This window comes from Miscanthus floridulus, chromosome 10 (genome assembly GCF_019320115.1).
Source record: "Miscanthus floridulus cultivar M001 chromosome 10, ASM1932011v1, whole genome shotgun sequence".
Lineage (NCBI taxonomy): Eukaryota > Viridiplantae > Streptophyta > Magnoliopsida > Poales > Poaceae > Miscanthus > Miscanthus floridulus.
Window position 1 is genome coordinate 53,328,374 of NC_089589.1, and position 71,064 is coordinate 53,399,437.

Consider the following 71,064-nt stretch of genomic DNA (forward strand, 5'->3'; position numbering starts at 1 on the left):
CTTTCACATTCTTGACCATATTGAGTACATCCTCACCAGTTCGGTTGCCCGGCTTGGTCTAGTGGTCTGCCTTACCTTTAAAATGCTTGACTTTCTTTCTTAGGGGGTGATTCACAAGAAGAAATCGACGATGGCCAAGGTACACGACCTTTCGACATTTTTTCAAGAATATACCTTTAATGTCATCGAAACAGTGCGTGCATGCATTATATCCCTTGTTTGATTGTCCTGAAAGATTACTTAGAGTAGGCCAATCATTGATTGTTACAAACAACAATGCTCGTAGGTCAAAGTGCTCCTATTTGTGCTCATCCCACACACGTACACCTGGTCTGTTCCACAAAAGTAGAAGTTCTTCAACTAGTGGCCTCAGGTACACATCGATGTCGTTGTCAGGTTGCCTTGGGCCTTGGATGAGCACTGGCATCATAATAAACTTACGCTTCATGCATAACCAGGGAGGAAGGTTGTAGATACATAGAGTAACAGGCCAAGTGCTATGACTACTGCTCTGCTCTCCGAAAGGATTCATACCATCCGTACTTAAAGCAAACCTTAAGTTTCTTGCGTCATTTGCAAACTCCGGAAATTCTCTATCGATTGCTCTCCACTGAGACCCATTAGCATGGTGTCTCAACATATTGTCTACCTTACGGTCTTCTTTGTGCCATCGTAATAACTTTGCATGGTCTTTGTTTCTGAACAGACGTTTCAAGCGTGGTATTATAGGAGCATACCACATAATCTTGGCAGGGATTTTCTTCGTGGGACGTTCGCCCTCAACATCACCAGGGTTATCTCGCCTGATCTTATACCGTGATGCATGACATACCGGACATGCATCTAACTTCTCGTACTCCTCGCCACGGTAGAGGATGCAGTCATTAGGACATGCATGTATCTTCTGGATTTCTAATCCCAAAGGGCAGACTACCTGTTTTGCTTCGTACGTAGTGACGGGCAATTCGTTATCCTTCGGAAGCATCTTCTTTTGGATTTTCAGTAACTCCCCAAATCCCTTGTCAGATACACCATTATTTGCCTTCCATTGCAGCAATTCCAGTGTGGTACCCAACTTTTTATGTCCCGCGTCACAAGTTGGGTATAGCAATTTCTTGTGATCCTCTAGCATGCGCTCAAACTTGATCTTCTCCTTTTCACTTTCGCATTCTCTTTGTGCATCACGAATGGCCTGACCAAGATTATCAGCGGGCTCATCTTCTGCCACTACCTCTTCTTCAGCTTCCCCCATTGCAGTATCATTGAAGGCACCATATGCAGCAATAATGTCATCATCGTCCCATTGTTCTTCTTCACCTTCTTCCATTACAACCCCGGTTTCTCCGTGCTTCGTCCAACAAATATAGTTTGGCATGAAACCCGACTTCAACAAGTGTGAATGAAGACTCCTTGAGCTAGCATATTCTTTCAAATTCTTACATATGGCACATGGGCAGCACATGAAACCATCGCGTTTGTTTGCCTCGGCCACACATAAGAAAGAATGCACGCCCTCAATGAACTCTTGGGAGCGGCGATCAGCATTGTACATCCAATGCCGGCTCATCTGCATTACATGACATACATACCATATTAAAACCTAGAACATAATTAGTTAATTATACAACATGCATGCCACCACACAAGGTATTAATTTATGAAAGTCTCGCTAGAATATAGACAATCCCAACTACCACTAAAAAACTAAAGCTAAAATGCACTTTAGCAGCATAAGGATTTCGCGACCAATCCCAACTAAAACAGACAGATCATGCGTTTGTTCAACATCTATGGGCTTCTTCCGCAGGATCACTGCCTCATCAGGCTTTTGCTGCAGGGGACCTTTAGTCCCGGTTGGAGCTACAAACTGAGACTAAAGATCTCTCTAGTCCCGGGCGCAAAAAATACCGGGAGTAAAGCCAAATTTCGAGCTGGATCAAAGGTCGTTTCTCTACTAGTGTCTCTTCCTTCCATGTCTCGATCTCTGTGCATATATACAGTAGTATTTTACTACATGTGTAGATTTGGTCAAAGTATATATCCACACACTAATAATGTAGTTTGCCCTCAAAATCACAATTACTGATTTGCTCCCACCTAGCCTTTTAATTTAAACTAACTTTTTTTCCCACCAGGTTGGGAGTCACGGAAGATTTACAGGATTGCCACTCCTAGACCACATTTTTACTCATCACTTCAGGAACTTCATGACAGAAGCTCTGCTACGACTATATATAAAATTTGATGATTATAACCAGCTCACAGAAGTGTAAGCATATATGAATACCACATATATACAGCTTATTATCTATATCTTCTTAGTCCATGTTGTATAATCGTCGTTGTCCGTAACGTCCCAATGTCCCATACATATTCATCAACTCATATTTTGTATGCGTCCTATTTCGCAGTCTTGTTCCTCTTGCCTGAACGGTATCCAGCCAGAAATGGTATCATGCCATTCGAGATCTCAAGCTTTTCTGCAACGAAGTCGGTGGTTCCTGAACAGATGTGCTCGTCAGTTTGGTGCATGAATGTTTTTCAATTTTTTGTTTGCTAGTTGAGAGCTTGCTTCTATCAGCGAGAGTCTGGACTTGTAATATACGGAGGCTGGAATAAAAAAAATCCTTTTTTTTTCTAAAAAGGATGTGCTCATCAGTTGGTTGAAGGCAGCTCCAGCCATGCGACGATCCAAATGTTGGATTGTATTATTACTTGTGCGGTAAACCTTTTAGAACTATGATCCTGCTGTATTATTGAGATGAAATATATGAACATGGTATTGCTACGGTGTGTGTGTACACATTTATTTATTTATTTATTACCTCAAATAAATTAAGATTACTAGCAATGTTATATTTTTATCATGTGTTTTATAGATATCGATGTAGATCAATATCAATATAGTTGTAAATGTGAGATCAATATTTTATTTTATTATTATAGTAGATGTACGCCCATGGGTTACTGTTGCACTGTTCCGAGAACAGTGCCCCGCTCTCTTCTCAACTACGTTTGCTTCAGTTCTGTATGGGTTTGTCCATCTGATGATTTCGAAGAGGAGGATTCCGAGGACTCTGACCATGAGAACGACGACGATGGCTTGTTGGCGAAGGACGACATGAACGACCTCTTTGAGCAAAACTACAAAGACATGAAGCGCCGAGTAGGTAGGAGGTTCGAGAATCTATACAACCAAATCACTAAGAACTTCAAGGCAGAGAGGAAGTACCGTAAAGACAAGAAAGGGTCTCGTATGAAATGAAGCAGCAGTGGTTGTGTGTTGATTCTTTTGCCTGTACAAATGCAAGTAGTGCCTGTATGTTCTTTTGGCTATATCATGCCATCTATTATTAACTATTTATGTAGAACTTGTACATGGCAGCTATTATGCCATCTATTAACTGCTTAACAGTTTATCTATGCATATGTCTCCAGAAAGGTGTATGCTTTTATCTATGTTTATGCTTGAAATGGTGTATCCTAGAACTGAACAATTGAGGCGGTTGTGGTTTACTAGTCGTCTCTGTAAAATTTATTTGTAGAGGCGGTTCTGGAGCCTTAGCCGTCTCTGAAAATAGATTTATAGAGGCTACTGTTGTTCCTAGCCGCTTCTATGAATCCAATTACTAGAGGTAACTAGGCACCCATCTCTACAAATCGCTAATTTGTAGAGGCAGAAGAGTGGAGCCGGTTGGGACAACCATCTCTGTATAGAGGCATCCCAACCGCCTCTACGGTTGTAGTGGTAATAAATATCAAAATCGTAGCAATCGTAACGTATGAAGTTAATCCAAATATTTTAATATTCTGGACATGTGGAAAAGAGTGAATGGACCTCATGGGTGCTGTCGCTTGTTTGGATTAAAAAAACCTTGTGTGCCAAAAAATTTAAATTACAGGTCCAGCTGTCTTTGTTGTATTATGGCTGGTAGGGGATACCACAGGATAGACTTGTCCCAATTTTTTATAATTTAGTTTTTTTTTTGAAGAAAATTTACGTTTGTCTCTCTGGGAGACTTTAACTCATCTTTGGCCCCTATGGGTCGGCGCCAGGACTCATGGCGTCGAGCTAACACGTCTCAGCACCACAGATCTTGATTTCGAGATGCCTAGCCGTGCATAGGAGGACATCCTATGTGATGTTGAACGTGGTCGGAATATATAGCGCCGAGCTCGGCACCACAGATCTTGACGCCAAGCATGGATTCAGAGCGCGGTGGAGCGGGCGGTGGAGGTCGCTGAGTCAGCAGTGACTAGTGAGCAGTCAACCTCAGCGACCTCCACCGCGCTCTGAATCCATGCTCGGCGTCAAGATCTGTGGCGCCGCGTCGAGGTACCGGTAACGTCAACACCACCTAGGATGCCCTGCTATGCACGGCCAGTCACCTCGTAACCAAGATCTGTGGCGCTGAGACGTGTTAGCTCGGCGCCATGAGTTCTGACGCTGACCCCAGGGTCCAAAGATGAGTTTAAGTCTCACGTAGGGTAAACGTAAATTTTCTTAAAAAAAAAGACCAAATTATAAAAAATTGGGTAGACTTGTTGATCGGTTCAGCCAAACCGGAGACCAACCCGTACCCGATGCCGGAAGGAACCAAAATTGCTGGTTTCACATGGGTCGTCGGATCATTTTTTAGGTTGTAGCCCTTTTCATGGGTTCAGCCAAACCCGAAACCAACCAGCACCCGATACCGGATGGAACCAAGATGGCATGCTTCAGATGGGTCGTCGGATCATTTTCTAGGGTGTAGTAGACGCGTTCATCGGTTCAGCCAAACCGGAAAGCAACCCGTACCCGATGCTGGACGATGGAACCAAAATCGCAGCTTTGTTGCTGTCTTCATAGGTCCCACCTCTGCGGTCATTGTTTCGGCCTTTGTCGTTATGGTTGCCCTCTTGCGTTTGCGTGAGGACGACAAGGAGAAATTGTAGTGGCGGCCTGCAGTTAGTTTAATGTAGGTGGACAGCGACTTATTTGGACTAACTGATCGGAACTGGAACCTGATTCATTTCAGCGGTATATGGAAGCTCAAGTCCGGACTCGGGTAGGCGGACAACATGGAGAAGGAACTAGCATTTCCACGCGTGTTTGGTTCCGTAGCTGATTTCGTCAGCGGTAGCTAGCCAAACCGAAAGTCATGTCTAAGGAAAAATCTTACCCCTGCCCTGAGGTAAGCTCGCCATGTCGCCAGGTATGAAGAGACTGCTCCCATTTCCACATCTATGATGATGTCATTTCGATTGATACTGGCCGGGGGTGCCGGGTACCCGCAGAGCCGAGGCGAGTACCGTAGTTGATTCCCTGCAGGCAGCCTTCTTCCACCACCGGCCATGCATGAGGAGGGATGCACGCAGTTCTATCGGTGTTGGAGCTTCATGGTTCCAATTATGTTCATCCCGTGCACGCAGGTACAATAATACTGAACCACAGCAGCAAAATTATGTTGTTCCAAATCGCTGCCACGCTCATTAGCTTCTTCCCCCTGGTACCTGGGTAACCCTGCTGTCCTGCACTGCTTCTTCCCGGAGCTCCGGCATCAGCTTCTGCACGGAAGAGTTCTTCCCGGAGCGAGGCTCCGGAGGTCGACTTTGCCTCGCTCATTAGCTTCTTCCTTCACTAAAATTCTGGTACGTGGGCATGTGATGCTTTCATCCTCTCTTGTGCAACTTTGGTTAGTTCGGCCTTTACGGCCTTTATTATCACTTAATTTTCAGTATAAAGTCACTTAATAATCACTTAATTTTCAGTATAAAGTCACTTGGTTAGTAAAAAGTGCAGCCATGGAACTCGAACTCATTACCTCTGGCCTCACAGGCAACACCTCCCACCACCACACCACAACATCATTTGTGACAATGCATATATGATCCAGTCCTTTTGTACCAACATGTACAAATCTTGTAATCAACATTTTAACTACATATAAATGATCTTAAACAGAAAAGTTTTTAACCATAAAGTTTTAGATTTCATCGAGAACTACAACCTAGATATAGACTACAAAGTTTATATACCTAGAACCCTAACAATCTAAAACAAACACTTCATCAACTACAAAATTTTAGATCACGTTGATCTCTACAATTTTGATATAAACTTTGTCTTCATCCGACTTCATCATTTGAAAAAGTTTTGAATTTATTTGTGCCGCAACTATTTTTAAGGCAATCGTCCGTAAAAATCGATATATAGGGGCGGTGGACTTAACAAAATGGCCTCTAGAAATCACCCATTTTCAGAGATGGTTGGCATAAGCAACTATCCTTAAAAATCTTATTTACAAGGACGGCTCTTTTAAGCCGACTCCTTGAAAATAGGCATATTTTTAGTGATGGTTTACTTAACCAAACGGCCCCTGAACTCTGTTAGAAATGGGAGCCGTGTTAAAAAAAATATTTTTTACAGGTGTCCGCAAGGGTTGTGGCTTGCCTAGAGCTTAGGGCCATGTTTAGTTTCCCCAATTTCCAGAATTTGGCACTATGTAAAAAGAAGATTCTTCGTCACATCAAATTTGCGGTACATGCATGGAGTACTAAATGGTGACGAAATCAAAAACTAATTGCACAGTTTGATTGTACTTTGCGAGACGAACGTTTTGAGCCTAATTAGTCAACAATGGGACAATTGGGGCTTGGCAAAGTGAGTGGTGGCTAGTGGGCTAAGGCCCAGGGCAACATGGGCTGACTGATAAGCTGTGCTGGCCTATGTGCGGCTCGTTTGGCTCAAGAGTTAGCTCATTAAGTAACAAGCTAAAATGTTGGCTCGGCTCATTAAAAAAAAAATGAACAATCCGAGCCAACTGGCGAGGAGTACATCAGTACAACAAAAGGTAGCACCACATAGTGTTTTTTTATGCGTGAATGAGTGGGCATAATCTTTATAACTGACGGTTGGAGACCAGCATCTTGAGAAATTAACTTTTCTGCTGCATCACAAATGGCAGAGCCCTAATTTCTGTTGTTAATCCGTCTACCAGGCCAATCCTTGGACTTGGTACGCAAGCGATTGTAGCTAACAAAGCCCTCTGCCTAGTTTGATTAATCATTAGCATCATAGGGAAGCCGTGCTGCGGCTGCCTTTCAATGTGAAAGCATGAGTAGTTTGGGAAGAACAAGCCATTATCTAAAAAAAAGTTTGGGAAGAACAAGCAAAATCTTCCATTGGCCAAATCGGCTAGTACATAGTAGAGGTCCGTCAAAAACAAGGCACCAAGCAAATTGTATTACAAATCAGTCATCAGTCAATAAAGTGAATATGCATGGCAGGTGATGGATGTTGTGCTGTAGGAGCCGATCCTTGCCTGATGTCGCGCAGAAACGTCCGGGAGGGCGCCCACCATCGAGCACATCTGGAAAGCACGTCCAGGTACTGAACATGGGTGCGTGCACACATCTCAGGGCCAGTTTGGTTGCCAAATTTTTTGCAAAAATGATACTGTAGCATTTTCGTTGTTATTTGACAATTATTATCCAATCATAGTCTAATTAGGCTTAAAAGATTCGTCTCGTAGATTTCGTCTAAACTGTGTAATTAGTTTTATTTTTTATTTATATTTGGAAATCTTAAAAAATTTGGCATTTTGGAAGAAAACTAAACAGGGCCTCTTTTGTCTTACACAGTGATATGTGTATCTGAATCAAGTGCTCACCGGTTGTTCTTAGCGTAAGAACTATAGTGCAACCGCGAGCCTTCTCTTCTTTACAGAAAAGTGAAGTTTTCATTCGAAACAACTCTTTGCTGCATTTTAGTACTTTCACTATGCTCCTCTTCACTAGATTTTTTTAGATAATGGAACGAGGTTCCAGCTTCTACTTTCTGAGGAGAAAGTACACAGCTGTTCAATACAAAACCAAGCACATATGCTCTGACTCCACAAGAGTTCAAACTATAAATAAAGAAAGGAGAAGAAAAAGAAGCCACGCTTCAATCCTATTCCTAAATTTCCAACCGAACTTCGCAAAAACCTCCATGATTACCGTCTCCAACAATCTGCATTCATTCTTGAGGTTTGATCTCGACTCTTCTTTATGTAGTAGGGACCATTGTGAATTCAATATGTTGCCCTGAGGATAACCTGCAAAAATGTATTAGATTTAGAATTATTGAATATCATATCGTTTCTATTCAACCACATAGCCTAACATAAAGCAGCAAGTCCTACAAATATTTGATTTCTAAGTTTTGGCCAAATGGCATTCAACCAGAATCAAACATGTTCACAAAACTAGAAGGGGGCTGAAATCCAAAGGTGATATAAATGGCATTCCAAATAAATCTTGCAAAGTGGCAATCAAAGAAAGGATGTTGTATCGTCTCCATAGAGCTACAAAAACAATAATTGGTGCTACCTTGCCAATTCCTTTTTGGAAGATTATCCTTTGCGAGTGTAACCCCCTTTAGAAGGTACCAAACGAAGATCTTAATCTTCAGAGGTATCTCAATGTTACATAGTGGGTTCTTCTGGGGTACGGGTACTACCCCTTCTTGTATCACATACATATAAAAAGAACAAACCATAAAAGTACCCTTGTTACACAAATCCCAAATAAAAGAGTCCTCTCCACTTGCATGGTTTACTGAAATTATTTTGGTCACCAAATCAAACCAATCATCTAGGTTAGAGCCAACCAATGCTCTCCTAAAGGACACATTAAGAGGTATAGAGCTTAAGGTATATATGTGATACCGTGGCGTCTTTTCTCCTCATAATTTATAGAGTTTGGGATATGCAACACTAAAGGGTTTGTCACCTATCCATGTATCCTCCCAAAACCTAGTTTGTGACCCATCATGAACACCAGAGTGACCACATGCAAGGAATGGATCCTTGACCTTCATAAGGCCAGACCAAAAATGTGAATCCCTTGGTTGTTTTGTAGCTTGGGTAAGAGTTTTACTGAACAAGTACTTCCTTTTAATGAGGCTTTGCTAAACACCCTTTTCGTTAACAAGTTAAACAACCATTTGCTCAAAAGGCATTTAGGATATCCAAATTTTGGATCCCCAATCCTCCAAATTCTTTAGGCCTACAAAGAATACTCCACGTTGTGAGTCTTTATTTCTTTTTTATGTTCACTAGTACGTTTATTTATCTAACTTGCTTGCAGTTACAACAACATCATTATTAGATGGTGCATCCTTTGTTCATCTACTTATCAGCTTAGCCTTCAAGCAGCTAACATCCCCCCTCTCCCTCCCTCTAGTAGCCATAACTCTATTCATGGATTAATTTCTTCCAAGAGTAGCTTACTGTTTGCTTATGGTGAACAGGTTGTGGAATAGGAGCTAGTGCAAGGGACGCCTATGAACACAACAATTTAGATGAAACAGAGTTAGAAGCAAACACAGTCATAGAACCAAATACAAGCTCCTCTTTACTTCACCTTGTTCTCAAGAACCTACATGGACCTTGCTAGTAAGTAGTAATACTGCTAGACATCACTATCGGTGCCTGTTCTAGTAAGTAGTAACACAATAAATTGTACTCTCTCTGTTCCAAATTATAAGTCATTTTCACTTTCCTAGATAAATTGCTTTTACTATCTAGACATAGTGTATATCTAAGTGCATAGCAAAAGCTACGTATCTAGAAAAGCCAAAACGGCTTATAATTTAGAATGGAGGGAGTACCTTTTAACTTTGCAATGTTAATCACAATCAATGCAGCTCTAGAATAGTTCCAAAGCAACAAATATCCTCACTCATTTTCAACATTTATGAAATTATTTAAATGTTAATATCTCTTACATTGCAAGGGAGCAGCGAGCAGGGAGCAGATACGGAAAAGGCTAACTCTCACCGTGGATCACAGAAGCGGCCAGAGGATCATTGTGCGCTTGGGCGTAATACTTGATGAATTGATGAGGAACGGTGGTTTCATGTGGCTGCAGTAGCGCGGGTACTCAGCAACGTCTATCAGAGTGTTGGTCTTCATATTAATCTGGAGCAGCCATGCCTTCTTGTTCTCTCCGACCACAGTGAGGGCGAGGATGTTACTATTGTCCTTCCTCAGAAAAGGGAAACTCGGGACACTGTTGGGCCATGGTGGCAATGGAGTACTGTAACGAGCCCATAGTTTTCTGCAGTTGAGCCTGACAATATTGGAGTCCTTGCTCCAGTTCCCATTCTTCAAAGTCCAAATGCCCACTTCCACGGTATTGTTGCTAGTATCAGGCATATGGAGGTTGACAAGCTTGAGCACATCTTCACAATATCCAACGCTGCGGAACCTCTCTGGGCGATCGTTCCTCCAGGGTTTGGTTGAGATGGAAGACAGTTCTTCGGGTAGATTTTTAAAGTGGAATCTGGCTGGTTTCTCACTAATTTTTATGTGCAGAAGGCCTTGTTTGAGATCAATCCACATCAGATCAGTACCGAAGGATACGACACGGTAGGCATGCCAGTTCGTGCAGTTGGGTAGGGGTAGGGGCAAGGTGATAGATTCAGTCTTGGACGAGGACAACGACGATGAGTCGTTGTACTCCCACAAATGGAGGGATCCTTGTGTGATCAACCCAGTATTCTGGTTGTGCGTGACCGAAAGGTGGGCTACCAGATAGCTACCTTTCCTGGAGTCGAGGACGAGGAGGCCCATCGATCCAGGCAAGAAGACCTCAGGTAGGAAAGGAAGGCGCACCCGATGTCTACTCTGCCAGCTGCAGACGAAGTATTCGTTGGGGATGGCGCCGTGATCACTCTGGAGCAGGACGAGCACCTTATCCTCGTCGGTCGACGCCACCTCCGGCAGCAGTCGAACGGGCGCGCCGCCGTACGGATCCCTCACCTCACGGAGGCTCCTGTAGAGAGACAAGGTAGCCGCCCCCTGCTTCTCGGACCACGAGACGGCGGTGTCGCGGCTGTGTTGGGTTGTGGCGGACCGGGTTGCGGTGGCGGCGACCACGAAAGGGCGCGGGCGACCCATGGCATCACGCAAGGGAGTGAGCTGCGGAAAGCGACTAGGGTTTGGTGGCGGCGGCTGGCTGGACTGGAGCAGGCTTTATCCTCGTTCGTTTGTGTCGGATTGGCCTGTTCCAGGGCCCGTTCCGGGTGGATTGCTGCGGCCCGTTTCTAATCCAGATGTGAATTGGAATGGCTGTTCGTTTTGGCCTGGCATGGAAAGAAAACTGGCCCGACTTGGTCTTTCCCCCACACTCCACGGCCCGGATTAGAGCCTCGTGTCTTACCCTCCGGATTGCTGCGGCCCGTTTCTAATCCAGAGAATTTGAATCCTGATCCGCTGTGATTTTTGCGACAGCGTTGTAGGCTGCTGCAGCTTAGCGCCAATAGCAAAAGAGGAACCTGAAAGCGGCTGGCAGCCGGAACCCGGAAGCAGCACTTCCAATCAGAGCCAATGAAGCCCACTCCTGTCTCATGGTGCATCACAGATCAGATTCACACAGATCGCACTACGTCTCGTGGTGATAAATTGGTGATTACTCCACCCATTTCTCTCCCAACTCAATGACTTTCGATGGTAAATAAAAGAACAAATCTGTGGTGCTGGTGCAACAAGTGCTTCCACTGATAGGTTTCATGAGGCACTTAACCTTTTGCCAATAAAACAAAACTAATGCACTTGCCACGTTGATGTTTGCTTATTGGCCCCCTATGGCCCTTGTGATTGCAGGATCAAGGTTCAGATCGAAGGAAATGGATGGCTCCAGATGATGCTCAATCCATGGCTCCTTACACCTTAGCTATTTCTCAAAATGCATGCAGGATTATATTTGGTGAATGCAAGCAGTGTTCACGCACTGGTCTTCAGAGAGAACAATCAGGAAGATCAAAATCTCTTGCTGATGTTTCTAGAGAAAGCCACAGCTAAAACTGTGTTATATTGGTTTGATTCATAATGGAATACATACTCCAGCTTGTTGCTTGTTCTTCTCGGAAAAGGGGACTTTTCGTCATCGGATCGGATGTGTTGTAGCTAAACAGATCCGTCAAAAACCTGAATTGTTTTGGACCTCAAGATAATTCGGCTTTTTTACAATGAGAAGTTGAATAGCATTTTTGAAGCTTTTGGTGCAGGAGTAAGCCAGGGCAGCAAGACTAGCTCTGGCAGCAACTATGGCTACTACTTTGCAGATTCGGGATCCAATTTTTCTCTCAGATAATCAGCAGTTGGTGAATTTCATCAATGCAAATGATCACTCATCACCGCCTCTCTCGAGTATCAAGAATTATACTCAGACCTTCTTCAACCATTTCTCAGCTGAAAGTTGTAAAGTTTTTAAGATAGATAGGTGTTTCGATAGCACTGCTCATCTTCTAGCTAGACAGGCTTTTGCTGCTGCTCCTGTGCACAAACAGATGTCATCTTACTCTTGTACAAACCTGAATCATGACTACAGATACCCCTATAGAGAGGCTCTGAACTCTGTATCGTTGGAGGGTCTTACCCTCTTATCAGTTTCTTGCTGCTGATAATAAAGTTGTTTGTTATCAAAAAAAAAGCCAGGGTTTTGAATATATTTGTAGCTGCTGGCTTACTAATAAAAATTCTTAGTTGTTAATATTTTAACTTCTGCAAGCCGTTTCGGTCTTTGGAAATTGAACAATGATTTCATGCTTTCAGGATGGGAAATGGAATGATATGAAGACGCTACCGATGAGAGTTTATGGTCTTACAAAGAGTTTGCCTGCTGCTACTGTTGAAAAATTAGACAATTTTATGATTAATTTGAGAACATAAATCATGATGATCTCAGATACTAACATGCACTAGTACACATAACAGGCTTCCGCGAGTGTAAAAGGCCAGTGAAAATCATAAACTTCACATGCGTCTTCTAGAGAACCACCAATGTAAATCCATTTACACATGCGGTTCTGACAGTTAGATTAAGAAAACCGCCTGTGTAAAAGCATTTACACAAGTGATTATTTTAAAAAACCGCCTGCGTAAATGCATTTCCGCGGACGGTTTATGTAAATTGGCGGCCTCTCGACATCCACGTGGATATCAAAAGAAAAATCATTCATAGCTGGCATTAAAATTCTGGCTTTTTGAAATGAAAAATTCCATTACTCGGTTACTGGTGCCAAATTGACAACCACGTCCATCTCCACAATTGAGAATACTGTAAAACAATAGGACAATACCTTGATTTAGATTAGGACAATATCTTGATTTAGATTCAACTACCAAGCTGCTATGCAGTGCGCTACATTACGAACTCCTGAGGCATGAAGTACATAAACATTTATTAGTTATGAGCTAATATCTCCATATCCCACATCAAACCACTCCAGAGCTTGTGATCAAAGTATGTTGACCCTTGACAGTGCAGCTTGTCTTACCCTCTTACCATCATTAGAGTATGTTTTCATTATGTACCGGGATGATTAGTATAATCTCAGCATCTTCCCATTCCCCTCCTACTACTTCTCCTCACATCCTCATACTACACTTCAAATATCTTTCTATAATATGGATAAAAATAAAGATTGTCACCCCATGAAAAAATCAGATATATCAAAAGAAACTTTACTAAAATTTTGATTTACTGAAAGAAACCTCTGATCCTATAGAAGCCTGGAAGTCTAGAAGCCTGGAAGTTACCTTGTACTTGGAGCTGTTTTTTTGTGATCAGCGTTTGCTCACTGAAATTACTTTTTTTGCCCATAGGATAAAAAAGAACTATAATATGTGGGGTAGTAAATAGAAAAGAATAGTATCATATCTAGCCAATGAATATTAGCAGGAAAAGAAATTGCACATTGAAAAGCACTACTGCACAAATGGCTTTGCGAGGCACTGCCCAAATATTAACTGAGGCGGTCAAAGTTGAACGTCTCGCAAAATGCATTTACGGAGGCGGACAGTTGATTTACGGAGGCGATAAAAAATGTCCACCTCGGTAAATCGATATGCCGAGGCGGTCAAAACTGTCCACCTCGGTAAATCGATTTATGGAGGCCGGCGTCTTAAAATATCCGTCTCCATAAATAGTTGCATCAAATAATTCATAACTTTTTTATATGGACTCGGATGAAGATAAACTTTATATTAAAATTGTAGCCCTTTGTAGTTAAAAAGTTTTTGATTTGGAACTGCTTATGGTCCAAAAATTTTGTTGTAAGGTTACAGATTTTTAAATTTCAAATTTAAAATTATCAAACAATCTCGGATGTTGACATGGTCTATATAAAAGTTATAGTTCTCGATACAATCCACAACTTTGTAGTTGAAAAGTTTGTTATTTAAAGTCGTTTAGAATCATCCGAGAGCGCGGCGTCGCAGGCTCACCAACTCTACTGTATAGATCTTTCCGCACGTTGCAATGGAAACGAATAATGCCCTAATAACTATGAAGGAAAATATGTGAGATCAACTTTCACATATTCAAGTAGCCCACATCTTTAAATACATGGAAACAACTAACGTTAAGAAATGTGCAATATATATAAAATCTTCTACAGATAGTAGCCCACATCTTTAAATACATGGAAACGGCCAACGTTAAGAAATGTGCAATATATATGGTTTAGTGACTCTTCCTGGAACCCCGGACTGCACAAGCTAGTGCGCTATAATAACATACTAGCCATTGCTACCCGCGCTTCGCTGCGGGTGATGTGCTTGGTATAGGAAAAATCTTGAGAAATATGGCTCATATGTCTAATATGTTTTTTCATCGCGTTGCTACGAAAGGTTGGTCTATTTGGTACATTAAATGGGAAAATATGGAAAGAAAATGTAACATGGTTTTTTTCATTACAATGTTGTAAACCAACATAGAGGTTGGTTGTCGTTACATGGTGCCTATTCTATGCCAGTAAATCAATGACATGTTAGTGGAAAGAAGTATTTGATGGAGTTAGGCTTAAACAACTAACACACTTAGATTTAAAGCACAACATTGGTTAGGATTATATTATAGGTGGAAAGAGCAAAAACTACAACACAAGTATGCCTCCTAACGCGAGGGTTTACAAAAGAGTGAATTAGAATCCACTCCCCTTAGGTGAAACTACAACACATTTCGTAATTCTGGAATTACATGAAAAATTACACGGCGTCGAACCCTAAATTACACCGGGATCTAAAGTTACATGGTTAAGAGCAACCTAGTATAACCAATGCTTACTCCAGAAGTCGGGATACACGAGGGCAATGGAGAATCAACGAGATAATGATTATCTAAAACATGGCGTATGACCAACAGGTGAGCACATTTAATGCCTCTCTTTTACATGCAGAGATTTTCACACGCGCAGAGACGCCCGCTCCTCCTACAACTTCGCATGCCTACCGAGGATTACCTTGCCAAGCACAACCAGCAGGCACATTTATATATGTCCCGTGGTTGCCCGCGCATGCGTCCACGCGCCAGGTGTGGGCTCTGCTGCGTACAATACCCATCTGCATGCCTGGTGTTGAGATATGAAACATATGGAGCCCACCTGCATGCAAAGGAATCTTTTTAGCGTCCAAACTTTAAACTGCGATATTTTTCAAACCATAAGTCCAAATTATATGACGTTTATACTATGTTGTTGGAAATAATTTTCTGAACAAAATGAGATCCATAATGTCTATATTCTGACAAAGTTACAAAATGGCCTTTTTTTAAACAAAACAACAGAAAATAGGAAACCAAAAAAAGACTCACGCACGCCACACCAGCTGACGCATGCATGCACTGGCCCCGCACTCTTGCTCTGCACGCTGCGCACACTGCTGGCTGCTGCACCTGCGCCGCTGGACGCGTACTGCATACACCGTTGTCTACTACTGCTGTAACTCAGTTAAGCAGTAGGATGGGAGAAACAAATGTCACGTTATTTATCGTTTTTAAATTTGCCGTGGGGCCTGTGGTACCGTTGGGCTAGGAGCTGACTCGTAGGCTCAGTTGACGTGGCTGCCTTTATCTGAGATGGGTCGACTCACCACTGTGGGTGTCCCTGAGGCCATATGTCAGCATGGAAATTTACTGCTAGTATCTATTGATAGTAAATTCACTAATGTAGAGGAAGAAGGCACATGTGATGTAAATTTCTCATGGCATAGCAACTTTTTTTTATGTAAAGGACACGTGAAAGCACAGTGATGTAAATCCCCGTACCGTAGTAACTTTTTACGTACAAAGTACACCTACAGAGAAGCAAACAAGCAAGGCCCCAGCATGCATGCAAAGTACACAAACAGGTAGCTCATGCATGCATGCAAAGCAAGGCCCCAGCAGCATGCACGCACGCGTACTCGTATACGTGCCGACCACCATGCTGATTAGGCACTGGCCATGCATGCCGAGAATCCACCGTCCCCTGCTATGCGCCACCGTCCATTTGCGTGCCGCGTACAATCACCTTCCAAGATATTTCATGTCTGCAAACAGTAAAGTAATATATATTACTACGAAATTGTTTCTACGTGTGTGTATGCATGCAGCTACGAGGATGTGCTGAATCCCTTGGGTTTCGTCATGAACAACATCCAAGACAACGAGGTGGCAGTCCAATCACGAAAGGTACTACGTACTACTCTATACTGTAATTCAATGGCCAACCTGAACCTAACATTACTACCGAACTTGTTTGTTTCTCTTATACGTATTGTTAGGGAATGGAAAAAATGGCAAGGTGGAAGAGGATGGCAAACCCAACCAGCCTGAATTCTACAGGAGAGACGCAGATCGACTGGGCCATAACATCAAACAATTCTTATGAATTCGGCGCTTCTGAAATAAAAATCTGTGCTTCTATATTTATATGGAAGACTCCAGATCTGCCTTGTGTGCAATATAATTAATAATATTGATCGTCATCATGCTTTGGATCATGTATTGCAAAACATGAGTCTATTGTTGGTCCCATTGAATAAATAGAGAGCCCTTTGTGTCATTCTGTGTAGGGCCACTCTAAGTGGAAGTTGTATTCTCAATTAATAGGGTGTCAACTAAGCAAGCTTGGTGATATGGCAAAGAATTAAAAAATAGAGATGAAATGAGAGTTTCATATAGGTGAGATGAAACTTTTCCAAGTCTGAATGTGTCATAGAACTAAATGCAAATATGAAACACAAAAGAAATGAAACTATGCATTGTAGAAGGTATTTCAACCATGAATCAAATGCATTGAGAATGGCCTAACCAATCATTGTGACTCGGCTATGGAGTAAAGCTCTGCGCAAGTGCAGAAACTGATCACCCATGTAGTCACTGCTTGTTACACAGCATCCAGAGTGCTAACTGGCCAGGATGCAATAGACTACTATTCTCCCCCTCTGTTCGTGCCCACACAACTACACATTCAACACAAGTACACACTCAACAGACAGCGCTCCTAGAGAGCTGCGCGCCTCACAAATTCTGACCTCACAAAACTGGGGCTATTCAGACATGTGATGCACTTCATTGTTGGGCCTGTTGCTGGAAAGCAGCCAAGCGGAAAAACCCTTGTACGTTTCTCCTCTCAGCCTCTGAGATGAGTACTCGATGAGCATATGCCACAACTCCCCGACCGTCCAGCCATGGCGTAGTATCCACTGGATCACCTGTCACAGCATGACGATACAAGGGAGAAGGTCAAGGAACATATATATAATAGCAAAGAAGCCTAACAGCATAGAGTTGTGATTAACACTTTCAGAATTTGACTGGCACGCTAAAGTTTGCTGTGCATCCTCATACGGTGAGGAAAAAAATGTTATTTGTAATTTCCCCCTTTTTTTGGTATGGATCCACTTGGTTTCTAACCTCCCCGGGTTAGCAAACTTTGTAACTCTTCTTTTTATCAATACAAATTAGCGAGTCTCGTGGTAATTGATTCAAAATAAATTTTGTTGTGCACCGTACAAGCTACTTGTTCTGCACTTCTAAAAATGTATCAGACCCAATTGGTAGTTATCTCTAGGAGAGGCACCACTGAACTGTACCGAACGAGGATCCTCACTCTCTATAAAGGGTACACCAACTTTAGAAGTTGTACAGCTAGAGTTTAACTTTCTAATCATGTGGCGTAGGAAAAAAAATGTGGAAGGGATGTATAGTACCTACTCTAATCTTTCCAAAGATGCATCCTCAAAGGTGTAATAATTAACAAAAGGGCGGAGAGCCTGAACGATTAAGAAAATACAGATTTTACCCCCAAAAGAAAAGAGGCATACAGATTTATTTGATCCCTATGCATCAATCAGCCACCTGCATCTAAATGGAAACACATGTATCCTGTACCTGTGATGCAGCAATCCACTGAATCATGCTCTTGATTTCAGGGTTTCCACCAAAAGCACCACAACCCCAATTTCCTGTTGAAACTCCTATGTACTCATTGGAATTGATACTTGGAAAGTCACCCTTGTTGTGGGAATCCTGAACAGTATTTAAAAATGGAAAACATAATCAACAAATATGTGACATATCTATCATACCTCCGATGCTATGCATATACAGGCTTAATGTTTGGGCATTTCTTGAGATTACAGCACCAGAGTGCCATTTTTTCATCTGCATTTAGTTACATCATTGGCAGAACACAAGAAAGAAACTAACTAAAGGTTGCAATGTTGACTAAGGCCATATTGGCTGCAAAAATAAAAGGAAAGCGCTATTGAGTGAAACTCAATGGAGTGATTAGTTAAACAACCTGGAAAAGCTTCACATAAAGCTGGTTTTTGATTGAACGAAAAATCCACAAAAAGCCTTGCTCACTTCCCTGAACAAAGGATAGTTAGAAACAGTGAAACCATAAATATTATTTGCTTATAAAGGATATCATCACTGACAACTGTGACATTCAAAAAAGGTAACTTATTACCTTAGGAGACAACCAGATTCATAGTGTAACCTAGCTGGACAGTCCAAACCATCAATTGCCACTATCCTAGCTCTCCGTCTCCCCATTGAATCAAAGGGTTTGGTATCTAAATAGTCACCGACAAAGTGAAAGGAGGAACCATAACTGCAAGGAGAAACAGGCACTGGATTCATAGTATCACATAAGGAAAATCATACTGGATTCAGAATGGCAGGTCAGTGTCATGTGCGATCAACACGCATTACAACACCCTTTCCACAATCTGAAAAAGAAATGACCTGAAATCAAAGGGAAAAAACATCTTAGTTGAGGCTGGATCAGTCATATAGCAACTTTAAAATGACTGAACAAGGAATGTGTCAAACAGTGTTTACCTATAAGGTGGAAGCAGACACCCTGACAGGCTTCAAAATTCTTACAACTCTCCTCACGTGTTCAAGAATAACATAGAACACTCCAAAGATGAAGAGAAAAATAAGTTGGAGCTTCCCGAGTAGATTGTATGTGAAGACGAGGTAATTCACTCTGTCATCGTCTCTTTTGGTAAGATGACTTGCTGATCCAGATAGAAGAAGACCATCAGACTTGTTTGGAAGGTTTGACCACTCCTCTGGGTCTGCATTTGATTTCGATGCCTTTATCATCTCCATGAGTGACATATTAACCAGCAGAGGAATTTATCAGTTATACGTGTGACAATAGCTCCATCACTACATAAATGCAATATTTTGTATACCTCAGCTGGTCTTTCATGGCTCACAAGGTGGCCTCCGTGGAGGTCAACCAGTTTAGCGGCAGGCTGGAGCTTTTGTGCAAGCCTCCTTGCACGATACAACTGAGCAACGACATCATCCCTGATGAAATGTCAAGAGTGTATTGCTGATCAGTATCGTGTGGATCGATCAATGGACAATAATGGATTGTGCGAGTTTTTTCAGTTACCTGCCATGAATAATTAGAACAAGGAAACCTGCGAAGCGAATCCTGTCTAATTCTGTCGGAGAGAGCTTATGTGTTCAGCAAGCATTGATTTGCCCCTCAAATCCATATCTGGATTGCATGCCACAGAATGACAGACCTTTAACATATTCCTGAAAAGAAAATATATTATACATGTCTGATAATCACGTGCTTAATCAGATACATAATTCTATGGGTTGTTTTGTATCTTTGACTTCTATAGGCGTTCTTGTCCAGATATTACAAATGTTGTACTATTTGTTGTCACCAAATCTGGTTTTATAGGATAGGTCAATAATCCCATGTTCCTGTTTAATAAAGAAATTTATCATGTTAAACAGATATATGGGCTAACACTTAAAGAGTTCACTTCCTTCACTGTTCTTCAATGGTTCATAACTTCTTACCTGATAAAGCATCTGTCTTCTGGTACTTGTTCCAATAACTTCCTCAAGTTATTCCTGCAGTATGATATGATTTTTAAATCAGTTTATCCCCTTCGACAAATTTTGCGTGGGCATAAGCAAATCATATTCTCGAGGGGAAAAGAAAAAGAGGAGAAGTGGTCACCAACCCTCATATAGTGGACTTCAAGATCGAGAATGGCTCTTTGCTCTGGCATTCTTGCTCTCAGAAAACGACATGCAAGAGATAGCATGTGCCAATCAATCTGGAATTGAAAATGTCATTGGCATTAGGACGAGCTTACTCCTAAAAACCGGGTCAGCGCAAGTGCAGTGACAGCAGCAAAGAAAATAGTTATTCACCAACACCCAAATCAAAAACAGTGGCTAACCACTGCACTGTAGAGGTAAATGCGAACTTTTGTCAGTAACATGAGTGGATTAATTTTTAATTAGTTATAAAACACGAAACATCAAAACTTTAAATAACTATTTAAAAAAAAGAAACCATGATTTGCAGAAATACCGAAAAGGGCCAAAGTTGTGTTGAAGTATGTATGTAGTGTTCTGAGTTGTAACCAGTGGAAGGAACCCAACAAATTGTTCAACATAGATATGTCTATGAGTCTATCCAAGGAGCATCATCCATTTGGCACAAAATGGTCCAAAACTTAAAATCACCGTAGCTTTCTCAAATTTAACGTATATATAAGGAGGTCGTGATCGTGGCCCAAAAAGATCGTCCTACTTCTATCCTTCCAACAAATATCAGCAGCTAGAAATCAAAAGGTAAAATTTTTTTTGAAGAAAATAAAAAAGGTAAATTAATTTACCCTTTTTCCTGAAAGTAACTATAATTCATTTTTGTTTTCTGTCTACCAGAGATGTCCACATTGTACCACTAAATTAAAGCTACAAACTAGAAGCTTCACCCATGTCTCCCTTGCGTGTGAGTGTGACAAAGTCATTACCAACTGTTGATTCTAGCGAATGTTGACTCTTCCTTTCTGTCGATGTCAGCTAGCTAGCAGATTTTGAATTCACCTTTGAATTTACCATGTTTTGGTCAATTTCTGTGGCCCAATAATACGCCACCCGTAAGTCGGAGAATCAATCAATTGCCAAAAGGAACGGTCGACACACAACACAACACAAAACAACAAAAAAAAACACAGAAATATTCTCCAAGTGACTGTGACTCAACTCACAAACAAATGGAGCTTTTTTCTGAACGGGTTGAAGAGAAGTGCTAAAAAGTGACATGATTTGCAGTATCTGTATTGTTGGCGACCACACCTACCTTTGGGATGCACTGGTAGCCTCCTCCGGTGGTGTTGAGCAACGCCAGCGACGCGACCCGGTCCGGCGCCATTGCGGCCAATTTCGAAGCTATCATGGAACATGTTCCAGAATCGGTCAGAGTGGTCAGTCATCACATCAGGAAGACCGATGACCACTCAGACTCAGTCACCTGCAGTGGGGATGAGGAGTAAGGAATTGTCTTACCCATGGAGTGGCCGAAGACATGCGCTCTTCGCCATCCCAGGTGATCCATGAGCGCTAGCGCGTCCTTGGCCATGATCACGGTCCTGCGATGCCAAGGATTGAGCAAGAGCGAGCGACATCATTAGAACCAGAGCGATACAGCATGCAAGAATCTCCGTCGCTGTCGCCAAGCCAAAAACGAGTGGAGAAGAGCAAAAGAGCTAGGGAAACGTTGATGCGGGCACGCACGTGTACTGCGACTTTTGCTCCGGGACGGAGCTGCGCCCCATGCCATGGTTGTCGAAGCAGCAGACCTCGACGCCCTCCGCGGTGCCGGAGTCATCGCCGTCGTCGGCCGGAGAGCCTCCTCGTCGACGGGCTCGACGGCGCCCGTCAGGCCCTTCACCTGCGGGGCCCACGACTCGTATGTCCCGGCGAACCCTGCGATCCGATTGGGACCATCCTTGGTGTTAGGGACAACGGTGACACGAAATTGAACGCAAAGGATTCAATTCAGTGGATGAGAAAACGAAAGGAAACAACGAAAAGAGAGAGAAGAGGAGGAAGAAGAATGTACTACCGATGATGAGGAGGACCTTGGTGGCGCCATGGCCGTACCGCTGGTAGAAGATACGCACCTCCTCCTGTTCGCCGCCGGCGACGGCCGCCGCGGTCACCACGCAGTACGGCATCCGGCTTCCTCCTGCCTCTCGACAGCAGCTAGCAAGAGTAACTACAAGAACAGCAGCCGGGATTCTCGCCTCCTCGATCACTTCGCCGAGATCAGCATCAACCAAAACTCCAAATCAGGTCCCCACCTTTTCCGCCGCCTCCTACGGCCTTTTCCAAATGACCTGGGGCCGACTGGCGCTTGGGCGCAGGAACCCTTGCCCGTCTCGTCCCTGCCTTTTCCGCCGCCTCCTACGGCCGGCTCCGGCTCCATCCCGGCGTCGTCGTCCCCACGGCCGTCGCGGTCGCCGTGGCGCTCGTCATTGTCGTCGTCCTCCTCGGGCTCCTCCGAGTCGTCCCGGCTGCTACGGCGGCGGTACCCGCCGTCGTCGTCGTCCATGCCGTCGTCTTCCCCCTCTAGGTCCACCTGCTCCTCCGGCTCCTCCGACGGCTGCCGATCCGACATCGCCGCCCACAAACCCTAACCCTAGACCAGGCAAAAAAAAACTCCAAAAAATCACACACAAAAAATCCACGGGAAAAATAATACCCACGGTGGTGGGGGTTGGGGAAATTGGGGGTTGCCTCCGCCACCGGGTGAGAACTCAGCAGGGCCGCCCGAAATCAACGCGCGTGGGAGGTGAGCGGGAGGGGCTGACGTGGCCGGCTCGCCCGTCGCCGCTCCAGAGCCGCCAGCGTCGGGGGAGGAGAAGAAGAGGACGCCCGCCGCCGCTCCGGGGGCGGCCCGCGTCGGGGTAGTAGAGGAAGAGGGTGAGGTACCGCTAGACGCCAAGTTTCGTTGCCGCCGCCGCCGACGGCGAGGAAGAGGCAGCTGGTTTCGTCGAGCACACGCGGACAGGCGGGACGAGGCAGCACCAAGGGAGCAGCAGGGGCTCGACGCCGCCACGGCCACCGGCGTTGGACGGCGCACCATGGCGCCGTGCCGGGGGACGCCGCTGCGCCGCGCACAGGGTGCGGGGAGCCTCGGCGGTCGCGACGAGGAGCGAGGGAGAGAGCGAGAGCGCGGAGAGGAGAGAGAGGAGGGGAGGAGAGGAGAGAGAGGAGGGGAGGAGCGGAGCTGCTGCCGCCTGCCATTCACGAGAGAGAGAAAGAGGAAGGAGCACCATTTTACGCGTGACGACCACGGTGGAGCCCAGCTCTGCAAAGCCAACAAGGCAAGCAGTATGCATGCACGCGTATTCGCATGTGCGCCGCCCACTGGTTAGGCACCGACCATGTCGAGAATCTATCGTTCTTTGCTACGATAAGAGGAAGTCGTACTTCATTTAATGCATGTAGTTGCTTTCTCTATCTACTGCAGAATGAAGGCTGGTTGTGACGCGTCTCATCTGTGCCGTAGAATTTCTATCTAACGCACCAAATAAAAAAAACTTACGTGGACACCCTGAGAGGCCGCCGATTCGGCGTGCCTTCGTATCTTTAATATGTGTGCTCATCAAACAGTAGAATACAACAGATATATTAGAAACTATACTATGATGTGTTAGCGTCCTTCATCTTGGTGACACTCGAGGGTGGTGGTGGTCTCCATCTTATCCTGCCACACAGAAACAGGAAAAAGGATTTATTGAAGTTTAGTTCATATCAACCACTCGCAAGAAAAATGCACGGTGAGGGCTGAAAACCATATCCACTATTATGCACATGACACTCCTATAGGAACCATAACAAAGCCATGCAAGCATACAGTCCAGATGATTCCAGCCCCGCGCAGGTTCCAACTTCCTATAGGAGAAGTTTAGTAGTATCTTCGGACAGTAAAATAGATTCACTTAGTTTCGGTCTTAGAAGAAGCATAAAATGAAATGTAATATTTTGATTGAATAGGTTGCAACAAATCAAGTGTAATTTTCCAAGCACTAACATGCCACTAACTAAAAGAATACATTTGTCAACGGATCCCTCGTACGACACATAATTAATAAGAAAGAGAAGTGCTTAGCTCAAGATACAATAAATATATATGTTTGGCAGCATTATGAATCAGGTGGTCTAGGCAACAAAAAACCACCAATAGGTTAGAATTGATTTACATATTCAGGAATGTACAAAAGAGTACAGAGAGCTTTTCACAGTTTAAGTGAATAAATTGTTCATGATTTCTTTCATTACAGGGTCTCAAATATAAATACTATGTAGTAAAGCTAAAACTTTAATTATAAGATTATTTTCTGGTTCAAAGATTAAGGTACCCTAAATATCCTCTGAAGTTTAACAGAAAATTAGATCTGCAAGTTTAGACAAACAACTTATAGATTGCAAAAGTCCAAAACCTTAAATAACTATGAGAGTGCATTATGTATTTATGAAAATCTTTAATGAATCTCAACAACCACGTACTTAATATTTTCTGTAGGATACCCATTAAAGTCTTCTAAAATAAATGGCCTAAGACTAAAATGATGAGAAACACACCTACCAATGGCCGCGCGAGGGCGAGGGCCTGGCGGCGGCGTGGCCGAGCACGGATGCGCGATGGGGAAGAGCGTGATATATTGGAGGTGGGATGGGAGGGGAGTAAGCGACACTTGGTCCACCACGCGGGGGGGGGGGGGGGGGGGGGGGGGGGGGGGGGGGGAGGGGGGAGTCGCACGCAGGTAGGCAGATCGACGACCCGACGGATTGTCGCACCAAAACCGTGTCCACTTTTTAGTTGTGAGAGATGTGCCATGCGTTAGTTTTGACTCTAGAACAAGCACAAACAAAACATGACATGGACACCCAACCATCGCCATGTCTACAAAGAAGCATGAGCAGGAGTATGGGGCACTCTACGCAACCCTTGCGCATCGGTTTGCAGCCAATCCATGGCCAGTGGGCCATGCCCTCCATGCCTGCTGCCACCACTACCAACCGACCAGATAGCCAACATACAAAAAAATATAGATCATCTCTCATTATCAATTTTAGAGAAAATACAGTATGAAAGAACAACATCCTACTGTTTTGATTACCTAAATATGCAATCCATCATTCTAAGTAATGACAGGGCCCAAGAAGCTACACAAGCATCACAGAAAGCATATCAGGAAAATAAAGAAAAGGCACCTGAGCTCAAAGGCCACAAGAGCCGTGGTTGCACGGCGACGACAGGTCCATCACGGGGATGCCATCGCCCTCCATTGCAGCAGCTGCAGCCTCGGCCTCCACCATGAGCGCCGGGCTGACAGTATGAAAAGAACAACATCCTACTGTTTTGAGTACTTAAATATGCAATCCATCATTCTAAGTAATGACAGGGTCCAAGAAGCTGCACAAGCATCACAGGAAGCATATCAGGAAAACAAAGAAAAGGCACCTGAGCTCAAAGGCCACAAGCGCCGTGGTCGCACGGCGACGACAGGTCCACCACGGGGATGCCATCGCCCTCCATTGCAGCACCTGCAGTCTCGGCCTCCACCACGAGCGCCGGGCAGACAGCCAGACAGGGACGTGAGGTGACGGTGCCTGCGGATGGCATCCCACGCATGGATGTGTGCTAAATATAATTATCAGCAAGGTTCAGTCTAACAAAAGATCAAGTAAGATCATCTAATGCCGTAAGTTCACCATAGATTAGTGATCAAAATTCCTAAAATGCTGGAACCAAAACTCTCACGTGTGTGCATATGCCCATTTAGTAGAAGCATACATGTAAAACAACAAGAAACGGCCATAGGAAATCCAAACCTGATGATCAAGTAAACCAACAAGCAAAATATGGATTTACTTTGCTACTGCTCATTAAATCTATTTTCAAATTCTGAACACGTATCCTGCTATACAAAGGAGGTATAGTCACCAAAGTTCTAGATTCCCTAACCCTATTAATCAAAGTTCCTACCCAAAAGAATATCAAGTTCAATTATGCTCTAAGTGGAAAATACCTCGAAATAGAGATAATGAAATAATGCTTAAAATACCAATATGAATTTCACAAACATGCCCATTTCTTGAAGGTTCCTCTGTTACTGGCTTTCTCCTATCACATTCAACAGATTTCACTTTCTCTGCGACAGAAAATCAAAACTCAGATATTTTGCATACTACTCTTCATTGTCACCCATTTTGCAGCCCCTTGAAAGGAAAGATGGGCAATGATACAAAAGAGTAATGGCAAAGTTAAAACTGCTATTCTGTCGAACCTAGCCCAACAGATGGAATGCTATTGCAAAGATTCTTTCAGTTTGTAGAATTACAAAAAAAGGAGTGGGATTTTGATAAAGCACCAGTAGTAGCGGTTAGCATGGGATCTACAGAAGTAGATGTGCATCATGTTTGAACACCTATTTTTTTGAAATTGCAACTTTGGTTCATCAATCCTCCACTGTTCCTCACCCGGAAACCTGAATTTTTCTTCATTACCTGCAGCAGAGATCTTGCAACAGGGCACCTAACAATAGTATGGCTATCTTGGCTTTCTAAACCACTGATCATCAACATATCATGAAAAATTATTTCAGTTTAGAGCAATCCATATAGCAAATTAATTTTACCTCCTGTGTTAAGTTTAATTAAGTTTACAGCTTATTTCCCTCTATGGTAGATCACAAATGCATAAGGAAACTTGGGTACCTATTCCATTCAGTGGTTGCTGGAGTGTCTCTCTCCTGGTTTACTTCCTTCTTCACCTCCTTCAAAATTATGCACAAAGAAAATGGAAGTAGCTAGAATTCAGGAGTTCCATAGAGATAATATGAATTAAAATTAAAGCAAAGCACGATGAAAAAGCTGACATCAATGAGCTGCACTTCGACATGATATGCTGCTGATACTGAAGGATAAATTCAGAGTCCTCTGTCACATTTGTGTAAATTTGTGTAATAGTAGGCAGGAAGCTCTGTGACACCACATTGTGATTTAAGTAAATGGATTAAAAATTATAAAATGTTTTTTGTGAGAACCACCAAAATGCAGCGGTACACCATTTCTCTGTATTGTTTGTTTGAAAGCTAAATCATAAGTGTAAGCAGATTAGAAGCAGAAGGCATAATACAATTTGACGACAACCACACAACACAAATACGAATCAAGAGAGATCCAGATCAGGGGGAAATGAATTGACACGAACTGGAGGTCCTCGGAGATCCAGATGAGGGGAAAATGAACAGGCACGAACTGGGACGCGGCACACTGTTGACCAGCGGCGTTGGCGCGGGAGAAGGCGGCGGGGGTCGTCGCTGTTGGGGGAGAAGCAGGTGTCGTCCTCTGCTCTTCTGGTAGCAATGATGGTGCGGCTACGCACACGGATCTCTAGTCGAGAAAAAGGGACACCTCCAACCGTCGCCGTGCTTTCCCAGACTTCCGCAGCGGCGGAGGCGCCCAACACAGCGCCGCGAGGATCCTCCTCACAGACGTGGCCACCTCATCTGGATCCGCGGCCTTCAACCCGTCGGGACCCTCGCTACTTCACTCGTCCCGTGCAGTGCCGCTGCCGCTACCATCGCCCACCTCCTTCTCCACGGACGATGAGCATGCTGGTGGATAGAAGCTGTGGCCGGTGGATGACGGGGTTCGGGGATCTGGGGGTTGGTGGACGGTGATGGCGGAGCTGCGATCTCTGAGCGTTTGGCGGTACCTGTTGCGACGGGTGGAGCGGAGAGGGGCAGGTGGGACGGCGAGGGCGATGGCTGGCATCGGCGTGAGGCCGAAGGCGAGGGCTCGCGAGGGCGAGGGCGAGGGCGGTGGAGGGAGCGAGGGCTTCACCAGCGGGCAGCACGCGCGATCGCAGGCTTGGGCGGACCCACCTGCGCCGTGGGATCGCAGGCTTGGGAGGAGGTCCCACCTGCCGGCGCCGCGGGATCTCACGCGTGGGCAGACCGACGACCAGGCGACTATGTCGCACGAAGAAATTGTCCACCTTCTGGTCTCTTTAGTTGTGTGAGAGAAAGTATGGTGCGGTGGCTACTTCGCAGAAGCAATCGTTGGACCATACCAAATTTATCTCTATCTACGTCTTAAAAGACTCTAAAGTAATTATTTACTCGGTGATACCAAAACCGTATATTGTCCGGTCACAAAGACTACACTACCTGGTAAAAAAAAACTACCAAATACGTATACTCGAGTCCACAACATGTACAGAGTCCGTGTCAAAGCCAATTCTAAGTTCGCGTCGGCGCGGTCGATAGCCTCACATTATTTATATAATTACAAAAGACCCATACGGGCTGGGCTGATCAGTTTAATTTAATTTCAAAAGGCACATACGGGGGTGTACATCCGGCGCCCCTCCTCCCAATCTCCATAATTGCTACATCCCTATCTTGGCAGCTATCTCACAGAATCAGAGGGGATCAATGGTGAGGCTAATTTCACGTCTAGATGTTACCTATCCTATGATCTGAAATTATGCAGCACTGGCAACTTGTTTTAAAGAAACTAAATATCTTTAATTCATTATTAATTTTATAGATTTGTTGCTGCTACTCAGTCCCTGTAGCTTATAAAATCTATATAAAATCAAAACCAAATCCATATTCAAATTTTGTTAATTTCATTTGGACCAGACAGTGAAACCGTGTCATTGTGTGTGAAATATAAATCTGAAAAAGCTTAAGGACATGTACAATCCATAGTCTGCTTCTGTCGGGGACCAATATTATGGTACCCTAAGAGGAGGAGTTAATGACCATCAACATTGAGTCATCCGTGCGATCAAGAGCGCGACTACACCTCTTGCTGGGCTCCGCCTCGTCCGGCCACCGAGGCCAGGGGCTCTGCCTCGTCTGACCCCCGAGGGTTGACTCCGCCTCGCCCGACCCCCGAGGGCTGGCTCCGCCTCGCCCGACCCCCGAGAGATGGCCCCACCTCGCCCGACGTTCGAGGGCTGGCCCCGCCTCACCCGACGTCCGAGGGCTGGCTCCGCCTCGCACGACGTCTGTGACGGCATTACAACAACGCGCGACTCCTGGGCCGGCCCAGATACCTAACGACAAGCCGAAAGAGCGATCCAGTCTTCGACCGGAGGGCCAGGCTAAGGAGGGGACGACACTCGCTTCCGACTCCGACCCGCTTTTCCGACCGGGACTACGCCAAACCTCTGCTTACAGCTCTTCTCCGACCGACATGGTCGGAGCCGACTGGGTAAGGACCCAGGAATCAGGTAGAGCAGATAAGGCAAGGCACTCAAGTCAACCACAATACCAAGGACCGTACCCTGCACACCTGTAGGACAGTACCGTCAGGCCATGCCAGAAAGAGTGCTTTGCAACCTTCCAGGCATGTCAGAGCCCAAACAGTGTTGTAGGCGCCGACATTTGCCTTACAGTGTTGTGGGCGCCATTATTTGCCCTCGAGCACGGATCCTTACGGAAGCTCATGACAACCACTACGGTCTAGAAGGTGTGACCCAAGGTCAAACTTCTAGAGTCATGCAGGGAGCGATCACATCTCAGCACAAACCTGTCCCCACGACATGTCATTCTAGGGAACTCACATCGCCCACAATGACGGACGCGTGGTCACTGTGCTGCCTACTCTCTGTATGGCCACTGATCAGCACGCTAGTTCACCGCGCCGCCCGCCGAGGTGGAGTGAGACGTGACGAACCGCTGACAATACCGGGGCGTGGCATTGTCAGCAGACAGGCGCCCGGCGTGGCCCTGTCATGGTCAGCAGACAGGCGCCCGGCGTGGGGGCAGTCTCTGTCACCGCCTGCCATATCAGCGGGGCCTGCATGGAGGAAAAGGAAGGCCCGACGACCCTAAAGACTTCCTTGGTCTCTCGTTCTCCTCTTTTCTCCCATTGTAACCTCTGCTCTCCCTTGGCCTATAAAAGGGAAAGCAGGGCATCCCATTAAGGGGGATCGAACAAGTGCACCACACAGCATTTTTTCACCGCACCTCATTACGAACAACACACCACCAGAGACTTGGGACCAGTCTCTCTCTCACCCATTTGTAACCCCTACTATGAACTTTTCAGTGCTAATAACATGAGCAGCAGCCACGAACTGGACGTAGGGACATTCTACCCGAACTAGTATAACCTTGTGTGTTTTTAGCACACCATACGGGCCAAACGCGCAATAACACAAATCTACTCATTGGTGTTTACTCAAAACACCGACAGTTGACGCGCCAGGTAGGAGATTTGTGTGTCCCGACATTAACATCAGGCCACGAATGGCTAGTCACGGCATCAGCTGGGTCCCAGGCGCACACGTGCGCTTCGGGGACCTGGATTTCATCGTCACGGTGGAGGGAGAGCTGGCGAGGGCACCAGTCGTCGTTCAACCCTTCCACTCCACCGGCCTTGACACGATCACTGAGATGCTCGGGGAGTTGCGGTTGCATGCGTCGGAGGCCCACGCTCCCGGAAGCGGCCAGCTCCTCGACTTTGACTATGGAAGGTTGGAGCGTTAGCTCGGCGTCTTCATGGGACCCCGACCATCTCGGGAGGACCTGCGCCACCTCACTTTCTCATTCGCCAACATCATGGCGCAGCTTACCAGGGGACAGCCGCTCTCCCAGGAACACCTCATCTAGAGCACCCTGACAGTGCTCCAGTTCGGTCTCTATAACGCCACGGAGACCATTGGCCACCTTGTGGCGTAGCGCATGACCCCATCCCCCATGAACGACGAGTTTGTAGGGGTGATCGAACACGTCACGGAGTCTTTCCATGACCTCCTCGTAGAGGAGCTAGAGTCACCCTCTGGCGCTGACTTCAGCAGGGGGAGTCATCACCCCTCTCATGAATGCTTCATGACAAGTACCCCCGAGGGATACATCAAAAGCATCCACGAGGAGGAAGCTACCCCGACAAACGACCTTGACGACGAGGCTGAGGCGGAGACAGTGGCCCCACCTCGCATGCGGGTGGAGCAGCTGAAAGCTCGACACCAAGAGCTCGAGGAAGCACGACTCCAGCTCGAGCAGGAACACGCGGAGCTCGATCGAGAGATTGAACGCCATGGAAGCAGTGGGCGCGCATGCAACATGGCCCGTGTCGTGAACCAGAGGATCATCGTAGATGATGAAGTCCTCCCTCACTTCGTCTGGGCGAGCCAGAACATCACCGTTGTGGTGGCCTTGCTCCATGGTCTTTCAGAGGCCACGACGCCCGAGGATCATCGGGCCCACCACGAGATTCGCACACTGCTGGAGCGTGCGGCGGCGCAGCAGGCCGAGAGCTCGTTGTCTCGATGACTCGAGCTCGACACCAGCCAGCGTATGCCCTCAGAGCGCCCCAGCAGGGACGCATTGGTCCACCAGGCACCACAAGGTGGTAGGCAGAGCACCACGGTCCTAGTGCGTCAGTGTCTCAGCCGCAACCGTGACACGTGTAACAGAACCGACCAATTATACGAAATTAAGTAAGAAAATCATCCGCCAGAGCAGACGATTTAGCAAACTTAAGCCCGTATAACCCGGTAGTCCGTGAAATCACGAAGGATTTCAAACCAACTCACGTCCCAGCCACGATCGTAATAAGTTTAGCGGTCACCATCACATATTACATAAAAGTTTGCATCACAGATACATCAGAGTTTAAACATAGTTATTACAAAATAAGTTCAAATAAAAGTAGCGAAAGCCATTTGTTCAAAACCACACACACTCACACGGAGTTCAAATACAGTGCCAGCTGATGATCATCTCCAACAAAAGCATTAGACGAGACGTAAGGAATGACCATGCCCATGGTCCTAAGCATCACCCATTGCAGGATAAAGGCAATTGATACAGTAGCCGTAATACATCTGCCCATCTGCAACAAGTGGGAATGAAACCCTGAGTACGAGAAGGTACTCAGCTAGACTTACCCGACATAACCGAAAATAAGTGACACCAAGGATTATGAAGGGCTTTATAGTAGGGTAGCTGACTCATTTGCAAAAAGAGGCATTTTTAGTATTTCAAGAACCTTTCCAAAAGCATTATTGTCAAGTTAATTATTATTAACCTGTCGACTACATTTGCACCTATACTAGAGCAACCATGTGATTAAGCAATTAATGATAACCAATGATCATTAGCAACTTCCATAATGTCATATTCATTATAACTGTCCAAGTGTTCCATAATCATTACTACGATGAAGTCACTCAAGTCAAGTGCTCACTATCCAGGAGCGATGGCGATTCGAATCGATTTCTAACCAGCTGGTGATTTATTCCTTACACAAACCTCACTCACCCGCTAAAGTGAGGTATCGGTCACCGAGTCAACTATCCAGGAATCTCGAGTTTGCCAGGAACCACATGTACCTGGGGGCCGACCGACTGCACTTTGGTCTTATCATCTCGCCCCGTGTCCTACCACACCTGCTCCGGCACAGTGCGCTGCGGGCAATCTACTCGGCCCGAATAATCTCCTAGCTTCGCGGTCGAAAGGTACTTTATTCGGCCAGCTAAATGTAAGGCATGCGTTCAACATGACTCGAGGCCCAACAACGGTCGGTCCTTAATCGACACAGACGGAAAGCACTACAGTCCAAAACTCTGTAAGTCTCCGTCCGGTCTCAACTTCATTTAACACTTAGTTATACCATGACTACATTGTTCTCCAAGTAGATCCAGGTAACCACCTATAGCTCGCAGGTGACAGAAAATCACCTGACTTCTACCGGTCTAAGCCAGCTAAGCATTGACTCGACTGCGGATACCAGGGTAACAAGGATATAGTATAACAAAGGTAGACAAGGTATAATGCAGCAACGGTTGCAAACAACTCCTGAATGTAATGCATCAATTAAAGTAAAGCATTAAATTAATAATTGCAAACCGGGGAGAAAAATGCTCCGGGGCTTGCCTCTCTCGAAGGAGCTCGGGCGATGATCGGGGCACTCCGGAAGTTCCTCAACGTCCTCCTCGTCGGCTTCGGTCACTTCCTGCGGCTGCACCTCGAGCTGTTCCTCGGGCTCCTCGGGTATGACGACTGGGTTCTCGGTTTGCGATCCTATATGATGCATGTGCGTAAGTGCTTATGCAAAAGGTGCATCGGATGAGATGAACACAATGGGTATGCTTGAATGTAAGGTAATCAACATCATCCAAGAACATGTACTACAAGCACATGTCATCTACTGCATTCTCTTCTACTACTAATATGTTAAGTCACCACAGCAATCTAAGATGCTTCAAAGATACACCAAAACAAACATTATTAACTAATCATGCATTAAAGAAGATTTGTTTATTTCATTTTAAACTAGGGCTACAACAGCAACATATATTTCTGATGCTCATAAAAATCTGAGAAAATTACAGTAGCATATTACTACTCTAAATAGACTACCATAAAATTTTTATGGCATTTGGCTAAGTAAAATATCCTACACAAAAATGACAAGCTATGGCATAAATATGAGCATTAAAATACTTTGTACTATGAAAAGTGTCAAACAACAGATTTAGTATTTTTCCTAGGTTCTAAACAGTAAATAATCACTGTACAAAAATTATCACATGCATGTTTTATACAAATTTTGCTCTCTAGCAAAAATAACAAAAATCAACCATTAAAGGCACTTGAACTACACCTCATAATTTTTCTACAGAACATGCATGGAATATATTTTTCACAGAAAGTACATTACACAAGAAGAGTAATAAACTTGGAATCATATTTTTTTTGATACATATTGGATTTACTACACAATTTACAAGATATCAGGGCAAGCGGGCGAGCGCACGGGGTTCGCAAGGAGGTGGCGAATGTGAGCAGACAACTAGGAAGGTTGGAGGAGGGGAAGAAGGATGCATTCCACGGCGGACGAGCACGTCGGCGCCATGGCTGACGGCGGCGAAGCGCGAAGAAGGCTCTACCTTGGCTCAAAGGCGTCACAACCGCGAGCACCAGGTGCCAGAGAGCGAGGCAGAGCTGGGTACGCTTGATTGCTGGCCGTGGTGGAGCACCGGCGGCGAATTCGACCGGCGAGGCTGCGGTGGCGCTCGCTGGCGAGAGAGCAGAGCGCGTGCGGGCGGAGCAGCGAGGCAGCGTAGGAGAATGTTGTGGCGAGCGCAGCGGCTTCGGCAGATGTCGACGGCGCATGGCCGCCATGCGGCGGTCGCGCCCTGGCGTGGTCGGGACGCGACGCGCGGGAATGGGCACGGCGCAGCGCTGGGCAGGCCGGACGCGGCGTTGGGCTGGGCCAAACGCGGGGCGCACGGGAGACGGGCGCTGCTGCAGGCCGGGCCAGCTTCGGCCGTGGGCCGAGAAACGGGGCGACGGCCCGCGAAAGGAAGAAACATTTTTCTAAATTTCTATTTTTAATAAATTTTTAAATACCAGTTTTCAAGTATTATTTTGAGCAAGAAAATGACATCTTTTGAAAATGGCCCAAAAATAAAAGTTGCTTAGAATTTAATCCTCTACAACTTTGCTTTTATGACCAAAGTCCAATTCTTGCTAGATTTTGAATTATAAAATAAAAGTCAATTTTAACTCAAAACCCTAATTTTGGAGAATTATTTTTAAAGCAAAATTTGGCAATAACTTGAATACAAAATTTGCTCCAAAAATTGCGCTAAATAATTCTAGATGATTTACAATCATAGCCAAACATGTTTTACTAACCTAGCAAGCATAATTTGGGCAAACACAATTCTAAACAAGTGTATGCAACATTCATGTTTCACGAGCATGTTTCATATGTTTCGAAATAGGGTTTCAGTTATTATTATTTACATGATTAGGCATGTATGATTAGTATGCTTGATGATGCATAATATGCATGATTTGCAGTGCCTAAATGCTGGCATAACACCGGGGTGTTACAGCCCTCCCCCCTTATAAAAATCTCGTCCCGAGATTTGGGTTACGAACCATTTGTTATAAAAATCTTCATAAGCTTTTTGTAGATATTCTCCCGTTTCCCAAGTTGCATCTCCCTCATCATGTTGATCCCACTGTATCTTGTATGTTTTCACCACACTATTCCGAGTAGCACGTTCTTTAGTGTCTATCACACGGACCGGTTGCTCACGATACACCAAATCTGATTTGAGTTGGATGCCTCGAGGTTCTATTATTTCCTCCGGAACACGCAAACATTTCTTGAGATGTGATACATGGAAAACCGGGAAGACGGTACTCATTGTCTCAGGTAACTCTAACTTATAAGCTACTGGACCTCTTCTTTCCAAAATCTTGTATGGTCCTACAAATCTAGCGGCAAGCTTTCTCCGAACTCCAAACCGTTTCTTCTTCATTGGCGTGACCTTCAGATAAACATAGTCACCAACTTCAAATACAATGGGTCTCCTTCTTCTGTCTGCATAACTTTTCTGACGCGATTGGGCCGCCTTCATATTTTGTTGAATAATATGAACTTTCTTCTCGGCTTCTTCTACAAAGTCAATGCCATAATACCTTCTATCTCCTGGCTCGACCCAATTCAGTGGTGTTCTACATTTTCTGCCATACAAAGCTTCGAATGGAGCCATCTTGATGCTTTCTTGATAACTATTATTGTAAGCAAACTCAGCTAAAGGTAACCATGACTCCCATGATCCCTTAGAAGACAATACACAGGCTCTTAACATATCCTCCAAAATAGCATTCACTCGTTCAGTCTGACCATCTGTCTGAGGATGATAAGCGGTACTATGAATCAAACTAGTTCCTAAGCCTTTGTGTAAATGTTCCCAAAAGTGAGCCGTGAACTGTGGCCCTCTATCAGATACTATAGTCTTTGGTATACCATGCAATCTCACAATTTCTACAATATACTTCTCGGCATACTGAGGTGGTCGATAAGTTGTCTTGACAGGCAAGAAATGAGTAGTCTTGGTAAGACGATCCACAATCACCCAAATCGAATCATGTCCCTTTTGAGTAGTGGGTAAACCCGAGATAAAATCCATACTTATATCATCCCACTTCCAACTAGGGATGGACAAAGGTTGCAATAAACCGGCAGGTTTCATATGAATAGCTTTCACTCTACAACACGTGTCACATCTGGCAACATATGCTATAATTTCTTTCTTCATTTTGGTCCACCAATAACGAGGTCTTAGTTCTTGATACATCTTACTACTTCCCGGATGGATAGATAGCTTAGAAAGGTGAGCTTCATCCATGAGTTTATTCCTAAGCTCTCGATCCTTGGGACCCACAAGACGGTCATCAAACCACAACACGCCCTGTTCATCCACTCTAAAGTGCTTAGACGACTTTTCTTTTATTTTCTCTTTGATGTGGAATACTCCCTTGTCTGTTTTCTAGCCTTCTATTATCTTACTCTCCAAAGAGCAACTAATCTGAATACTATGTAACACAGCAGGATGCATCAGATCGAACCCATCTTCAAGTAATGGCTGCACATTCAAGTGATGTGACTTTCTACTCAAAGCATCTGCCACTACATTAGCTTTTCCAGGATGATATTGCACATTCAAGTAGTAATCTTTGATTAATTCCAACCATCTTCGCTGCCTCATGTTCAGCTCTGGTTGGGTAAAGATGTATTTGAGACTCTTGTGATCTGTAAAAATATTGCACACATTACCAAGTAGATAATGTCTCCAAATTTTTAGGGCATGCACAACTGCAGCAAGTTCAAGATCATGTGTTGGATAGTTGCCCTCGTGCTTTCTCAATTGACGTGAGGCATAAGCAATGACTCTCCCTTCTTGCATAAGAACACAGCCCAATCCAGTTTTCGATGCGTCGCAAAACACATCAAATGGTTTTTCAATGTCCGGTTGTGCGAGAACGGGAGCAGTGGTTAACAGTTTCCGCAAGGTGTGGAAAGCTGCTTTGCACTCCTCTATCCATACGAACTTGTGATCTTTCTATAGCAGACTTGTCATTAGCTTGGCAATCTTCGAGAAGTCTGGTATGAAGCGACGGTAGTAACCGGCTAATCCTAAGAAACTTCTAATCTCAGGAACTGTGGTCGGTGCCTTCCAATCCATAACCTCTTGCACCTTGCTTGGATCGACTGAAACTCCATTTTCTGACAAAATGTGACCAAGGAAAGGAACTTTCTTTAACCAGAATTCGCATTTGCTAAACTTAGCATATAGCTTATGATCTCTAAGTCTAGTCAAGACAATTCTCAGATGTTCTTCATGATCCTTCTCGTTCTCGGAGTACACTAGAATGTCATCAATGAACACAACCATGAACTTATCCAATTCTGGCATGAAAACTGTATTCATCAGAAACATAAAGTATGCAGGAGCATTTGTCAAGCCAAAGGGCATGACAAGATACTCATACAACCCATATCTGGTGGAAAATGCAGTTTTTGGTATATCTTGGGGCCTAATCTTGATCTGATGATAACCGGATCTTAAATCTATCTTTGAGAACACCTTAGCCTTGGCTAACTGGTCAAACAGAACATCAATATGAGGCAAGGGATACTTATTCTTGATGGTTACAGCGTTGAGTGGCCTGTAGTCCACGCACATTCTCAACGTGTCCTCTTTCTTCTTCTTCACAAATAAGGCGGGACATCCCCATTCAGACTTGCTTGGCAGGATAAACCCCTTTTTTGATAACTCTTCTAGTTGCTTCTTCAGCTCAACTAATTCATCTGGAGGCATCCGATAGGGTCTCCTTGAAATCGGAGCTGTCCCAGGGATCAACTCAATTCCAAACTCAATATCCCTATCTGGCGGAAGACCGGGTAAGTCATCTGGAAATACATCCGGAAACTCACACACTACCAGAATCTGATGAATATGAATAACTTCAGTAGCACATGTCACACTTATAAGGTCTGTTCTCCGAGGCAATGGTACTTGGAAAGTACCCTCACCCAGGGGATCCTTAAGGGTAAGTACCCTACTTCCTGTATCTATAACTGCTCCCCAATCCTTCATCCAATTCATACCTATAATGACATCCAGAACTAGTCCAGGCATAACTATCAAGTTTACTCGAAACTTTCTGCTACCTAATTCAAGGGTTGCCCCTCGAACCATCCGATTGGTCAAAACATCAGCCCCTGCTGAACTTATACGGTAACCATAACCCAATTCTGTGCATAGTTGTTCATGTTTCTGTGCAAATGCTTGACTCATAAAAGAATGCGATGATCTAGAATCAAATAGAACAATTGCAGGATTTTCGTTGATAGGAAACTTACCGGCGGTTATGGGCTCTCCCTCAGGAATCTCATCCACAGTCGTACTATGCACCTGAGTAGGATAGGTCTGCTGCTTCTTCTTGGGCGGATAAGGGCAAAACCTCGAGAAGTGGCCGGGTTGGTCACAATTGTAGCAGGGTCCCCTCACTGTACCAACAGATCCCATAGCTCCCTTAGAACTGCCCTGTACCGCAGTTGCGGCTGCCTTGTTGGGCTGTACTGCCATCTTGTAAGGCTTCTGAGGTCCACAGAAATTCTGACTTCTCTGCTGAGGTGGCCTGAACCTAGCGCTAGGTGCAGATGGACGATAGGGAGGGCGACCTCCAGCAGGTGCTTTTGCTTGGGACGGACCACCTTCTAGGGCTCTCTTGCGAGTCTTGGCTACGGTACTGGCGTTGTTGTTCTTTTCCTACTTCAGACAATCACTGATAAAGTCATTGAATCTGGCGTGGGTGTTGGTATCCACATGCTTCATCATCTTTGGATTGAGTCCTCTCTTGAAACTGGTGATTCTCTTAGCATCAGTATCAACCATGTCGGGAGCATAACGACACAAGTTGTTGAAGGCATGCAAATATTGCGTCACGGTTTTGGTGCCCTGATTCAATGCCAAAAACTCTCCCAACTTCATCCCGGTCAGCCCAGGTGGAATATAAACTCCACGGAAGGCCTCAGCGAACTCTCTCCACGTAATCTGAGCATTTGGAGGGAAGGTTGTGCGATGGTGCTTCCACCACATTCCCGCTGGTCCTTGCAACTGATGTGCAGCATACTCAGTTTTCAACACCTCAGTCATCCTCAACACACGGAATTTATCTTCCATAGTATTGATCCATTCTTCAGCATCGAGTGGTTCTGTTGCTTCCTTGAATATTGGCGGCCTGGTGTCCATAAAATCTTTGAAGCTGCTGTACTGATTCACACCATTGCCACCACCCTGATTGTTACCACGCTGAACATTGTTGGCAATGGTATGCAGAAAATCCTCCATGTTCTTCTAGGATTGTTCCGTGTTGCGCTGACTCCCGAGCAACTGTGCGAAGAACACCTCTGGGGTGAGTGGGGGAGGAGGTGGCAAATGCGGCTCATGGGGAGGCTCATTGTTGTTGACGTTATTTCCACCACTACCACCTGTCCCAGCGCCATTAGCACCGGTCTCAGCGGCCTCATAAGTGGTACGGCGAGTATTCGTCATCTGCATATTTCAGCAACAAGTAAGGATTGAGTGAAGCTGTAATAACTGTGAGTGACCGAAAAATCATGCCGTACTGAATTTACTGGAGAGAATAAATTCATACAATAAAATAGAGGCACAATAATCGCATCCCAATTAAAACAACATCACTAATCAAATTACTTCAAAAGCAAACATCGCGTCCATACAATCGAATTGCCAGCATACATACACTGGACTTTTATGCGTTCAGATATCGCATTACTAGCCAAGTTCCAATCACATGCCAAGTCTCATAAATTTGAAGCAAGATACATTAGGTTACATGCTAACAAAAGAAAGGTCATCGCGACAGGACCTAGATACTAGCGCAAGGCAACTAGCCTACTCCTCGGGGCCGTCGTTAGGATCGGAGACATCACCATCGCCCCCAGGTGAAACTATAGGCTCATCCTCATCGTCGTCGATGTCCATGCCAGCGGCATCTGGAGGATCATAGGGGCCAACCCCATTGTAGAGTGCGTGAAACTCCTCGTGCAGGTTGACGTTGTACTCCTCTAGCTCATCGACCCTCTGCAGCAGAAGGTCCCTCTCGTCCCAGGCTTCATTCCTCTCCTGAACTAACTATCCAATCATGCGGTCTGCATTGTTGTTGGCTTGAGTCAACGTATGCACCCGCTGCATAGCTCTATCACCTCTCTCAACCGCCTGGTCCCGCTGTAAGCTCATATCATCCAACTGCTCCTGCAAACTAGCTATAGCACATGCCTGTCTCTTCTGCTGCTTTCTCCCCTTGAGCTTATCACGACTACATAAGCCAGTCAAAGTCCAATAGGTACTCTCCAGACCCTCATACGCTCTGATGGCGGCGAACATAGCACTCATAGCCTGGTTGTCGCTAGCCTGTCCCTCAGCTGGACCTCTGACCAAAGCACTTCCCTGAGGCTGAACCCAAATAGCATCACGAGGATCATCCCTAGGAAAGGCGCCAGCTAGAGCTGCTGCAAGCTCACTGGGAAATCTGCTCATGATATCCCTGATGACACGGAAAGCTGCTCCCTCTGTACCCGCAGCAGGAGTGCGACCCTCAAACTCCAAGTGCCAACCATCCCAATCTGGAGCATCACCGAGAGCAGGAACCATGATCTCTACCATTGCAAGTCCATCCTCTGCTAACTGGCTCTCATTCCAAGAGTACACCGGCTCTTGACCCTCTGGGTACCCCACATCATGGAGCACTCTCCAAAGCAAGGTCGGCATGCCAAACTCGCTCAAGAAGGTGTCCGTGGTGCGGTGCTCCCTCAAGGCCAACGGACGTCGAGGTGCTCTTCCTCCGGTGGACTTACGGGCAGTCTGCTTCGTGCGGGCCATCTGTAGCAAAAGTTCTTTTATTATTCCATGGGAACATATTTTAGGTGATACAACTTTTATCAAAATAAGATAATCCATTTATAAGGGGAGCAATGCATGACATGAATGAAATGCACCAGTAATATGATGTATGTACGTGCCGTACGTTCTCACAAACTTATGAAATAAATAATTTCTAGCGACTAAGTCGGTGGCATACAAACGATCTCTCAAATACGTATCTAATACGTTCTACACGGTAACGTTGTTATGTACCTACAGAAGATTCATTTCAACCCAATTCCCAATAAATGCATGAACGCAGTAAATTTATCTACACGCTCTACACGAATCCCCAGATACATGTACAACGGTAGTAACTACCCGAATCATCGTCCTATTGACGGCATCGCCTCAACAGACGGAATACCCACACATGAGATACCTTTGTAAAACATGCGTAAAACATGTAATTACTCCAGCATCATATAAGCATTCACCCTAGATCGATGGTGTATCCGATCATGCTCTCACAACTCACACTTACCGAGGCGTAGAGGCAAATGATCCATACATTACCACTCAAACAAGTGGCACTCATACAATAGCATGCCGTATGAGTAACGAAAGAGAAATATGATGCAAAAACCCCAAGTCAGTACTTAAGTAAGCCACCTAGAATCCTTAACTGGGTGTAAAGGATATGACCACTGGCACACTTTTTAGTTTGGAAATCACGTTTTTCAAATGCCATTTTGTTTTAAATACACTTGTGAACAGTAACACGCTAAACCATGCTCTGATACCAGCTGTAACAGAACCGACCAATTATACGAAATTAAGTAAGAAAATCATCTGCCAGAGCAGACGATTTAGCAAACTTAAGCCCGTATAACCCGGTAGTCCGTGAAATCACGAAGGATTTCAAACCAACTCACGTCCCAGCCACGATCGTAATAAGTTTAGCGGTCACCATCACATATTACATAAAAGTTCGCATCACAGATACATCAAAGTTTAAACATAGTTATTACAAAACAAGTTCGAATAAAAGTAGCAGAAGCCATTTGTTCAAAACCACACACACTCACACGGAGTTCAAATACAGTGCCAGCTGATGATCATCTCCAACAAAAGCATTAGACGAGACGTATGGAATGACCATGCCCATGGTCCTAAGCATCACCCATCGCAGGATAAAGGCAGTTGATACAGTAGCCGTAATACATCTGCCCATCTGCAACAAGTGGGAATAAAACCCTGAGTACGAGAAGGTACTCAGCTAGACTTACCCGACATAATCGAAAATAAGTGACACCAAGGATTATGAAGGGCTTTATAGTAGGGTAGCTGACTCATTTGCAAAAAGAGGCATTTTTAGTATTTCAAGAACCTTTCCAAAAGCATTATTGTCAAGTTAATTATTATTAACCTGTCGACTACATTTGCACCTATACTAGAGCAACCATGTGATTAAGCAATTAATGATAACCAATGATCATTAGCAACTTCCATAATGTCATATTCATTATAACTGTCCAAGTGTTCATAATCATTACTACGATGAAGTCACTCAAGTCAAGTGCTCACTATCCAGGAGCGATGGCGATTCGAATCGATTTCTAATCAGCTGGTGATTTATTCCTTACACAAACCTCACTCACCCGCTAAAGTGAGGTATCGGTCACCGAGTCAACTATCCAGGAATCTCGAGTTTGCCAAGAACCACATGTACCTGGGGGCCGACCGACTGCACTTTGGTCTTATCATCTCGCCCCCATGTCCTACCACACCTGCTCCGGCATAGTGCGCTGCGGGCAATCTACTCGGCCCGAATAATCTCCCAGCTTCGCAGTCGAAAGGTACTTTATTCGGCCAGCTAAATGTAAGGCATGCGTTCAACATGACTCGAGGCCCAACAACGGTCGGTCCTTAATCGACACAGACGGAAAGCACTACAGTCCAAAACTCTGTAAGTCTCCGTCCGGTCTCAACTTCATTTAACACTTAGTTATACCATGACTACATTGTTCTCCAAGCAGATCCAGGTAACCACCTATAGCTCGCAGGTGACAGGAAATCACCTGACTTCTACCGGTCTAAGCCAGCTAAGCATTGACTCGACTGCGGATACCAGGGTAACAAGGATATAGTATAACAAAGGTAGACAAGGTATAATGCATCAACGGTTGCAAACAACTCCTGAACGTAATGTATCAATTAAAGTAAAGCATTAAATTAATAATTGCAAACCGGGGAGAAAAATGCTCCGGGCCTCTCTCGAAGGAGCTCGGGCGGTGATCGGGGCACTCCGGAAGTTCCTCAACGTCCTCCTCGTCGGCTTCGGTCACTTCCTGCGGCTGCACCTCGAGCTGTTCCTCAGGCTCCTCGGGTATGACGACTGGGTTCTCGGTTTGCGATCCTATATGATGCATGTGCGTAAGTGCTTATGCAAAAGGTGCATCGGATGAGATGAACACAATGGGTATGCTTGAATGTAAGGTAATCAACATCATCCAAGAACATGTACTACAAGCACATGTCATCTACTGCATTCTCTTCTACTACTAATATGTTAAGTCACCACAGCAATCTAAGATGCTTCAAAGATACACCAAAACAAACATTATTAACTAATCATGCATTAAAGAAGATTTGTTTATTTCATTTTAAACTAGGGCTACAACAGCAACATATATTTCTGATGCTCATAAAAATCTGAGAAAATTACAGTAGCATATTACTACTCTAAACAGACTACCATAAAATTTTTATGGCATTTGGCTAAGTAAAATATCCTACACAAAAATGACAAGCTATGGCATAAATATAAGCATTAAAATACTTTGTACTATGAAAAGTGTCAAACAACAGATTTAGTATTTTTCCTAGGTTCTAAACAGTAAATAATCACTGTACAAAAATTATCACATGCATGTTTTATACAAATTTTGCTCTCTAGCAAAAATAACAAAAATCAGCCATTAAAGGCACTTGAACTACACCTCATAATTTTTCTACAGAACATGCATGGAATATATTTTTCACAGAAAGTACATTACACAAGAAGAGTAATAAACTTGGAATCATATTTTTTTTGCTACATATTGGATTTACTACACAATTTACAAGATATCAGCAATATCAAGAATTAAATAAATCTCTACAGAAAAGTATCTTAAAAATGACATGCAATATTTTTTTCATGTAGATCTGGTGATAAGGAACCTAGAAAAATTTGTTTCAACAGATTTGGAGCAAATTTGAGTATAAAAACATTTTTTAAACCATTTCTCTTTCCAAATAATAAAAGAAAATTGAAAACGAAATCTTCCTACTCCTACTGGGCCGGCCCGTGGAAACCAACTGGCCCACGGCCACACTCGGCCTGCTCAGACCGAGCGAAGGGGCGGGCGGTGGCCTGGCTCGGGGCTTCGGCCCAAGCCAGCCTGGCCCAGCTCGGCCGAGGCAAGGAAGCCACGCCGGCGTCGAGACGCCACGGCGGCGCGGCTCTGCCAGTGGGCCGGAGGTCGTTGCCGGCCGGGTCAGGGCAAGCGGGCGAGCGCATGGGGTTCGCAAGGAGGTGGCGAATGTGAGCAGATAACTAGGAAGGGTGGAGGAGGGGAAGAAGGATGCATTCCACGGCGGCCGAGCACGGCGGCGCCATGGCTGACGGCGGCGAAGCGCGAAGAAGGCTCTACCTTGGCTCAAAGGCGTCACAACCGCGAGCACCAGGTGCCGGAGAGCGAGGCGGAGCTGGGTATGCTTGATTGCTGGCCGTGGTGGAGCACCGGCGGTGAATTCGACCGGCGGGGCAGCGGTGGCGCTCGCTGGCGAGAGAGCAGAGCGCGTGCGGGCGGAGCAGCGAGGCAGCGTGGGAGAATGGAGTGGCGAGCGCAGCGGCTTCGGCAGATGAAGGCGGGCGCGTGGGAGCGGACGCAGGCCGTGGCTGCCACGCGGCGAGCGTCAACGGCGCATGGCCGCCACGCGGCGGTCGCGTCCTGGCGTGGTCGGGACACAACGTGAGGGAACGGGCGCGGTGCAGCGCTGGGCAGGCCGGACGCGGCGCTGGGCTGGGCCGAACGCGGGGCGCGCGGGAGGCGGGCGCTGCTGCAGGCCGGGCCGGCTTCGGCCGTGGGCCGAGAAACGGGGCGACGGCCCGCGAAAGGAAGAAACATTTTTCTAAATTTCTATTTTTAATAAATTTTTAAATACCAGTTTTCAAGTATTATTTTGAGCAAGAAAATGACATCTTTTGAAAATGGCCCAAAAATAAAAGTTGCTTAGAATTTAATCCTCTACAACTTTGCTTTTATGACCAAAGTCCAATTCTTGCTAGATTTTGAATTATAAAATAAAAGTCAATTTTAACTCAAAACCCTAATTTTGGAGAATTATTTTTAAAGCAAAATTTGGCAATAACTTGAATACAAAATTTGCTCCAAAAATTGCGCTAAATAATTCTAGATGATTTACAATCATAGCCAAACATGTTTTACTAACCTAGCAAGCATAATTTGGGCAAACACAATTCTAAACAAGTGTATGCAACATTCATGTTTCACGAGCATGTTTCATATGTTTTGAAACAGGGTTTCAGTTATTATTATTTACATGATTAGGCATGTATGATTAGTATGCTTGATGATGCATAATATGCATGATTTGCAGTGCCTAAATGCTGGCATAACACCGGGGTGTTACAACACGCGCGACACCCTCGACGCCCGTAGGTGTACCTACGATGACCTGAGAGAGGGAGCTAGCCACGGCTATCACCCTCATCGTGGTGGACGCTACGACAGTGGCGAGGACCGAAGCCCAAGCCCTAGCCTATCGAGGCCTCAGGCCTTCGGCCAACACATCCTCAACGCTGCCTTCTCGCCAAGGTACCGACCACCAACCAACATCTCGAAGTACTCTAGGGAAATAAACCCCGGACTATGGCTCGAGGATTATCAGCTTGCTTGCTAAGCCGGTGGCGCGGATAATGACGATTTCATTATCTGCAACCTTCCATTGTTCTTGGCAGATTCAGCACGAACATGGTTGGAACACCTTCCGTCCAACAGAATTCAAAGTTGGGCGGACCTAAAGGAGATCTTCGTGGGAAACTTTCAGGGCATGTATAAGCGCCCTAGGAACCCATGGGACCTCAAGAACTACCGAGAGAAGGCTAGAGAAACCCTCCATGGGTACATCTGATGCTTCTCACGGCAATGCAATGAGCTACCTAACGTCGCCAACACCGACATTATAGGAGCTTTCCTATCTGGGACCACCTACGAGTCCCTGGTTCATAAGCTGGGATGCAAGGGCCCGTGAACCACCAAGGAACTCCTCGACATCGCCACCAGCCACGCCTCGGGCAAAGAAGCGGTCAGAGCGATCTTCGACCACCTCAAGAGCAAGGCGAGGGGAACGAGGACGTCGGCAAAGGCGCCTCCAATCGTCCCACCAAGAAGAAGAACAAGCAGCGGCCCGAGGGCTCACCCATGGCCGCCGCTGACCATAGGGGTGGTCGGAAGCCCACAGAGGGCACTCCAAACCACTTCGAAAAACTCCTTGAGGGGCCATGCCCAAACCATGCCTTCCCCGTCACGCATCTATACAAGGACTACGACCTCATGAAGCGATTCTTGTTCGGAGGCTCCAACAAAGGGGAGCATGGGAAGGACCTCGACCCGACCATGGATGACACCGAGGGGAAGGACGGCGGCTTTCTAACGCCGGATGGCTGCCTCAGGATCTTTGGAGGGTTGGTGGCCTACGACTCCAAGCGCCGCCAGAAGGTCGCACGCCGCGAGGTCTATACGACCGAACCGGCCACACCTACCTTCCTCCGGTGGTCAGAGTCTGCCATAACCTTCGATCGGACCGACCACTCGGAGAGTGTCCCGCAACCGGGGAGATACCCGCTCGTGGTCAACTCGATTATCGGCATGAAGCGGCTCACCAAGGTACTAATGGACGGAGGCAGCGGCCTCAACATTGTGTACGCCGAGACGCTCGATGCTATGGGCATCGACCGAGCGCGCATCCGGCCAACCGGAGCGCCTTTCCATGGCATCATGCCTGGAAAGTAGGCCTTGCCGCTTGGGCAGATCGATCTGCCTATCACCTTCGGGGTCCATCCAACTATAGGACGGAGACCCTCACCTTCGAAGTGGTTGGGTCCCACGGAACTTATCACGCCATCCTAGGACGACCATGCTACGCGAAGTTCATGGCCGTCTCCAACTACACCTACCCCAGCTAAAGATGCTAGGCCCCGATGGGGTCATCACCGTTGGCACCTCCTTCTAGTGCGCCTACGAGTGCCAGATCGAGTGCTGCGATCATGCCACAGCAATCGTCGCATTCAGAGAGCTTGCGTCCATCAGCAAGGAGGTCACCAAAGAAGCGCCCAACCCTAAGAGGTCGACCAGGTCTTTTGAGCCAGCGGAGGGCACCAAGGAGGTCCTCATAGATCCCGACAGCCCCAAGGGCAAGATGGTGTGTATTGGCACCATGCTTTCCTTTAAATAGGAAAGCGCGCTCGTTGACTTCCTCCGCTCCAACAAAGACATCTTTGCATGGAAACCCTTGGATATGCCAGGCATTCTGAGGGAAGTCATCGAGCATGCCTTGAAGATCCGCCTAGGCTCCAAGCTAGTGAAACAGCGCCTGTGTCGCTTCTACGAGGGGAAACGTAGGACCATCGGTGAGGAGATCGCAAAGCTTTTGGCGGCTGGATTCATCAAGGAAGTGTACCACCTAGAGTGGTTAGCCAATCCAGTTCTTGTACGAAAGAAGAGTGGGAAATGGAGGATGTGTGTTGACTACACGGGTCTCAACAAAGTGTGCCCAAAGGATCCGTTTCCTTTGTCGCACATAGACCAAATAGTCGACTCTACTTCAGGGTGCGAAACCCTCTGCTTCCTTGATGCGTACTCCGGGTACCATCAAATCGCGATAAAAGAGTCCAACCAGCTCTTGACATCTTTCATCACCCCCTTCGGGTCGTTCTACTATGTCACAATGTCGTTTGGTCTAAAGAACGCTAGGACTACGTACCAGCATTGTATGCTCAAGTGTTTCAGGGACCTCATCGGGCGGACCGTTGAGGCCTACGTTGATGACATCGTGGTCAAGTCCAAGCGGGCTGACCACCTCGTAGCCGATCTTGAGCAGACCTTCGCAAAACTCCAGGCAAAAGGCATCAAACTCAATCCCGAGAAGAGCGTTTTTGGGGGTCCCGAGGGGCATGTTGCTTGGTTTCATCGTCTTCGAGCGTGGCATCGAAGCCAACCCAGAGAAGATCTCAGCCATCACGAGGATGGGCCCGATACAGAATGTGAAGGGGGTACAACATGTTACAGGATGCCTCACCACGCCCAGCCGCTTTATCTCGTGCCTCGGCGAATGAGGTCTCCCCCTTTATCGACTTCTAAAGAAGGTCGACCACTTCTAATGGACGTCCGAGGCCCAGGAGGCACTTGACACGGTCAAGCAGCTTTTGACAAAGGCTCCGATCCTGGTTCCACCTACCGATGGGGAACCCCTTCTGCTCTACATTGCGGCCACCACGCAGGTGGTCAGCGCCGCCCTAGTAGTGGAGCGAGAAGAAGAGGGGCACACCCTCAAAGTATAGCGCCCTATGTACTTCATTAGCGAGGTCGTCCTCATCGCCGTCCTCATCGCCAAGAGGAAGTTACACCACTACTTCGAGTCACATCCGGTGACAGTCGTGACATCCTTCCCCCTCGGCGAGGTCGTCCAAAACCAGGATGCCACAGGAAGAATCACGAAGTGGGCACTTGAGCTGATGGGTCAAGGCATTGCGTATGCCTCCCGGACGGCCATCAAATCCTAGGTATTGGCTGATTTCATGGCAGAGTGGACCAAGGTCCAAATGCCACCAGCAGTCATCGACTAAGAGTACTAGACGATGTACTTCGATGGATCGCTGATGAAGAAAGGCGTCAGCATGGCGCTAGTCTTCGTGCCACTCCTCGGGGTACGCATGAGGTACATGGTTAGCCTCCATTTCCCCTCCTCCAACAATGCGGCCGAATATGAGGCGCTCGTCAACGGCCTATGCATCACCATTGAGTTGGGCATCCGATGCCTCGACGTCTGGGGCGACTCCCAGCTGGTCGTCGACCAAGTCAAGAAGGAGTCAAGCTGCCACAATACCAAGATGGCTGCATACTACTGAAAAGTCCGCTAGCTGGAGGACAAGTTCGACAGCCTTGAGCTCAACCACATCCCAAGGCGCTTCAACGAGGCGGTCGACGCACTGGCAAAGGCGGCGTCTGACCAGGAGCTGGTGCCAATGGGTGTCTTTGCTAGCAAAAAAACACAAGCCCTCAGTTTGCTACGAGGGGTCGGAATAAGCCGGTGATGGTCCACCCATTCTAGGCTCAAGGGCTGACCAACCGTCAGCTCTATCTGGTCCTAAAGTCATGGAGCTTAAAGAGGACCCAGTGATAGAGCCCGACCCTTAGGTTGACTAGAGGACATCCTACCTCGACTACCTCCTCTGTGATGCGCTACCGATGGACAAGACGGAGGCTCAATGGCTCGCACATCGCGCCAAGTCCTTTGTTCTTGTGAAGAGCGAACTCTACAAGCGAAGTCACATTGGGATCTTGCAATGCTACATCCCCATCGAACAGGGGAAGCACTTGCTGAGCGATATCCACGGTGGGGTCTGTGGTCACCATGCCATGCCTAGAACCCTGGTTGGAAACGCGTTCCGATAGGGCTTCTACTGGCCTACCGCGGTAGCCGACGCCGAGCAGATCGTACGCACCTGTGAAGGGTGCTAGTACTACGCTCGACAAACCCACCAACCAGCCTAAGCCCTCTAGACAATCCCCATCACTAGGCCATTTGTGGTCTAGGGGCTCGATCTGGTTGGACCTCTCAAAAAAATGCTCAAAGGCTACACCCACTTGCATGTCACCATAGACAAGTTTACAAAGTGGATAGAAGCTCGACCGATCTCCGCGATCAAGTACGAGCAGGCCGTGCTATTCTTCTTCGACATCATCCATTGCTTTGGAGTCCTAAACTCCATCATCACGGACAATGGCACATAGTTCACCTAGAAGAAGTTCCTCTGATTCTGCGATGAATATCACATCCACGTCAGCTGGGCTTCCGTAGCGCACCCCCAAATGAACGGGTAGGTCGAACACGCAAACGACATGGTCCTATAGGGCCTCAAGCCTAGGATCTTCAACCGGTTGAACAAGATCGGTGCTTGATGGGTCGCCGAGCTTCCCACGGTGCTCTAGAGTCTAGGGACGACCCCCAGCCAGGCAACCGGCTACACGCCATTCTTCATGGTCTATGGTTCTGAGGCCATCCACCCAACTAACCTCGACTATGGAGCACCAAGGGTCAGGGCGTACGATGAACAAGGAGCTGAGGCGTCCCTCGAGGACACCATGGACCAGCTAGACGAAGCACGCGACGTTGCCCTCCTCCGCTCGGCCAAGTACCAGCAGGCGTTACGACGATACCACAGCCATCGAGTGCGGGGTCAGGCCTTCAACGTTGGAGACCTGGTTCTCGGCCTCATCCAGAGCAATAAGGACCGCCACAAGCTCTCCCTGCTGTGGGAGGGACCATACGTCATCGCGGAGGTGCTCCGGCCAGGCGTCTACAAGCTAAAGACCATCGACGGTGAGGTCTTCGCCAATGCCTGGAACATCGAGTAGCTACGTCGCTTTTACCATTAATAAACACACACTTTCTCTTATCAGTTTTGTTATCAAACTCCCCGATCTTTTGTGACATTTGACCCCAGCAATGGTAAAAGGGTTGGGCCTCACTCGGGGGTTGATATGAGCACATTTATCCGGCAAACATTCTTTGTGCCTGCCCCTCTTTTCACGTTAAGACCTAGGAGCTAGGTTTGTGGGAACAAGCTCTGAGTATAACTGGTTGGACTACGGGAAACCTACGCCCCAGCGGCTATGGTGTCTTTGCTCACTAGCGTGATCAGAATTGGCTCACCCACACCCCAAGCTTTTATGACCTTAACGACGAAAAGGGTCAGAGTGCGCAAACCTTTTTATTCAAAAAGGAGAAAAGAGCTAAAAAGTTGTTTGCTATAACAAAACCTAAGAGCTTGTCCATTTGTTACAAGTTTCTCCGCCTGGCCTATCTACCTAACTAAATTCTTGCGCGGGATGTTCTCATCCTTTATCTTCGTAGGAAAGTCTTGTCTCAGCAGGTAACATAAGTCGACCGAATGGCTTGGCCCCTACTAAGAAATGGGTAGGGAACAACGGAATTCCCCACACTGATTATGCTGATCCCGTCATGAACGATGGACCTGAATCCTGCTCATATCTGGTAAAGGCTTTCCAAACCCATCGCTCTTACCATCGAGGTAAAACCGGTGCCCAGGTCGATCGAACGGCTCAAGGTCGCTGCCGAGAGACAAGCACCTTTACTTTACGCATTAATTTTGCTACCGAGACTCCGACCCCAGCAATGACAAGGGGTCGGACATCGCTCAGGGGCTGGCGGGAGTGTCTATCTGGTAGACATTTTCTATGCCCGACCCCTCCTTACATTAAAAATTAGAGGCAGGGCGTGCGGACACAAACTCTGAGTAAACTTGGTCGGACCGCTAGGACCCTATGCCCCAGCGGCTATGGTGTTTTCACTCACCAGCATGATCAGAGTCTTTGTCTCTGCGCCCCAAGCTCTAGCCTCCACCTTCTCGGGAAGGGTTTGGAGGGGCCTACCTACGGAATCTCCATCGAGGAGAGACCGACAAGCCACCCAAGTCGATCGAACGGCTCGGGCCTCTACCGAGAGACGGATAGGGAGTAGTGGGATACCCTATGCAGGTTACGCTGGCTTCGTCACGAATGTCGGACCCAGATCCCACATGGACATATCTGGTAAAAGCTCCCCGAACCCATCGCTCGTGCCATCGAGGTAACATTACCGAGCCCCACCTTTTTATTATATGATCATTCATTCATCCATTCTCGTGCATACATTCATACATTTATTCATTCATTCATTCATACATTCATCCCATACATCCGAGCATTGCATATGTGATTGCTGCATCACAACGCTTCGCATCGCATCATGAAGCGGTAGTCGTCTCATTCGATATGAGCGGCGACCGACTGAGGTTCGAAGGCCGGCCCGCGAAGGGCTCGAGGCTGCCTCGCGTCAAACAGAGCCAGGGAAGAAAAACTGAGATGAGCCCCAGTGGCCTTGCTCGACCCCGCTCAGACGCGAACAGGGACATCTCGACCTTTCTCATTCGATTCTAACCTCAAGCCAAGCCCATAGAATCTACATCGAGGAGAAGCCAACGGGCCACCTGAGCCTATCGAACGGCTCGGGCATCTGTCGAGAGGCGGGTTAAGAAGTAGTGGAATGCCACACGAGGGCTCTATTGACCCCGTCAGTGGATGACAGACTCGGATTCCACTCGAACATGCCTGTTAGCGAGCTCACCGAGCGCGACACTCGAGCCATCGAGGCAAGTGTCGTTAGCTCAGCCCCTTTGGTTGTGGAAACCACGGATGGGGCGACAATCACAAAGAGAAGTCGACCCTTGACTAAACCCTTGCTACGCACGGGGGCTCGAGGAAAGATGGACTCACAAGGAGACCGAACACGCGGTCATAGAACAATAGCTCAAATCCTAGGGAGGGGGTACGTGCGAATACAAGAGATGCTTTTTCCTACTAGTGTCGCTATCCTCTCCTCGATCTTCAGTGACATCCGACCCCAACAACGGCAAGAGGTCGGATCTCACTCGAGGGCTGATAAAGGTATAAATACACCTTTTTTGAAATAGTCGTCGCGTTAGACCTCTTCCTCACATTAAGCCAAGTGGCAAGGTTTACGGAAACAAACAACTGAGCATCGCTGGTCGGACTGCAAAAATCCTACGTCTCGGTGGCTACGGTGTCTTTGCTCACCAGCGTGATCAAAGTTTTCCTCTTACACCTCGGGCCCTACGATCTTAACGAACAGAAGGGTCAGAATACATGAGCCCCTTTTTTGCATAGAAAAAGGGAGGAAAACAAGTTCAATCAAACAAAACAAAATGACGAATTTGTTTTTATGATACATAAGGGTTGGCACTTGTTCTTTGATTACAATAATGATCATCCGACCTATTTGACTAACTAGCCCCTCTGGGAGAGAACTATGTCTTCAATTATGTCCGCCAGGTCCCATGAGAGAGGAGCCACCGATGTCTCTATCTCATCTAGCTCATGGGCTTCATAGCCAGGCGCGAAGCCGAGGCTCAATGTCTCCAAGTCGATGCTATTCGCGTACTGAGAATAGGCAATCGCAAAAGCTTGGTTGACCCCGACGTGAAGGGCATTCCTTTTGAGTTGGCACACCCACACCATGATCTCGACGACGTGGGCCACGAGCGAACTGGTCCCCTCCGACCGCACCACCTCCAGGTCATCGTAGACCACTCCAAGGGTGACGCTTAGGATACCGAGCTCATTGCTCTCCGCCTGAAGGTTCCTCCTTGCCTCGATGAGCTCTGCGGCCAGCCCGGCAGAGACGGCCTTAGCCTCCAGCCTCTGGGTTGTCGTGGTTCCAAGCTCAGCCTAGAGGGAGCCGATCTTCTGCTGTGCCTCGTCGCGCTCTCGGATGGCTTGGTCACGCTCCTCGTGGGCCGTGCCACGCTCCGAGCGGAGCCTCCCCGCAGTTTGGGGCAGCTCATCTCACTCCTTACGTAGCCAAGCGACCGCCTCAACATCTAGACTCGCCCTCCGCTCTAGGGTTGTGAGCTTCTTCTTAGCTCCTAGCTTCAGCTCTCGCTCCTTCTCAACCTTGGCCAGAAGGTCGAGGATCCGCTAGCGGGTCTCGGCGTCCCTCTAGAGCAGCTTGTCCTGCTCCCTCCTGACTTTGGTGGCCTCCTCCTCATCTTGTCATGCCCTCACCGACAGGGCCTCGAACGCCCTCTCGACCTCGTCCGCATGCCGACGGGCCTCGGCCTTCTACTGTCGAAGATTGTCCGCCTCCTCGGCAAGGGGAGTCAGCTCGGCCACCCTTTGTTGGGCGACAACGAGCTGGGCGGTCACATCCCCGCGTAGCCACGCCTCTTCGATGAGGCAGTCCTAGTACTCCTTCTACTCATGAAGGAACTGGGATTTCTCCCAGCTGCGAGATTTAAGGGACTAAAAAAGATGATGGTCAGAACACAAAAATACATGAAGAAACTAGAGGGCGAGAGGCAAGATCGAGCGAATATCCGGCTAGTGGGAATGATGACTTTGTGAAAGGCACCCTTGGCAAGGTCTAAGGATTTCAGCACGGCCACAATCCCCTCGTCGAGACTCTCCCGCTCCATGCTCTCCGCTGCATCGTCGAGGGTGAAGAGTGTTGACGTCGGGTCTTGCGGATTCGTCCACCGGAGCAGAGGCTCATCCCACGTGGGCGAGTGGCTGCCCCCCGATGTTAGGGCTAGAGACAATTCCCCGCCGGTCCTCTCTGCCACTGCCACGATGTTCGAGGACCCGTCAGCCATATCCCCCTCCGACCAGCCCATGTCGAGCGCCGTCACTTGGGCCGCCGGTGGTGCGGATCGCGTCGCTACCTCGAGCACCGCCATGGTAGCATTAGGCTATGTCTCGCCTATCACCACCACTGCCACCTCTACCTACGTTGGTGGGGCCTCGACCGACGGCGTCGCGCCCACCTGAAAGGTCCTAATAGCTAGAGGGGGGGTGAATAGCCTAATAAAAATTCTACAACAACACTTAACAAAATAGTTAGATAAAAATGAGGCAAAGCAAGTGTTGCGCTAGCCTACTAAGAATGCAAGCCACCTACCACAATTCTAGCTTAGATAGTATTTATCCATACAATAGCTATAACACAATGCTAACTTAGTGTGCTCTCAAATGCTAACAAAAGAGTCACACTAATCAAACTTACAAGCTCTCACAACTAGCTACACTAAAGAGCTCGTCAACTAGTTTGTGGTAATGTAAAAGTGTGAGCAAGATAGTTATACCACCGTGTTGAGGTGAGCACCAATCAATCACAAGAGAGAATAACGATGAAGACCAATCACCTCGGAATCAATGATGAACACAATGATTTTTTACCGAGGTTCACTTGCTTGCCGGCAAGCTAGTCCTCGTTGTGGCGATTCACTCACTTGGAGGTTCACGCGCTAATTGGCATCACACGCCAAACCCACAATAGGGTGCCACACAACCAACACAAGATGAGGATCACACAAGCCACGAGCAATCCACTAGAGTACCTTTTGGCGCTCTACCGGGGAAAGGTCAAGAACCCCTCATAATCACCACGATCGGAGCCGGAGACAATCACCACCCTCCGCTCAATGATCCTCGCTGCTCCAAGCCATCTAGGTGGCGGCAACCACCAAGAGTAACAAGTGAATTCCACAGCGAAACACGAACACCAAGTGCCTCTAGATGCAATCATAGTGTCGATTGGTGGAGACTCAATGTTCACGATCTAGGCTTCGAACCAAGACTGATTCAGACCCCCGCAACCATTACACCACTGCTCCGTTGGTTATCAACCACGCGAACGCGATTGACCTCGCCAAGAAGGCTTTCCTACAAGCAAATCGAGAACACAAGCAAGAACGGGATAAACGCAATATGAAATTGCAAATAAATATAAGGCTTATGATAACGAGAAGGAGTTCAAGTCTTTATTCAAAAGGACTAATCGCCACAGGCGAATAAGATCAAGAACTGGGGCCCTGGTTCACAGCAAGCGGCCTTGGTGGCGACAGTTGCAGCAAAACGATGTCTGTTTCATGAGGAAATCAAGAACTAAACAAAACCCAAACCCTAAGGAGAGCGATGGCTGCTATTTATAGAGTCTTCGGCGTCACCCCCCTGGACACGCCCCCTAATGGGCCCAAACATGATACACGGTCCAACGAACCAAAAAAACGGTGTCGCAACACCCTGGTAGATTCTGGATGCTGAATTGTTTCGACGATTCCTATTGATTCCGAAGAGCTTTTGATGTGAGACCACTTGGATTGGCTTCATTATCAAATTAGCTTTCCATCCATATGTGGATCATCGAAAACAGAGTCCGGATGCGTCCTGGGTGACCAGTTTAAGGCAGACTGGTCCTGAAATCCGAGATGGACTCTAACTTCAGTTGGACTAGGCCTCCACCATGAGAAAGATGAATTGGACACCCATGCTGGACCTCCTCCTCTCTTTGGCTTGTATGCAATGACATAGTGATGTCCTCATCATCCTCTCTTTCTTGAATTGAAGTCATCCTCGACTGAAGTAGATCATCTCCTCCATTAGATGACAGCAACGATGGCTCCGGAAGAAGACGTTCATCTTGGCGCCCAATCCTTCGCAAAGGCGGCTGCCATGGTGGTCTCCCTGTTGGAAATTCATCCTCCTTCTGCAAAAGGTTAGTACCAACAAGAGGCATAGCACTAGAAGCAAGACCAAGTGGACATATAGCCGATGTACAAGCTAAAGCATATCATGGTTTATCATGATCAGCAAGAACAAATTTAAGAGCAAATAAAACTTCTTTCATGTTACTTGATGGTTCATTTGCTGGTTTGCTAAAGTCTTTATCATGGCCTTTCTTTTTCTTTTCAGCAAGTTCCTTTTCATATTGCACAATTTCAGCAGGAGTTAAAGGAAGTAAAACAATGGTCTTTCCCTTAAACATAAAAGTATATCTATTTTGCCTACCATGATGTAGAATATTATTATCATATTGCCAAGGGCGGCCTAACAATAGTGAATAAGCTTGCATAGGTATGACATCAAAATCAACATAATCATGGTATGATCCAATAGAAAAATGCACACGAGCAGATCGTGTTACCTTTGCCTTACCGCTATTGTTGAACCACTAAACATGGTATGAATGTGGAAGAGCACGTGTAGATAAACCAAGGGTCTTGACAAGCTCAGAACTTACCAAGTTATTGCTGCTCCCTCCATCAATTATAGTACGAACACAGAAATTATTAACAATGAGGAACATTTGAAACAAATTATGACATTGTAGCTTGTCTACTGGCTCAACTTGTGAACTCAAAATGCGCTGAACAAGGATTGATTTGTAGTCTGCAGTGCATGCCACACTATCAATTACCTCATCAGGATCTTCAGCAACATCAGGATCTTGAGCACTATCAGCAAATTTATCTGCATAAAGATCAGTTACAAGTGCAAATTCATTCTCTTCATCACTAGCACTAGCATACCCACCATCATCAGTAGCAATATATGCGCGTTTGCTGGGGCAATCTTTAGCAATATGTCCTATGCCCTTGCAGCGGTGGCAAACAACTTTAGAAGAGCTGCTAGAGGAAGGTGTAGTAGATCCACTGGAAGAAGGTGTGATAGAAGAACTCTTCTTTACAGGCTCTGGTGGTGTCTGCACATTAGAAAATTTACTCACCTCGGTTGGACGTGAAGGAGTGGACGGAGTCGTGGAACGCCTAGGTTGTCATCCCTGTACTTCCCTTTTAGCTTTAAGAGCATAATGATATAATTGGGAAAATCTAGTCTATTCTTTATAATCAAGAACATCCTGTATTTCATGACGCAAACCTCCAAAAAATCTAGAACACTTATCCATTTCATCCTCTTGTATGTTACTACGTGCTAGACCAATTAAAAGCTCCTAATAATATTCCTCAACAGTCTTACTACCTTGATTTAACCGTTGTAGTTTTAATCGCAGATCATGCTGATAGTATGGAGGAACAAATCTCGATTTCATTCGTCGTTTAAGTATAGTCTAGGTTTGAGGTATTTGAGCATTAGCATTAGCATTAGCATTAACATTAACATTATTGCAAATATCATTCCACTAGAAAAGAGCAAAACTAGTAAACTCACTAATAGCAAGTCTAACTCTATATTCTTTAGGTACTTGATGTGAGCTAAATTTTTTATCTACAACCATCTCCCATTCTAAATAAGCTTTAGGATCAGCAGAACCAGAAAAAGGCGGTATCTTAAACTTGGTTTTAGAGAAAGGATCATTATTACCTTGGTTATTACCTCCCATACCGCGTCGGTTAAAGTTCAACCGATTACGGTAACGTGCATCCTCAGCACATCATTGAGCTTCGGCTTCAGCCTCCGCGTCACCATCCTCCTCCTCCTCAGAGAGATCATCATCATCATCTTCAGGACGTGGTTCAGGATGTCGTTGTTCAACATCTTCAATCCTGTTGGCCAAGTTGTTGATTTGTTGAAGGATCTCATTGAACTTGTCATCAAGAACGGCTCGGAGCTCATTCTTAGAAACACAGTCATTGAAATCTGTAGGTGTGTCCCCGTTTCCTTTGTCGTTGCCTCCAGCTTTTCCTGACATGGTTAGTAGAAAGAAGAAGACAACACAAATAGTATTATCCCTACCAACTACTTAGGTTGTGGACAAGGAAAAACAAGGCACTCAACTCTTAAGCGTCTTACCACGGTCTTACCAGTGTTCTTACCAAAGCAATAGACGGTGCAATCGGTCGGTGACCATGATACCGTTGTAGCTTGAGTGTAACAGTTGCAAGGCGAGCCTGTACTTGGTTAGATGAAAGTGGAGCTTGGACAGGCACAATATAGTAGCAAGGAATAGCAATATTCGCAACTGAATAGCAAAGCTGAATAAGTATCCCGAGTACTTGTCTTAGTTGCTGGCCTACTCACGTTCCAAGTACCAGATGTATCAAGTGATGTGAACAGCAGGAATATGATTAGGAACAAGGCAGAAATCAGCACACGCAAACACATCTCAAATGACGCTCTCTATGTGCTCCTCTAGATATTGTTCCTCTTTTGCCCCTCTCTTTTTTCTATTTTGTTGTTGTTGTTGTTTTCTGAGAAATTTCAACTTTTTCTTTTTTTGATATTTTTCCTTCACTTAGGAGCACAAAAGAAGTAACCACAGAAAATATGAGCTTAAACAAGTGAAAAGGCGTGGCCTGTGAAAAATTCAGAAGACGTGCTCAAAATCGACAAAAAGCTTGAGACCACGAAAAGAAGATCTTGTGACCACTTTTTGACCAAAATAAAAATCTCTGACCCCGCAATAGTAGGGGATGGACGAATCCGAAATTTTTTTCTGATCGAATTTGATATATGGAGCGTCGAAATCGGAGTTCGTATGCGAAAACTAGACCAGTTTTAAGATCGGACTCTGGGGACACAAACTCAACAACGCGAAACAGAGACGAAATTGCACAGCACAACGTGGCTATAGGACAGGTAATATGTGGCGGTGTATTTTTTTTTGCTTTTTGTGGACTATAGGTAATGCAAAAATAGTAACAATCTAAAGGGGAAAATGATGAGGACATGACCTCCATACATATGACCATGCTTGGAGAACCATATGGAGACCAAGGATATCAGCGAGGGAGTCCTAACCGAGAAGGAGGCCCGAAGCTCATCCGGTTCGAGTCACCAAGGTGGAGACCCAAATCAAGTTCGAGTCCGTCTCGGGTTCTAGGACCAGTCTTTCTTAAACTGGTCACCCAGGACGCATCCGGACTCCGTTTTCTATGATTCATATATGGATGGAAAGCTAATTTGATAAGGAAGCTAATACAAGTGGTTTCACGTCAAAAGATCTTCAGAATCAACGGAAATCATCGAAACAATTCAGCATCCAGAATCTACCAGGGTGCTGCGACACCGTTTTTTTGGTCCTTTGGACCGTGTATCATGTTTGGGCCCATTAGGGGACGCGTCCAGGGGGGTGACGCCCAAGACTCTATAATTAGCAGCCGTCGCTCTCCTTAGGGTTTGGGTTTTATTTAGTTCTTGATTTCCTCATGAAATAGACATCATTTTGCTGCAACTATCGCCGCCAAGGCCGCTTGCTGTGAACCAGGGCCCCAGTTCTTGATCTTGTTCGCCTGTGGTGATTAGTCCTTTCGAATAAAGACTTGAAGTCCTTATTTTCCATAAGCCTCATATTTATTTGCAATTTCAGATTGCGTTTATCCTATTCTTGCTTGTGTTCTCGATTCGCTTGCAGGAAAGCTTTCTCGGCGAGGTCAATCGCGTTCGCGTGATTGATAACCAACGGAGCTATGGTGTAACGGTTGCGGGGGTCCGAATCAGTCTTGGTTCGAAGCCTAGATCGTGAACGTCGAGTCTCCACCAATCGACACTATCATACCTATCAGAAAATCGGGCCTAGTCTACATCAGAAAACAAAGGTATACCTAACGGGCAACAAGGTCTCTGATACCACTTGATGTAGACTAGGCCCAATCTTCCGAAAGGTATGATAGTGTCGATTGGTGGAGACTCAATGTTCATGATCTAGGCATCGAACCAAGACTGATTCGGACCTCCACAACCGTTACACCACTGCTCCATTGGTTATCAACCACGCGAACACGATTGACCTCGCCGAGAATGCTTTCCAGCAAGCGAATCGAGAACACAAGCAAGAACGGGATAAATGCAATCTAAAATTGCAAATAAATATAAGGCTTATGATAATGAGAAGGAGTTCAAGTCTTTATTCGAAAGGACTAATCACCACAGGCGAACAAGATCAAGAACTAGGCCCCTGGTTCACAGCAAGCGGCCTTGGCGGCGACAGTTGCAGCAAAACGATGTCTGTTTCATGAGGAAATCAAGAACTAAACAAAACCCAAACCCTAAGAAGAGTGACGACTGCTATTTATAGAGTCTTGGGCGTCACCCCCCTGGACACGCCCCCTAATGGGCCCAAACACGATACACGGTCCAACGGACTAAAAAAACGGTGTCGTAGCACCCTGGCAGATTCTGGACGCTGACTTGTTTCGACAATTCATGTTGATTCCGAAGAGCTTTTGACATGAGACCACTTGGATTGGCTTCCTTATCAAATTAGCTTTCCATACATATGTGGATCATCGAAAACAGAGTCCGAATGCGTCTTGGGTGACCAGTTTAAGGCAGACTGATCCTGGAATCCGAGATGGACTCCAACTTCAGTTGGACTAGTCATCCACCATGAGAAAGATGAATTGGACGCCCATGCTGGACCTCCTCCTCTCTTTGGCTTGTATGCAATGACGTAGTGATGTCCTCATCACTTTCAAAAAAAGCTCCGAAGGAGTATTCTACTCCTCCGCAGGCTCGGGGGCTACACCCACCGGGTGCGCTCGCGTGCACCCGCTGGCAAGTCAAAAAAAAACCCCACGCGATTCTACTCGAATCGCCCGGGGGCTCGGGGGCTACTGTCGGGGACTAATACTAGGGTAGCCTAAGAGGAGGAGCTAATGACCATCAATATTGAGTCATCCATGCGATCAAGAGCGTGAATAAACCTCTTGCTAGGCTCCGCCTCGTCCAGCCACCGAGGCCAGGGGCTCTGCCTCGTCTGACCCCCGAGGGTTGGCTCCGCCTCAGTGGATGCTACGACCGCGGGCTCCGCCTCGCCCAACCTCCGAGAGCTGGCTCCGCCTCGCCCGACCCCCGAGGGCTGACCCCGCCTCGCCCGACGTCTGAGGGCTAGCCCCACCTCGCCCGACATCTATGATGGCATTACAACAACGCGCGACTCCTGGGCTGGCCCAGATACCTAACGATAAGCCGAAAGAGCGATTCAGTCTTCGACCGGAGGGCCAGGCCAAGGAGGGGACGACGCTCGCTTCCGACTCCGACCCGCTTTTCCGACCGGGACTACGCCAAACCTCTGCTTACAGCTCTTCTCCGACCGACACGGTCGGAGCCGACTGGGTAAGGACCCAGGAATCAGGCGGGGCAGATAAGGCAAGGCGCTCAAGTCAACCACAATACCGAGGACCGTACCATGCACACCTGCAGGACAGTACCGTTAGGCCATGCTAGAAGGGTGCTTTGCAACCTTCCAGGCATGTCAGAGCCCAAACAGTGTTGTAGGCGTCGATATTTGCCTTACAGTGTTGTGGGCGCCGTCATTTGCCCTCGAGCACGGGTCCTTACGGAAGCTCACGACAACCACTACGGTCCAGAAGGTGTGACCCAAGGTCAAACTTCTGGAGTTGTGCAGGGAGCGGTCACATCTCAGCACAACCTGTCCCCACGACATGTCATTCCAGGGAACTCACATCGCCCACAATGACGGGCGCGTGGTCACTGTGCTGCCTACTCTCTGTATGGCCGCTGATCAGCACGCTGGTTCACCGCGCCTCCCGCCGGGGTGGAGTGAGACGTGACGACCCGCTGATAATGCCGGGGAGTGGCATTGTCAGCGGACAGGCGCCCGGCGTGGCCCTGTCATGGTCAGCAGACAGGCGCCCCGCGTGGCCCTATCATGGTCAGCAGACAGGCGCCCCGCGTGGGGCTGTCCCTGTCACCGCCTGCCATGTCAATGGGGGCCCGCATGGAGGAAAAGGAAGGCCCGTCGACCCTGAAGACTTCCTTGGTCTCTCGTTCTCCTCCTTTCTCCTATTGTAACCCCTGCTCTCCCTTGGCCTATAAAAGAGAAAGCAGGGCATCCCATTAAGAGAGATCGAACAAGTGCACCACACAACATCGGTTCACCGCACCTCATTACGAACAACACACCACCAGAGACTTGGGACCAGTCCCTCTCTCGTCCGTTTGTAACCCCTACTACGAACTTTTCAGTGCTAATAACACGAGCAACAGCCACAAACTGAACGTATGGACATTCTGCCCGAACCAGTATAAACCTTATGTCTTTTTAACACACCATCCAGGCCAGACGCGCAATAATACAAATCTACTCGTTGGTGTTTACTCGAAACTCCGACAGCTCTAAAGTCCGACTGAAAAGCCTGGAAATTGTCAACTCCAAAGTCAGGAATATAAATCTACGTGTGCGGTCCGGAAGAGGCTCGATGTCAGGGCCATACTCAATCAATCTGGAACAAAAGAATTGGGCCCTATTCGCTTGGATGGTTCTGGATGAATCTGAATGAATCTGTGAGAGAAAACAATCCGTAAATAGTGTCAACCATCCAGGAATAGTGGTTCTTCAATGTTCCCGTGAATTGTTTTGAATATGATTAAAAAGTGTAAATGTGTTTCCAAATATTTTAGGTTGCCCATGCAAAAACGTTTAGTAGTTTTTTAAATATTTTATGAAAATGATCAAATCGTTCGCAGTAGCTGTGGACAAAATTCGTAGCACCCGTGAAACACACGGGCACATTTCTAGTAGACTCTAAATTTTATATGACCAAAATTTGGCTTGGCAGCAGTGTCTGCTGCCCTCAAACTCAAAGTTTTATTGGGCCACATTTACGCCGCGGCCCAAAATGGATATGAAGGCCGTTGCTCGTCGACCCTAGCCAAAATTTCCTCCTTTCGCCACGGCGATGGCGGCGGCGGCAGCTGCTTCATCTCCGCAGCTCCGCTCCTCGTTTCCCCTGCGACCTCACTCCTGCCAACCTGAAATCAATTTCTGCGATGTTCTTCCACGCTCCAACACCAATCCCCGCTCCTCCATCTCCACACTCGTCTCCATCAAAATGGAAAAATTTCCACACCGGGTTTCTCTTCTCCTTGAGGCTTAGTTGCCCGGACAAGCTAGGCACGCGTCGTCGGCGTTTCTTGTTGCAAACCACTAACCACCGCTGAAGCCATTGGCGACAAGGTAAGGTGGTTTTCGCCCGCGCGCGAGGCGGCTTCAAGTTTTGACATCTCCTGATTGGTTTTCCCTGCCATTGCGTCGTCGTCTTATCGTTCCTTGCCCCTGCAGCGCGAGCGCCCGCCACCTGTTTGATAGAATGCCTCCAGGGAAAAAGAACAGAAATGGGCCTGTGGCGAGCATCAGTAAAGGCATAGATGCCCTTCCAGATGTCATCCTCGAGCACATCCTTGGTTTTGTGCCCGCGGAGGATGCCGTGCAGACATGTGTGCTCGCTCTGCGCTGGCGCAACCTCTTGAAGTCAGCCACAGCCTTGAGTGTCTCGTGCGTCGGCGACTCCAATGAGGATCCAGCCTTGTTGAAAGAGCGACAAAATCTGTGGACCATCTGCTACGCCTTCGTGGCTTCCTGCCTCTTGAAAAGTGCGAGGTCAGGTTCAGTGTCCTGTATGATGACGACACCTTTTGCCTAATCCGCTGGATCCAGCATGCTGTAAAGTGCCGCGTTCAGATGCTCATTCTTGATAATGTTTACCAAGATGGCATTGATCTAGGCAGCCTGCATCTCGTCTCACAACACTTGACCAAGTTAGAGCTCATTGGGATCACGCTACACAACAGTTTTTGTGACTTCTCAAGTTGTCCAGTACTGGAACATCTCGAGATTGACTACTGCTATTGGTGGACTGTCGAGAAGATTTCATCAGAGTCCCTGAAACACCTGAGCATAAAACGTTGTGAATTAACAAGAGAATTCCACATTCTTATTTCTACCCCGAGTCTTGTTTCACTAAGGCTAGATTGCCATTTGCCCATGGCTCCTGTTCTAGTGAGCATGCCCTTACTTAAAGAGGCTTTTGTTAGAGTTACACATTGGAATGCATACACTGGGGAATGGGGTGATTACTCTGGGGATTGTAGTTTTGAGGATTGTTTAACTCTTGTAAAGGTGTGGTAGGTGATAATGACAATAAGTGTGTGCTTCTGGAAGGTTTATCGAATGCTGAGAACATGGCATTGATACCAGAATCCACAGCGGTATGTTTACATTTCTTTCGTTTAACTCCATTCTTTGGGTTACTTTTGTTGCAGTATATATATCAATTCTGGACATTCATAATAAAGCTCAGCAAATGGATCCTGTAATCATTGTAGTCACAGTGAGTATTATTTTAATTTTTTTGTAACTCCATTGTGTGCAGTTTATTTTTGTCAAGGATCTGAAACAGTGTCCTACATTTAGCAAGTTAAAGACTTTGTTACTTGATGATCGATGGTGTGTGGCACCTGACTTCCCTGCACTAACTTGCATTCTCGAGCACTCACCAGTCCTAGAGAAGCTCACACTTCATCTTTTTTCCAAGGTATATATTCATTCTCTAAACTCCGCCTATGGTGGGGCGCCTATGGTGTCCCCGCATAGCAGGTCCCAAGCTCTAGTAAAGGAGGAGGGTTGTGGTAGGCTTGGCGAGCCAATGTAAAAACTTAGCTACTCTTATGGAGATGAAACCCAAAAGAATCCCGTTGGGGCATAACCCTTGACGTGCCTGAACCGTGACTAGGGGCTCATGTTGGGTTTCAACTCTAGCCTACCCCAACTTGCTTGGGACTAAAAGGCTTTGTTGTTGTTGTTGTTGTTGTATATATTTGTTCTCTAGATGGACAACCTCTGTTTTTTTGAAGTTATTATACATTTGTAGATTATTGCTGGTGAACTGTTTTTGCTTACTACAGGGACCTAAACATAAGGTGGAAATGCTTGGAAGATATCATCCAACTGATGGTTCAGCTGCAGTTTCAGAATGCCTCAAGGTGGTTGAAGTCAAATGCCAAGTGGTTGATGAGAAAGTTCAGGAAGTTCTGAAATTTCTCTGTACATTTAACATATGTAAGTGAACTAATGACATTCTTGATGCTCTCTATATTTCTGAAATTTTTGTTTCACATGTGGGAACAGAAGCAGCGAATAGACTTTGATATGTGTTCAAAAAGCATTGAATGTTTCAAGTGCGAAATGGATTGAGCAATGAAACCTCCACTGCATTTAGTGGTGCTGGTCTGGCATGGGGAACAAAAATAAACTCAGTGCAATTGAAAAGTATTTTCCACAAATTCCTTCACAAAAAATATTTTCCACAAAATTGTGTGGAGGTGTTTAAATTGATTTCCTATTAGTAGAAACACAATATCTTCAGTTCTTGTTACTCCTGAAATTTGTACTTGTTAATAAGTTTGACTGAAAAAATAACACAAATATCTGAATTTAGTTTATCTATGCAATTAATACTATAATATGTTTTTTTAATAGTGTTAATTTTGCTCCCGTAGAGTTGAACACTAACAAGGTACCAAGCCCAAAGGAAAATTCTGAGAATAAGCTAGTTACTAATGAAGTGTGAAGGTCTAAGCAAATTGAACAGAAAAGGTAAATGCAAAGAATGAAGATGACCTTTACTGAAGATCTCCTAGGCTAAAACACCCTATTTATAGTGAAGCGAATCAATGTTTGATCGCTTTACGATTCATCCAACTCAACCACTACACTCCGAATATTCAGTTGCAAGATAGTCATTACATAAAAATTGCACCCTATTACCATTTTGTTACAAGAGACCAATGCCTTAAAAGTTGTGACTTGTGGCTGACAGCCGCGTCCCTATTCAAGCTTCGCTTCCCTTCTTTTCTTGAGACCCTTGCTCAGCCACTCCATGCCAGACCTTCACTTGAACCTTCATTTGAAGCTCCATGCCAGACCTTTTCTCAGAACCTTAGCTAATAACGAGAAGCTTTGCTTAAAGTTGCATGCTCATCAGGGCTTGTTTGGTAGGGATCCAGATTCTCCTAGAAACGTTTAGTAACCAGATTCTCCTAGACCGTTTCTCTATGCAGATAGCAATCGTTTGGGTTTGGCTGCCAGTTGTTCAAGATCCAGATTTTCCTTGAAAACATATATGAACTGGAATCAGTGAGAAACACCTTTTTGGGTGAAAATGGGAAATGTTTCAAGGTGGGTGAAACTTTTCTCTTTTTATTCACCATTTGGTAGAGATTTAGGAGAATCCAACCAGAATTAGAAATGTTTAACCCATCCAAATGGGATCTACATCTCTGTTGGAACCTGTGTCACTCTATGCGTGACCTTCACTTGGAAAATTAGTCAGAACTTTGGCTCGAGCTTAGCACTAGATATTCTTTGGAAGCCTTGCTTGAGACCTCTTTTTGGAACCTTTGCCCAGTAGAACTTGCGCTTGCAATCTTCGAATCAATCATGACCTCACAAAACTGGCCAATAGATTGGCTAACCGGATGCAACAGATGGTCTTCCCATAATTGAGTGTATTTATCAAGAGCAATTTTGTCTTAGATAATTTCATTCTTGTGCAACAAAAAGATTGTTTTCACCATCAAAAGGAACTCTGTGTTCTCCTTAAGTTGGACATTCACAAAATCCTTCGAGTTGGTTTCCTGGTTGGCTGGTCCTTTCTATTACCGGACATGAAAAAATTGGGGTTTGGAGATATGGTGTGATCTGTTCATCTTCAACTCAGATCTTGCTAAATGGTATCCCTAGTGAAGTTATTAGACATCGGCGAGGGCTAAGGCAATGTGACCCTCCGTCCTCTTCATATTGGTTATGGATATTTTTGGTCACATGGTGTCCAGGGCCTCTGAGGAGGTGTTGCTGTAACCTCTCTTCTCTAGGAATATTCAACATCCGATCTCTACGGATATTGTGGTCATCTTCGTCCGGTCAGTAGCTAATGACATTGATATTGTGCTTGATATCTTAAGCGGTTTGGAGATGCTTCAAGTCTCAAAACTAATGTTTAGAAGAACAATGTGTATCCTATCCAGTGTACATAGGAAGTATGATTCAAGATTGTTTACCTTGTAGCCTGCATGATTTTCCTTGCAGGTATCTTGGGATACCCATGTCATTACAGAAATTGGCAAACTCTCAAATCCAACCTATCATCAACTGCATTGTGGACCATTTACCTGGCTGAAAAGGCTGATTTGATGACAAGAGGTGGCCATAAAGAGGGAAAAACATGAGCTGGAAGGAAACAATTATAACTGTGTTCTCTGCAATAGCAATGCGGAAGAAACTGCTTTTCACTTGTTCTTCAGCTGCACCTTCAGCCGAGCTCGTTGGCAGCACCTGGGCATCCAATGGAATTTTGCAAGTGATTTCTTCCAGATGTTGATACAAGCCAAGCAACAATTTCCGAATCCTTACTTTATGGAGATCTTCACCATTGCGGCTTGGCAGATTTGGAAACAAAGAAATAACTTCATCTTTGATAGGGGTCATCCTTCCTTAGATTCTTGGAAGTTCAGCTTTAGTGAGGAAGCTCGACTTCAGGCCCATAGGATCTGTGATCCTAAGCGTCCTGCTTTCTTATCCTGTATAGATTCCCTAGCCTAGTTTCCTTGCCTCTCTTAGGCTTCTAGTTTCTGCTGTTCGTTGTTTGCTTGTACAGCTTTGTGTGCCTTGTACAGCTTCTTTTATTTTATTAATATGAAAGCTTACAGTGGTGGCTTCCCCCGCTGTACTATTTAAAAAAAAAAAAGAAAAGACAAGAGCTGGCCAGGAAGATCAGGTTCAATATGGCCTAACGTCTATGCTTATCTAAGTCACCATGACCATTGACTTGTTACCATGTGCCATCAAGGGTGTAGATAAAATATGAAGTTTCCTTTGGAAAGGAAGGACTGCATGGGTGTCCATTGTGTTATTGCTTGTGACAAGGTCCAGCAACCTTGTGAGCTTGGTGGTGTATGCATTTCTTATCTTAAAACCTTTGTTTGGGTTCTCAAGTTGCAGTGGCTGTCGCTCCAACAAAACTGAGCCTAATAGGCCCTAGTCGACATTCTTAGTCCAAGTGCATAAATGTGTCCCCAGGTCTTGGTGTTTTCTACGGCGGTTAAGACCGAGATTGGCAGTGGAGGAGGGATAGGTGGCTTCATGGGTAGCAATTAGTTGATCTGGCACCTCAATTGGTAGATGATGTTCCCACAAGAAAACCTAATTATCATACAAGCTTGAAGCACTAACCAGTCTCAACTGGATCAGAGATATTCAATGGGCACTTTCTGTTGGAGTTCTTGTTGAATAGTTGGACTTATGGGACATCTTTTGAGACATTGTATTGCAGCCAGTTGTTGATGACACACTGATGGAGGCTTACCCCCTCGGGACAATATTCAGCAAAATCATCATATGAGGGATTCTTTCAAGGTTCCATCCAATTTCGGTCATGTGAACACATCTTGAAGCCCTGGGTGCAAGGAAAGTGGCGGTTCATTGTTTGGTTTGTGGTGCACAAGTGCTGGACCGCTGATCAGCTTGCTCCATGAGGCTTACCACATCTAGAGTTATCCCCTATGTGATGAGGCTGAGGAGTCTGCATTGATCATTTGCTCACCGCGTATTTGCATTCTTGTCGAGTCTTCTTCAGTTGTGCTTCAAGCTCTTTGACTTTCAATCGAGGAAGTGTCCTTGATGATTGGTGGAGCAGGGTTAACGGTGTTGTTGCTGGCCCGAACGCCTGGTACTTCAAGGACTCAATTCCCTCATCATTCTTGGTTCATGGACCCTTTAGAAGAACTGGAACCGTTTTATCTTCAATGGTGATCACACAAATATGGCTCATGCCTTGATAGTAGCTGAAGAGGAGGCGCAGGTTTGAGAGATGGCTGGGGCTCAAGGGATTTCCCTTAACTATCCTAGTTCCTGAGGTTTAGCTCTAGTATGTTGATTGTATTTTGTTTTTCTCCATGGGCGTGAATATAATCTAAGAACCCATGGTGTGTTGCCTCGCAATCCTCGTCACATTTGCTGCCCTTATGTGGACCAAGGTTCATAATATGTTGTCATTTGGTTGTCCAGTTTGTTTTGGTTCTCCATACCCACTAGTTGGCTTCCATGCAAACTGAGACATTAATATATTGCTTGTTTTGAACATGAAACTCTTAGTCCTTGAGAGGATCTGGGTACTTGATTCTTGTCAGGCAGGAATAGAGCCAGACATAACAAATATGAAAAGAGCCAGACATAACAACTATGAAACCTATTTGTACATTTTTCTATATGCTAAGTGTAATCCAGCATTTGAAGTCTCTTTGTTTAGTAATTAAGCATCTTATTTTCTAAACATAAAATCTGTCTCTGAACCATTGTTTCTTTTCACTATTGTACAGGTTTCATTTTCAAGTAGGTGGGGGAAAATTTTGCTTTTGAAGCAAGGTTATCAAGCCGTCCGACTAATCGCGATTAGTCAGGCTGATCGGTGCCATGGCGATCAGCTATGCGCTACGATTAGTCATGATTAGTCGCGATTAATCGTGATTAGTCAGGCTGATCGTTGCCATGGCGACTAGGATCGATTAAATGATTTGAAAACATTGTTTTGAAGGAATTACCATCTTGACAGTTTGGAAATGTAAGGCTAAAGTCGGCTAAAATATTTGACAAGGTTTTAGTCAATTGTCTCTGGATGATCTAAGTCAAGTAGGGTCGGTGAATAGACATGCAATATCGTTTGTTCTACTTGGACCTGGTGTATTTTGCTATGTTACTTATGTTGTGTCACTTATGTTCCTGTTATATGGGTTTACTGAGCTACATTCAACGAGTGATATCGTTTCAGCATATCTTTTTAATAACCGAAAGGTTTGTATTCTTTGGACCCTAAAAAATAATGTGTGTCCACAATTTAAGATAAAAAATGTGTAGTCTTTGACCAACAATTAGTATCATGTAATGATTTTTTTACCGAAAATAATATGATTGAATTGGCATTCAGTTTTTCCCCCTGTGGCCATGACTTTTTAGCTGCAGAAATTGTAGTATATTAGGTATTAAGAGTCATAGGCTAGTTTTGAATACCGAACCATGTCATATGCTACGCCTTATATTCTGGAACAGTGAGTTATGGTTGTGGAGACGTTGGAGGTTGGGGCAGTTTAGTGTGTGTGCTGCACAGGTTGCTAATTGTTTTCTTTCTTTTGTGTTTTTTTTAACCCTAGTGATAGAGGATGGGTTAGTGGAATGGTGGCTATCAGGTGTCGGAAGCTGGTCACATAGCGAGGAGAAGGGCTTTCAGACTCGTTGGTAATGCTTATGGTGGAAGTTTTGGCCGGTACTAGAAGGTCACAGTGGCTAGAGGGGGGTAAATAGCCTATTAAAAATTTCTACAACAACACTTAACAAATCGGTTAGACAATTATGAGGCGAAGCAAGTGTTGCGCTAGTCTAACAAAAATGCAAGCCACCTACCACAATTCTAGTGTATATAGTTTCTATCCACACAATAGCTATGTCACTACGCTAAGTTAGTGTGTTCTCAAAGGCTAGCTAAATAACCACACTAACCAAACTAACAAGCTCTCACAACTAGCTACACTAAAGAGCTTGACAACTAGTTTGCGGTAATGTAAAGAGAGTGAGCAAGATGGTTATACCGCCGTGTCGAGGAAAGAGCCAATCAATCACAAGAATGAATACCAATGAAGACCAATCACCTCGGAATCAAATGATGACACAATGATTTTTTACCGAGGTTCACTTGCTTGCCAGCAAGCTAGTCCTCGTTGTGGCGATTCACTCACTTGGAGGTT

The 71,064-nt window shown here is 46.0% G+C and overlaps 5 protein-coding genes, 2 long non-coding RNA genes and 1 pseudogene across 13 annotated transcripts; 4 read left to right on the plus strand and 4 right to left on the minus strand.

Annotated features, from left to right (window-relative positions):
* Window positions 1–1,844: 1,844 nt before the first annotated feature.
* Window positions 1,845–2,742, plus strand: LOC136486331 (uncharacterized). Its single transcript, XR_010766773.1, has 3 exons — window positions 1,845–1,942; window positions 2,136–2,269; window positions 2,412–2,742. It is a non-coding gene; the product is annotated as an uncharacterized lncRNA (long non-coding RNA).
* Window positions 2,743–5,061: 2,319 nt separating this feature from the next.
* On the plus strand, window positions 5,062–12,459 carry LOC136486602 (uncharacterized). 5 transcript variants are annotated; one of them, XR_010766892.1, is made up of 7 exons: window positions 5,062–5,195; window positions 5,278–5,412; window positions 5,545–5,631; window positions 7,270–7,369; window positions 9,275–9,419; window positions 9,760–11,432; window positions 11,631–12,459. It is a non-coding gene; the product is annotated as an uncharacterized lncRNA (long non-coding RNA). The 5 variants fall into 5 exon arrangements; XR_010766891.1 differs by having other exon boundaries at window positions 5,062–5,412; window positions 7,270–7,382; XR_010766888.1 differs by having other exon boundaries at window positions 5,062–5,412.
* On the minus strand, window positions 7,637–10,925 carry LOC136486601 (uncharacterized). Its single transcript, XM_066483539.1, has 2 exons — window positions 9,804–10,925; window positions 7,637–8,078 (listed from the first exon to the last, which is right to left on the minus strand). Exon 1 carries the CDS (start codon window positions 10,923–10,925, stop codon window positions 9,810–9,812), a length of 1,116 nt encoding a protein of 371 aa, XP_066339636.1. The 3' UTR covers window positions 7,637–8,078; window positions 9,804–9,809.
* Window positions 12,460–16,569: 4,110 nt separating the features above from the next.
* Window positions 16,570–22,326, minus strand: LOC136490246 (uncharacterized; annotated as a pseudogene).
* On the minus strand, window positions 18,003–18,852 carry LOC136488640 (probable poly(ADP-ribose) glycohydrolase 2). Its single transcript, XM_066485499.1, has 4 exons — window positions 18,767–18,852; window positions 18,661–18,664; window positions 18,184–18,321; window positions 18,003–18,065 (listed from the first exon to the last, which is right to left on the minus strand). The coding sequence occupies exons 1-4, from the start codon at window positions 18,850–18,852 to the stop codon at window positions 18,003–18,005; spliced, it is 291 nt and encodes a 96-aa protein (XP_066341596.1).
* LOC136486603 (uncharacterized) lies at window positions 22,308–23,314 on the minus strand. The gene has a single exon (XM_066483541.1). It carries the CDS (start codon window positions 22,748–22,750, stop codon window positions 22,385–22,387), a length of 366 nt encoding a protein of 121 aa, XP_066339638.1. The 5' UTR covers window positions 22,751–23,314; the 3' UTR covers window positions 22,308–22,384.
* A 26,876-nt stretch (window positions 23,315–50,190) lies between these two features.
* LOC136488642 (uncharacterized) lies at window positions 50,191–50,568 on the plus strand. The gene has a single exon (XM_066485500.1). The coding sequence runs from the start codon at window positions 50,191–50,193 to the stop codon at window positions 50,566–50,568; it is 378 nt and encodes a 125-aa protein (XP_066341597.1).
* Window positions 50,569–63,133: 12,565 nt separating this feature from the next.
* LOC136490247 (uncharacterized) lies at window positions 63,134–70,028 on the plus strand. Of its 3 annotated transcripts, none has more exons than XR_010767562.1 (5): window positions 63,134–63,448; window positions 63,554–64,601; window positions 64,685–64,805; window positions 65,176–65,329; window positions 69,646–70,027. XR_010767562.1 is itself a non-coding variant. In XM_066486730.1 (5 exons), the coding sequence occupies exons 2-5, from the start codon at window positions 64,453–64,455 to the stop codon at window positions 69,660–69,662; spliced, it is 360 nt and encodes a 119-aa protein (XP_066342827.1). In that variant the 5' UTR covers window positions 63,134–63,448; window positions 63,554–64,452; the 3' UTR covers window positions 69,663–70,028. The 3 variants fall into 3 exon arrangements, 2 of the variants coding, with proteins under 2 accessions (XP_066342827.1, XP_066342826.1); XM_066486730.1 differs by having other exon boundaries at window positions 63,554–64,479; window positions 64,644–64,805; window positions 69,646–70,028; XM_066486729.1 differs by lacking the exon at window positions 69,646–70,027 and adding an exon at window positions 67,358–67,975 and having other exon boundaries at window positions 63,554–64,479; window positions 64,644–64,805.
* The last annotated feature ends 1,036 nt before the right edge of the window (window positions 70,029–71,064 follow it).

Excerpts from the sequence above, each read along its gene's own strand:
- LOC136486601 (XM_066483539.1), bottom strand. The coding sequence starts at position 10,925 with ATGGGTCGCCCGCGCCCTTTCGTGGTCGCCGCCACCGCAACCCGGTCC.
- LOC136488640 (XM_066485499.1), bottom strand. The coding sequence starts at position 18,852 with ATGGGGAGACGGAGAGCTAGGATAGTGGCAATTGATGGTTTGGACTGT. Across the intron at positions 18,066-18,183 it reads AGTGGATTGCTGCATCACAG|GCTCTCCGCCCTTTTGTTAA; the intron begins GTACAGGATACA and ends TTAATCGTTCAG.
- LOC136486603 (XM_066483541.1), bottom strand. The coding sequence starts at position 22,750 with ATGTCGGATCGGCAGCCGTCGGAGGAGCCGGAGGAGCAGGTGGACCTA.
- LOC136488642 (XM_066485500.1), top strand. The coding sequence starts at position 50,191 with ATGGTCTATGGTTCTGAGGCCATCCACCCAACTAACCTCGACTATGGA.
- LOC136490247 (XM_066486729.1), top strand. The coding sequence starts at position 64,453 with ATGGCATTGATACCAGAATCCACAGCG. Across the intron at positions 64,806-65,175 it reads CACTTCATCTTTTTTCCAAG|GGACCTAAACATAAGGTGGA; the intron begins GTATATATTCAT and ends TGCTTACTACAG. Across the intron at positions 65,330-67,357 it reads TCTCTGTACATTTAACATAT|GTATCTTGGGATACCCATGT; the intron begins GTAAGTGAACTA and ends TTTTCCTTGCAG.